General features: G+C 39.8%; 1 protein-coding gene across 1 annotated transcript; it reads left to right on the top strand.

Annotated features, from left to right (window-relative positions):
* Window positions 1-9810: 9810 nt before the first annotated feature.
* On the top strand, window positions 9811-63089 carry GNB1 (G protein subunit beta 1). The gene is made up of 11 exons (XM_027855333.1): window positions 9811-9861; window positions 31612-31717; window positions 36885-36923; window positions 40505-40611; window positions 48297-48360; window positions 49492-49654; window positions 51405-51471; window positions 57553-57754; window positions 58827-59043; window positions 60898-61013; window positions 61286-63089. The coding sequence occupies exons 2-10, from the start codon at window positions 31661-31663 to the stop codon at window positions 61002-61004; spliced, it is 1023 nt and encodes a 340-aa protein (XP_027711134.1). The 5' UTR covers window positions 9811-9861; window positions 31612-31660; the 3' UTR covers window positions 61005-61013; window positions 61286-63089.
* The last annotated feature ends 1214 nt before the right edge of the window (window positions 63090-64303 follow it).

Raw genomic sequence — 64303 nt, 5'->3', positions numbered from 1 at the left:
TAGATAGATAGATAGATAGATAGATAGATAGATAGATAGATAGATAGCCCCAAAAACGTACTAAACTAAGAACTGGTAAGAAATGGAGCTCCTGGCCCAGATGGATTTACAGAATTCTTTCATACTTGTAAAAAACAATTGATACTAGTACTACACAAATTATTCTCAGAAACTAAATAAGCACCCTTTAGCAAACGCCTCTTAGGAGGTAAATATAGCTCTTATATGTAAACCAGGGAAAGATAAAGTAAAGAAGGAAACTATAGACCAATATAATTAATTTTAAAATTTTAAATAAAATCTTGGCAAAAAGACTAACGAATTATCAGAAACATTTTTTTTTAAACCAACTTGGATTTGGATTTGTAAGAATGGTTCAACATTAGGATAAAAGACACCTTGTACTGTATTATTTGACATGGGTCTAGCAGTAAAGCAAGAGAAAAAAATTAAAAGAACCATACAATGCATAAAATATCAAAGTACACTCAATACCTGTGTCAGATAATTATTCCCAAAAGAATAGCTTAATTAGCCATGCTCATGCCTGTGACATGCCAATAAAATAAATTATGTAAGTTATTTTTCAGATTTTAATGCCATGCCAAACAAATCACTAAAAAAGATACCTTACAGAGGTAGGTTAAATAAAAACAACTCATTTGGAGCAACAAAGCATCTAGGATGTTAAGCGAACTATTTTTTAAAAGGTAGAAATTAATGGAAAATAGCACTTTAACAGTCATCAAAACCGTTTGATGTTGCTTAAAAAATAGAAAAGATGATCAATGGAACAAGCTGGACAGGGAAGAATCAAAATAATTGAATTCAGTAAACCAGTGTTTTATAAATCTGAAATCACAAATTACTTGGGGAAAAACTCCTCACTTGATAAAAAAAAAAAAAACTGCTGGAGAGACTGAAAAACAGTCCTAGACATTAGGCTTAGACTAATACATGGTAAACCAAATGGATATATGACCTGAATGTTAAACGTCATGTCATAAAAACAATTAGAGAAGCAGATCATGTGCCTGTCACAGCTATGACTGGCGGGGTGGGGGTGGGTGAATATTTAGCCAGACAAGGTAACAGAGATCATTCTCTTTTCTCCTAAACCCTCCAACCTTTTTACCTGCCCTATTACTGTGGAGGACATTTAGGGTACCTCAGGAGTCATTTTGGACTCCTCACCATCTCTCACCACACAAGTCCAAGCTGTTGCCAAGGCCTATTCTTTACATCTCTGCAGCATCTCTCAAATACGCCCCCTCCCCTTCTCTGACACTGCCTCCATCGTGTTGCAGACCCACATCACCTCATTCCTGGACTGTTGCAATAGCTGCTGGGAGACCTGCCTGCTTCAAGTCTCTCCCCATTCCAGTCCTTCCTCCATTCAGCCACCAAAGTGATTTTTCCTAAAGGGCAGATCTGACTTTGTCACCCCCTACTCAGTAAATTTCAGTGACTTTCTATTGCCTCCAGGACAAATACAAAATGATCTGTTTGGCATTCAGAGCCCCTCATAACTTGGCCCCCTTCTACCTTTCCAGCCTCCTTACTTACACCTTACACCCCAGCACGTATTCTTCAGTCCAGTGACACTGGCCTCCTAATTGTTCTGCGACTGCGACCTTCCACCTCTCCATTATGGGCATTTTCTCTGGATGTCCTTCATGCCTGTAGTGCTCTCCCTTGCATGTTCCAACTGCTGATCTCCCTGTCTTCCTTTAAGTCTCAACTAAAATATCACCTCCTACAGGAAGCCTTTCCCAACATCTCTTAATTCCAAAACCCACCCTCTGGCTATTATTTCCTATTTGTTCTGTATATAGCTGTTTGCATGTTGTTTCCTCTGTTAGATTGTAAGCTCTTTGAGGGCAGGGACTGTGTTTTGTTGGATTTTTTTGTATCATTTGCATTTAGCACAGTGCCTGGCACATAATAATAAACATTATTAAAAATTTATGTAATTGATAAAAGATATTTTCATTATATGAAACTGAAAGACTTTTATATAAACAAAATGAACAAAACTTGGGTAAGAAGAGGAAAGGCAAATGAGAAAAAAATCTTTACATCAAAAAACTCCAATAAAGATCTGATACACACACACATACACACACGTTTGTGACGGGATGGGGGGAAGAGAAAGAAATAGTTCTCCAGAGAATTGTTTGCTAATTATTAATAACTATGAAAGAAAGATCCAAATCAATAATAATAAATGAAAATCAAAGCAACCCTGAGGTTCTACTTCATATCCAGCAAATTAGTAACGATGACAAAAGACAGGTTAGTCAGTGGTGGAGGGGTTGTGAAAATATGTACTCTACATTGTTGGTGGATCTGTGAATTTAATTGGTCCAGCCATTCTGGAAAGCAGTCTGAAATTATGTAAAGGGAGAGACTAAAATAGTGATACCCTATGACTCAGAGATTGTTAGATATTTACCTCCAAGCAGGACGGTGACAAAAAGGAAAGTCCCATATACAACAAAACATTTAAAAGTGTTGTTTTTTTAGTAGCAAAGAACTGGAAAAAAAAAATAGACATCCAAAAAATGGGGACAGGATAAATAAATTTTAGTATATAAATGGAATAGTATTACTGTAAGAATACACGTAAAAATTACGTGTAAGAAATCATGAATATGACTTCAGAGAAGCATGGAAATATTTATATAAACTGATATATGGTGGAATGAATAAAACCAGGAAAGTTATACACGGTGATTATAATAGCATCAATGGAAAGAATGATGACAATGAAATGGCCAGAACTGAACGCTGTCAAATTATAATGACTGAGGTCAGCCAGAGAAGAGGTGAGAAGACCCCTCCCCTCATTTCCTTTCCTCAAGTGGGAGACTGTAAATCTCCAGACCTTTTTGATATGTTCAGTTAAAAGTATTTTAATTTTTTCTTTACTATTAAAAGTGACAACTCTGGGAAAGGGGTGGTCAGTACATTAAGAAATGTAGGTGAGATAAAAAAACCAATATCAATTAAAAATAATTTTTTATAGCTTTTTCTCCTTTCTCCTAACAAGGCGAGATAGTTTTTTACATGTATTGAGGATGTGTCCTCCGGAAATTTTTATTAAAAAAAAAGAATAGTTAGAATTGATATAATACTTTGCTTTACAAAATGCTTTTACATTTGAAAAAATGTTGTCAGTTGATCCTCATAACCCTGGGGGTAGCTGCTACTATTAGCCTCATTTTACAGATGAAGAAACTGAGGCAGACAAGTTAAGTGACTTGCTTCAGATCATACTGTATGCACTAGAATTTGAACTTGGATCTTCTTGACTCCTGGGTCCAGTGCTTTATCCACTCACTGTTCACCTGAGCTGCCTAAAAATTATGAAAAAAAAGTTGAGCAAATGGACTCAATTGTAGCCCCATTTAAGTTGAAATTGGATTTGCCTATGTTGTGACTTGTGCAGTAATTGAAACTTTGACACATCCCTGGGATCAGGGTGCAGTTGATCTTGATAAAATTCAGAGACTAGTTCTTGGAGTCTAGCCAGAGTAAACATAAAACAATCCCAGGAAAGGGGTGTGGGATTTTAATTCATGTGATGCTGACAATTGTTGGCCTTAATCAGTTTATGCATCTATTACATCATGTTTGTGACAGTTGTAAGCATAAAGTTTGAGAGAAATCAGTTGTATGCAATATTTTAAATTTATGCTTACAAGAAGGTTAATTTAAAAAAAAAGATTTGGCCTTTGATTAAAATTTTGGCTTACCTAGTAAAGATTTCCTTGTGATCTCATCTTTTTAGAACATTTTTTCTCCCACATATCTATTGTAGATTTTAGTTTTTAGAATTGTCACTCACCCTAGTCTAAAGTTATATAGAAACATAAGCAATTTTTAAAATACCTGTTTTCTCAAGAACATAGATTCTAAATAATCAAGGTGATACAATCTGCCTTCTGTAAAGGGCTTACAGTTTTACTGCTGAAAAGGGGAATGTGAGAGGTACATTGCAGACACATAATAAGGAGCAGTTGGAATTGTTGGTGAAAGTTGACACTCTTTAGATTATCTGTTTTTTGTTTTGTTTTGTTTGGCTGTGGGGGTTAAGTGACTTGCCCAGGGTCACACAGCTAGAAAGCGTTATGTGTCTGAGGTCAAATTTGAACTCAGGTCCTCCTGAATCTAGGGCCGGTGCTCTATCCGCTGCACCACCTAGCTGCCCCTGATTATCTGTGTTAATGGGGTAAAAAACCCAATATATAATTTGGCTTTATAGTTGGGGGGTTTTGGTATTTAAATTGAAAAGTAGGTAGGTCTGATGTGGGAGTTTACAGTATTTGAAGTAGTGGAGACACACTGAAGACCTTCTTGAGGATTTACAAGAAAATAGAGTTCCAAATATAAGTGAAGGATGACTTAGGTCCAGAATAGGTGCTGTTTAAAACAAGGCAAAACTAAATGGAGTCTTGACTTAATTAGCTAAGATTAGGACATAAAAATAGATGCTTTTCAGCTTTCATTTCCTATTTTAATAGTAGAGGTTATCTGACATCTTGCCTCACAGAGCTATCATTTTGTATTTTGAATGAAAGATCATCAGATTATCACCTATTATAATTTTATTTTATTGCTTTCCTAGGTCTGCTTTGTGCAGTTTTTGTCATTTTCTCATAATAGAAAACCTGGTAAAGCTCTTTTATAACAAAATATTCAACATGTTTTTGTAATCCACTGTAAAGAGGTCTCTACAACCTATTTGTTTATTCCTAGGAGGGGAAATGATTGAGTTCAAGGGGGAACAGCATTCCTAGCACCTAACAAAGTTCTTAAGTGACTGAAAGCCAAAATCTTTTTAAATGCCTGCTTTCTGTGAATTTGTTTTCATTACTTGCTTAACCTTTAAAACTCATCTTGTAGTTTAGAGACCCTAAGGTTTGAACTGGGGTACAAGTATTGTCGGTGCCCTGGCAGCAAAATCTCAAGGAGGTATCCTCTAGCATAGTACGGCAGAGCTGTGGTATGGTTTAAAGGGGTTTTGCCTATAATTTCAACATGGCTTTCACAAGATTATATATTATCTAAAATTGAAACCATCAGACACTCTCTAATTCTCTTGCCCTTGTTGCTTTTAACATTTTAGTTGGTACACTCACTGTAAAAGTAAATTCTTTACAACTTCACGTAAATTATATTGAAACTGTTCAAATATGTACACATTATAGAACATACTTTCCCCATTTTAATTATTAGGAACATGACCAAATTTTTAGAGCTTGATGTTAATACATGAATATATGCTTTTAACTGCTGTGGTTACAGTTTCGGACATCTGTGCATAGACAATATCAATGTGAGTGGTATTCTATTATAATACAGCTTTTGAGAACAAAGTTATATTATAATGCTATAGAACTTAAATGAAATATTTTTTTAAAAAATTTAATAAAAAGTAGATCCTCTCTTTTTTGTCATATTTAAAAACAAATTACACGTTTATCAGATTTGGAGACAATAAGAAGCAGGGAGAGGCAGTTAGTAAATTGGTTGAGTCTGGATCCAGAAAGATCCCAGTAGGTTAGAATCTTATCTCTAAAGATGTGAGTTTGGGTTGTTTTCCTTTTGGTGGGGACCCTTTGACTTTGTTAGTGGAACTTCTGGTATAGAAACTCTCCACTAATGAAGATCGGCAGATGGATAGATTCAGACTTATGAAATTGCCTGGGGCACAAACATGATTTTCATTTGATCCTCTCAATGAACTGATGAGTCTAAGTACTACAAGAATTATCATCTCCCTTTTATAGATAGGAAACTGAATCTCAGAGGAGCTTTTCTTCAAACCTCATTCACTGCTGAATCCCACGTCCAGTGTTCTTCCTCTCTAGATAACAGACGAAGGAAGGGCACTTAATGGACTGAAAGTTCAATGTGAGTCTTTTATAAAAGTCTTAGGACCCTTGTAGCTTCTTCAGAGGTCCACCCCTATTTTGTGATGTTGTATTTGTTTTGAAAATAAAATTGTTCTAAAGTCTCGGGATGAGGGGAATATTTAATTACAAGAAAAAAGGTTGCAAGCTTATGGTTTTCAATGCCTGCCATTGAGGATTATTGTATAAAAAAAATAGCAGCAGTGATTTTACGTGTGTGCATGCGGCAGGTGTGTGTGTATGTGTTTTAAAGAATGCTACCTGTCCTTCATAAAAATTTTTCTACAGACTGTAGAGTAATAAGAATGTGGTATAAAACCTAGTTGTTGTTATTGTTGTTGTTTTTTAATGACTATAGCTCAATCGGTTCATAGGTCTACGCAGCACATTTCATTAGAGTATGTCCCCAGAGAATTTAATTATTTTTCCCCCGAAGTTAACATTTACTGAATATTTAATCATAATTGACATTTTTATCCATCAAATGGAACTAAAACTTTAATTTTTCTTTAAAATTGGTGGTCGTGTTTTAAAAATACAAACTTTAATAACAAAGACTACCAATATTTTGAGAGTTTGTATGCCCACCTGTCAATCTGCTAAAAAAAAATTTTTAAGGTATCACTTTTCCTTCCCAAATGGTCCTGATAAAATATCTGGAATTGTGAATCAACATACCTTCAACTTTAAGTAGGAAAAAAAAAAGTAAAGTGAAAAAGGAAACAAGAATTTTGTTTTCAGCACATGCTGATATAAATCTCAGATTACTTAATAATGATGGCCTTGCTACCACATTTGACTAGATTGCGAAACAACAATATGATCAAGGCTTAATGTTCCAAAGATAATGTCTAATGTTGTAGAGAACTTCTTAAGGTATTTGATCCAGGAATGCATTCTGGGATCCTGCAGGCACATCCCTTCTTAGGACATGGTGGTGGTAGCTTCAGGTTTAAATTATGGCACAAACCGCATTTCCAACTGCCTGCTGAATCTCTCCACTGACTCCTCAAGTGTACTGAGCGTATTTTATCCCCAAAAGATCTCTAATGTCTCCTCTTCTCCCCTCCTCCCCCCAGTCTACCATTTCAGTGATCATATCACCATTCTCCCAGACATCCAGGATGGAAACCTTGGAGTTGTTCTCAATTCTTCACCCTCCCTCACTTCCAACATCCGATCTTTTTATCAAATCTACTTCTCTAATATTTTTAATATTCTTCTCCTTGTTTTATTACTACCACAATAAACACTCCAATTTAAATCCTCTCATCTAGACTTTTGTTGCAGTCCCCAGCTCCTCACTACCCATATAATCAGAGGCATAGCTGGAATGAGGAAATAGGAGCTTATACCAGGGTCCAGAAATGTCAAGGATGCTGCCAGCATTTGTACTCCTTCAGCAAGTTGTTTCTACTTGCAGTATCCCAGGATTCTTTCCCAAAGGAACCAGTGTTACCCTGGGGCTTTTATCTTCCATATCACAGGATTTTTTTTTTCTTGGGGTTACTCCTTCTATAAAGCCACGGTCCTTCTGGTCACCCAGTTTCATAAACTCAGCACTATCCCTGACTCATCCCCCATAGCCAATAAGATACCACGTCTTGTTGATTCTTCCTTCATAATTGTGTGTCTTTTCTCAACCACCACAGGTCATCATCACCACTTGCCTGGACAATGGCAGTATCTTCTTACTCGGTTTCCCATTTATTTATCTACCTAAATCATTAATCTGACCATATCACTCTCCAACTTACACAGTTTCATTCCTTTTAAAATCCAGTTTTTCCTTCAAACTAAGAGTTGGAGTACATTTACAGTTGGGCTTTGACTATCACTCAAAGTGAAATAATTGAAGTTTTCAGAACTATCCCATGATTGCTTTTCTCTTTATTATTATTTTCCATGGAATTTTTTAAAATTAGTTTATCTTGATTTATCAACAATCACTTCCATATGCTTTTGAGTTTAAGATTTTTCTCTCCCTTCCTCCTCACCACCCTCCCCAGGATGGCACACAATCTGATATAGGCTATACATATACATTCCTATTAAACATATTTTCACATTAGTGATGCTGTAAGTAAAAATTAGAACAAATGGGAAGAACCGCCAGAAAGAGGATACAAAGCTCAACAGAAGAAAAAAAAATAGCAAATAGTATGCTTCGATCTGCATTCAAACTCCTTAGTTCTTTCTTTGGATGTGAATAGCATTTTCCATAATGAGGCCTTTGGAGATGTCTTAGATCCTTGTATTGCTGGGAAGGGTTAAGTTTATCAATATTCGTCATCACACAACATGGCTATTATTGTGTACAGCGTTCTCTTGGTTCTGCTCATTTCACTCAGCATCAGACCATACAGGTCTTTCTAGGTTTTTCCGAAGTCAGCTTGTTCATCATTCCTTATAGCACAATATTATTCCATACATTGATATACCACAATTTGTTCAGTCATTCCCCAATTGATGGGCATGCTCTCAATTTCCAATTCTTTGCCACCACAAAAAGAGCTGCTATGAATATTTTTGTACATGTGGGTCCTTTTCCCATTTGTATTATCGCTTTGGGATATAGCCCTAGAAGTGCTATTGCTGGGTCAAAGGGTATGCACATTTTGATAGCCCTTTGGGCATAGTTCCAAATTGCTCTCCAAAATGGTTGGATCATTTCACAACTCCACCAATTTTGCAGTCATTTATTCCTGTCTTCCTTTTATGCATCTACACAGGATTAATACTTTACTTAGGAAATGGCCCAAAATGTCTTTTCATATTGGCCTACATTGTCATAGTTGATTAGCAGGTATATTATTTCTCATGGATACACCTGATAATCTAAATATAAAGCATACCTGACTTTGAATTTTCTAATATATCTGAAGCTTTTCTTTCCTTTGTACATCAGTAGTTGTTTTTAAAAATAATTTCTTAACACTTGCTCAATAATGTGATGATGTTTGGATGTGTATGTTATGCTTCTTTTTTCTGTGGGTGGCCAGGGTAAAGCATTGAAAATTCAGCTGTGTGAAATGGTTTTCATTTTTGCTATTTATGGGATTTGTACTCTAAAGGGATTTTTGGTGGAGGTGAGAATGAAGGTTAGTGGGACAGACAGGAAAATCTACTATTCTGATTTAGTAATTTAATATGTAATATATAATACGCTTAACTTGAAGAATTACTTTCAGTGATGATATATAATAAGATCTCTCCTGCAGGAAAATCTTTTGGTTTCTGTCAGCAGCTATACTTTTAACCTGAAAGGGCTAGATGTTGGTAAATATAGATCACTTTATATAACAGGTTCCAGAAAAGTTACATGTAAATTGGCATGTTAAATAGGTTGAGGAAGATTTCCTAGATAAAAGAAATTCTGTGATGAGTTATTTTGCTAAATGAATCCTCCCCTATAATTTGATAAAGTGAAACACATTAAGTCCCATTTTTTATGTTTTAGTTCATAGATTGTTGTAATGGACTTGGAATTGGGAAGAAAGGTTTAGATTTAGATCATAAGAAGAACACATTAAATTCAGAGATTGAAAGATTTCAAATCCCTTACTATATAGAAACTTGTCTAAATGTAGTGTATATCTTTATTTTCAATTAACAAGACATCCCATTAAGCATTTTTTCTACAGTATTTCTTTTCTGTAAAGCAGTGACTTTCCAACTGGCATCTCAACAGTTTTTTCAAAGAAAGTGTCAGGCCAGTGTTGTATATTTCCCATAGTATTTAAATTGTGAACTACAAAACAATTGTAGGGGGAGATGGGCAAGCAATTACATGGCTTAAGTCTGTTCTGTTCTTGAGATTTAAATGATATTAAGATTAAAAATAACATATCCCCCCAAGTGAGATGCAAATCTTTCTTTTTTTCTTTATTACAGATAAGTTTACATGTATTGCAGACCAGACCAGAAGCACTTCTGACTTCAGGTAACTTTAATATAATTGCTAACTAACTAGTATTTTTTTTTAAGTAATATATTTTCCTTGTTATAATACTGCTTCATGCTTCCATGTGAGCACAAGGTTCGTATCACTTTATGTCTCAGAGACAGTTTCTTGTTGAATAGTAATTCACTCTCCGTTGACTCTGTGAAGGAGGCATCAAGTTACTGTTCAACTAGAAAATCATGAAGTGGTCTTAGAGCTCATTATGGTTTAGAGTCTCCGTCTACTTAGCACCTTGATTTTAAAGTATAATGATAAGCAAGGTCTCTATTGCAGTTTGGCTGCTTACATGAATCATTATTTTGACTTCCATTTTCTGATACCACTGACTCACAGTGATGCCTCTCTTCTCTGAACTCCTGTAACATTGCTTGTATCACACCATTTGATCAGAGAGAGGCTGTCCCTAATTTTTCATGCCAAAACATTTTTGGAAAATAGAAGACAGTTTTTATTTTATGTTAAAATCATTGTTTTAACTGAAGGTTGCATGTGTCATAAAAGCAAAGCTATGTCTTTAAACCTGTAGTTATTTAAACTAGAAAATGCCTCTGAGTCCTATAGAAAGGACACAGATATCCTGTGCACACTGGTGAGATGGCAGCTTTCAGGTTTCTTTAACATGCACATAGAGCAAGTGAAGAATGCAACTCAACCATATCATTAATCTGACATATATAAAAGAAGATGCTAACTGTAATAAACATCCAATATTAGATTGATGATTTTGCTTTCTTTCTTAGGATTTAAGAATTTTTTTAGATGATTTTTAGGCTCTGGTCTCTTCAAAACTTTTCTATATATAGCTTTTTAAACTGAGGCCTTTTTTTTTTTCAACATGTTTTCTTATAGCCAAGGCATTCAAAATATACTAACATGACCTCAAAGTTTAGGATTGTTCTTTTTTAAAATAGACATAGAAGCAATTTAAATATTGAAGGTACCTCTTGAATATGGTTCTTCTGTTATCGTTGCTATCTCTGCTACTTCTCCTGCTGGCAAATTACATAAAAGGCAGCCTGAGGATATGTATAAAGGCAAGGTGACCTCCTTTGCCACAGATAATAGGGATTGGGTATGGCCTTATGGTGTGGATATCAATCTGAGGGTTTCTCTACCATGAAGTGGTAATACTAAGCTAGCTCCTTCTCTGTTGGTACTGCCTTCCTGAATCCCAGACGTATAGAAGATTTCAGCCGCATAGTCATTAGGGTACAGTGACAAAGCAGGTGGTGACTGATCTTCTTTTATGTCATTTCCACTGATAATGGAATGATCTGTTACTGATTGAGCCCAGGCTCATTGGTGGTGAGAATTTTCCTATCTGGGTCTTCAGTAGCCCTGAGGAGGCAGGGCTTCAGTACCTACAAAGACCATTACCGGGTTTCCTCTCCAAAGGAGTTGCTTCCCAGGACCTGCCTGCCCTTTGGCCACAGTTGGTCAGCAGTTGGTGGTGAGCCCTTTCTTCAGTGGTTCCTCATTTCAGTGGTGGCTACAGGTGACTCAGACTTGAGAAGTCAGGGTGGTGGTCTCAGGGTCCTGGGCTGTCTCCTTTGAGCTTGGAGGGGTTGCTCTCTGCTGTTTGTCCTTTGTTTTTGAAGAGGACCATGACATCAGGGAGGTGATGCCACGACATGCAAGTGAATTGGATTTGAGTGAGAGAGGGCTGTGCAGAGTCACCAGGCTCACCTTCACCTCTGGAACCGTCTGGGTCCAGTGGCCAGATAGAGATCAAGAGGTGAAAGTGAGGCTGGCTCAGAGGGGAGGTGATAGTGAAGAGAGTGGTAGTGGTTTGCCTTGCCCACTAGATGCCTCTTTCTTTCTTTTGTGGTACCTTGTTTCTTCAGCAAGCCAGACTTTACTGCAGTTAGTGGCATGGCTGGCCCCCTTCTCCACAGAGTTGCTTTTCAAAATGGTGGCTGTACGGACCAGGGTGGATGCAGGGTCAGTGAATGCATCACTCTCTTCTGTGCACTGGTGGAGGGCTATGTGTGTAGGATGCTATACATAATGTCCTGCTGGGTATATGTGCTGCTTAGTGTTCTGAGCTTTTTCCCCCTTTAATTCTTTGGGGATTCTTTTTTTGTTTTTAATTTCCTTTTTTACAGTGAACTGAACAATACTTGATAAACTCGATAAACTTAGAAAAAAGGAGAAAAAAGACTCATGTAAGATATTAATGAAATTTTTGTGTCACCTACATTTCCCAGGGTATTATTCTCCCTTAGCCCTACCAGAGAGCCATTTCTATATTATTATAGAAATATATTATATTAGAAATAAATATATTATATTTATTAAAAGGGGGGTAAAAACTTTAGCAGAACTAACATATAGCAAAAAAAAAACATCTGGCGTCATATGCAATATTCCACAGGCACAATCCTTTGCTTTTGCAAAGAAGTGATTAGGGAGGTATCTCTTTCAGAGTTCTTTGGGGTCAATCTCTGTATTCATCATCTTCTTTGATTCATATAACCCAATAACATTGTGTTATTTAGGTACCACGGTTTAGCCATTCCCCCAGTCAGTGGGAGTTTACTTTGTTTCCGTTTCTCTGCTACAACAGAGCAGTTTTGCTATAAATATTTTAATATTTTGGTGCTCATAAAGCCTGTTGTTTCTGTCATATACCATATTCTAGGGCATAAAGAATTTACAAATAAGTGTTTTTTTTAAAAAGCAGAAATATTAAATACTTCCTTTATAGACTATAACACCATAAAATAGTGATTAATACAGGGAGCAAAAATGAAAATGGAGAAATAATAACACACTCCTCAAGTCAAGTAACAGAAACAGTGATGAGAAAACATACTAGAATTCTGGGATTCAACTAAAGCAATCCTTACAGCAGGAGTTCTTAAAACTTTTTTCTATCAGAGATCCCTTTGGCAGTCTGGCAGTCTTTCTCAGAATAATGTTTTTAAATACATGAAGTAAAATACATAGAATTACAAAAGGAATAGATTCTATTGAAATAATTAACAAAATATTTTAAAAATAAGCTCATATCCCTAAAAACAGACATTAGCAAAATAAAAAAAAAGAAATGAATAATGAATGGATACCCAGTTTTTAAAATGAGAAAACTAACAAACCTAAAGTAGATACAAAAGAGGAAATGTCGATAATTGGAAATTAAATAGACAAATTGAAAGCAAATATTATTTTGGAGCTAATAATATCAAAAACTGATTCTTTGAAAATTTTTCTACCAACAATTTGAATTTCAAGAATTCAAAAGAATTAATGGATTGTCTACAAAACTTTGAGAGATCCCTTTAGTATTCATGTCATCAGCAAATTCTTTTACAGTGCCTAAATTAACAAAACACCATTAGTTAAGAAATCTTAACTGATCTATTTTCAAAAAAGTAAGTTGAACTAATTGTAAATGAGCAAAGAAAAAAATCCTACTCTATCTGGTTTTAAAAAGCACTAGTATCTGTACTATACAAATTGTTCTCAGATTATTTCTCCGAAATTGAGGAAAGGCTCTCCACAAAACTCCCTCTTTGTGCATAACGTGAATATTTACTTAGAAAATCAGCAAAGAAACTGAGACAATTCATAGCTTCATTAAAGTAACAGTTAATAAATGAAATTCACAAAAATCAGCAGTATTTCTATACAGCAGTAACAAAATCCAGGAGGAAATAGGAACAGAGGTCTGTTTAAAATAAGCACAAAATACACAAACTCTTGTGGAGTCAGTTTACCAATTTATACTATAGAGAGCGAAAGATAGAAAGAGGGACTGAACTCCCTCTTAATGTGCATTAGCTCCTTCTGTCGAACACACTGCCCTGCCCCCGAACACCCGAGTGCTCCTGAAACAAAGGAAAACTCATTGGCAAATAGTTAACAAAGTAAGTAAAAATACAATAAAACATAGATCACATTACATTTTTAAAACAATTCAACATGCAGTCCTCAGGGATCTTAATGTTCTCATGGCCCCTGTTTCTAGTTGAGTTGATTTCACTACTTGAAAGTACTGAGAGGTTTAGTGAGCTCACCCATGGCCAGTGGGTGTCAGAAGTAAGGCCAGCCATTGCCACCTCTGCCTGCACAAGGAACTACAGACTGTTTCTTGAAGAAATATTTAAATAGGAATGCCTCTCTATGGGGGAGTGTAGGTTGTTGGGAAAATATATTGTTGTTGTTAAGTTATTTAGTCCTGTCTGACTGTCCATGACCCCATTTGGGGTTTTCTTGGGAAAGATGTTGGAGTGGTTTGCCATTTCCTTCTCCAGCTCATTTGACAGAGGAGGAAACTGAGGCAAACAAGGTGAAGTGACTTGCCCAGAGTCACATAGCTAGGAAGTGTCTCAGAGCAAATTTGAACTCAGATCCTTCTGTCTCCAGGGCCACCTAGCTGCCCAATAGGAAAATGTAGGAGATGTAAAAACAGAAGACCTTGATAAACTTTTTTTAAAAATATAATCAAGGATACCTATCCAATGAATAGGTAAAAATAGCAAGAAGTGAAATGTGGATATATGACCAAAGTGGAGATTGCTTTGATTGTCCTGTGGTGTCCTTTTCATTTGTGCTAGTTTTACCAACTAAAGTACCAACTTTTTTTCCCCTACCTAATAGAATTTCATTTTTTTCCAATTATGTGTAAAGATAGTTTTCAACATTCACTTTTATATGATTTTGAGTTCTAAATTTTTTCTCCCTTCTCTCCCCCCTCCCCAAGACAGCAAGCAGTCTTGATACACGTTATACACCTACAATCATATTAAACATATCTCCACATTAGTCATGCTGTGAAAGAAGAATCAGAACGAAAAGGGGAAACCACAAGAAGGAAAAAACAAAAAAAAAATGAAAACAGTATCCTTCAGTCTGCATTCAGACGCCATAGTTCTTTCTCTGCATGTGGATAGCATTTTCCGTCATGAATCTTTTGGAGTTGTCTTAGATCATTATATTAAGTGCCTACTTTTTGAAGAAAGGAATTCGATCTTACTCCCTTTTTGTGTTTCCCTTCCAGCCTAAGCTCAGTACAGTTCTCTAAGTAAATATGTGTTGCTTGGTTGCCCCCAAGAAGTAGGGGTGAAGGTATTAAAAGTGTGTGCTTTTCTACAAACCTGTCACAGTTTTTGGAGGTAGGGGTGTAGGAGCTCAAGAAGCTCTTCTCCTTCTGGCACGATAAGTTACTTACAGCATCTTCCCATGTATATGACAACAACTGTATGACTTAAAGCAAAGTGGGTTGTATAAGGGAAAAGGGAATAGAGTTAACATCTGAAATCAGTTCTGAGAATGTTCTGGAAAATGAGCAGAAAATATATAACTTTAGTTTGCTTTGGCTTTCCCCAGTAGTTAGCTGAAGTATGATTAAATTCTCCAGATATGAGTTTTCCCAGTGTCTTATTGAGGTAGTTGAGCCTGCTTTTCTAATTTGACTTTGCCCAGAGTCAGGAGCTTCTGTCTTTTGTGAATTGCAAAAAAAAAAAAGAAAGAAAGAAAGAAAGAAAAGAAAAAAAAAATCTTTAAAATTCCTTTCCAGTGGCATCTGAGATAGATATGAAATCAGATTCATTTTTCAATGCTTAATGTGAAATTTCTTGGATAAAAAGGTCTTCAAAACAGGGATCTCCAACCTCCAAGTTCTTAGCAGCATATTGAAAGGAATAGTTGGTTTCACCTCCACTAGGAAAGCCATTAAAACGCACAACTTTTTAAGTTAGTTTATCCTGTCTCTGTCATGGCAGTTTTTAAGGAATAGATTCCCTTCAGTCTTAAAGTCTTGGTTGCTCATATTTTGAAATTTTAAAAGTGACAACTTAACAGCCAAAACAAATCTTGAGACTAGTTGCATTAAAAAGTCCTTGCATGCCATTGCTTATACTACGATAGAGAAAAATATACCAAAATGGCTTGGATCATTGCAAAGTGATGTCAGATATAAAAAATAATAGAGTACAAAATGGAATACAGCATAACCTATTGACTGGGGAAAGGATAGACAAATTATGGTACATGGATATAATTGAGTGTTACCTCATAATTATTCATCATAAGAAATTATAAATATGAAAAATTCACCAATAATTGAGATTACTTAGGAACTAAGTGGAGTAAACAGAACCAGGTAAGCAATATAAGAATAATAGTAGCTAACATTTGTCTAGCTCTTTCTACATGCCAGGCACCATACTAAGTGTTTTACAATTATTATCTCATTTGATCTTCACAACAACCCTGGCAGGTAGGCACTGTTATTACCCTCATTTTACAAATGAGAAAACTGAGGCAAACAGAGGTTAAGTGACTTGCCCAGGGTTACATGGCTACTAAGTATATGAAGCTGGATTTGAACTCAGGTCTTCCTATAACAGGGCCAGTGCTCTATCCACCATACTGCCTAGCTGCCCCAGTGGACTACAGAAGTGTAAATGGAAGCAGTAGAAAAACAAAACTGAACAATGTAATGTAATTCTAGTAACCAGACTTGTTCCCAGTGGTGAGATAAGAAATGTACCCTTCCTTTCCCAGGGTGGGGTCAGTGAATGTGGAACATCATGTATACCGTCAGACTCAGTTAATATGTTGGTTGGTTTTGCTGAACTGCTATACCTCTTTTATTCCTTTTTATAAGAGATGGTTCATTGAGGAGAGTTGTGTTTGGAAATGGATATACAAAGGCAAACGATGTTAATAAATTTTTTTAAAAAGAACTGAATGTATAAGTGCTTGGGAAGGGTAAAGGTGGACTCAATAAGTTATTAAAATTATATTACTCTGAGAATGATTAACATGCCACAGTACAGAATCTCTTTGGAGTGTCTTCTCTTCCTCTTACCACATCCCTTGCTCTCAGGTTGAATACCTCAGGGGCATAATGACTCCTGTGTCTGTACTCTGAGTCTTCACTCTTAAAACTGTAGCTCCCAGGGCCCCACTACTGGAGGGACAGAAGACAAATTAGCAGAGAACAAAGATGGTCACTAAGATGACCTTGTCAGAACAGTAACTGAAATCTCTCCCCTGTTACCTGAGGTGCATTGTCACATGCCGTAGCCCCTGCTTATAGATTTCACCAGTGGAGAGAAAGATAGACACAGGAATACAGTGTGGTAGAATGGAAAGAGGGCTGGTGTGGGCAGTAGGAAAAAGGCCTTAACTTCAGGTCAGTTTCCACCTTGGGCACCTCTGTAACCCTGGACAGCGCCTCAGGCAACCTGCTGACATTTATCTCCTGAGTTATAGGCAGAGTGTGAGCCCATACTTGATGAAATTCACATATATCAACCAAGGAAGACTTCCTAGAGGAGGTGAATTTAGGTTCATACTATGATACATGAGCTATTTTGCTCCACGGAAGTCTGAATTGAGCCCTTCATGGGAGACATATTACACAAGGAAGCTATTCTTGTGTAGCGTGGTAATAGAATGAATCAATCAATAAAGAGTGAGCACCTACTCTGGTTGAATGAGTGAAGAAGTCAGGCATAGGTATCTTTCAAGATAAGAGAAGTTGAGCAGAGGCCCAGAGGAAATGAAGAAGAGGTTTAATAAAAAGGTAGGAGATTGAAGATAAGTGAGATGAGAATTAGTGGGGAGAGGGGGAAGCTGCAAGGTTAGACAGTAAGAAGGAGAAGCTAGGTCATAGGTAATAATGATAAACTGGAGAAGGATAGAAGATGACCCGCCAAGGTGAGGACATGGGGTCGAGAAGACAAGTTTGGGAGCCAAGAGGAAACAGGGGGAAAGGAGCTGAGGAGAGCCACGGCAGATGTTTTAGACAGGCCAGTGTTTGGATGAAGTATTGGGAAACTTGCTTCCACAGCTATCTGTACATGAGTTAACATCGACAAGGTAGGGCAGGCTAGGGGACACAGTGCCCATGCCACTGAGGATGGCTTGGGCTTGTAGGAACTTTTTTTAAGCGACTTTCTCCTTTACAGGTGCAATGGCAACCTCAGCAGTCAGTTAGTAGACAACTACACAAAGACACACCCATGTCCCTTTTCCATTTCTTTTCCCTTCCTCTACCAGAACCACTTCAAACTGTGCAGAAGTAACAGCAAAACCTTGCAGGAGAGGACCTGATGCAGCCCCTGATTAAAAGTACGCCAGCACGCGCTCAGTGTGCAGTCTTAGAGCAGGAAGCCGAGATGGACTGCCCTCTATCCTCTCTGCCTGCCTTGTAGCTAGTATGAGAGGTTCAGAAAGATTAGCCAGCAGATTTTAAGGAATCAGGAAGAAGTAGTTTAGATACATGGATGGGAAACCTGCGGCCTCGAGGCCACCTGTGGCCCTTTGACTCAGTCCAGCAGGTCCCCTATTTAGAGTAATAATCTAGGTTGCCTAGAAACAGTGTAAAGATCTCTCAGAGTTTGATTGAATTGTGGAGATTTAAAACTCAAAGACACTTCAGACACTAGCTAAGCCAACCTAGTATTTTAGAGCACACTGCGGAGACAGAGAAAATGACTTGCCCTGTATCACATGATCAGTAATTTTCAGAGCTAGCTAACATTCAGAACTTCGATCTTTGGACTCGTCTGTTCTTTTAGCTGTATACTGTATTGGTTCCCTTTTCTAATGGAAGAGCCATTGTTTAAACATAATTTTCTTTTTCTTTAAGTATTGCCCATTTAAAGCAGTGAGTAACATAATACTATATTTCTGACTTTCACTGAGCTTTTGCTTTTTAAGAAAACAAAATTAGAAGTTCAGGTCATTGAAATATAATCTACCCCCTCCAGGCTTACGTTTGAATTAATGACGAGATTTTTTTTCTTGGTCAACAAGATTAAGAGGATTTAGTCTTGAGGCTGAGACCCAGTTAGTATATTCAGTCTGTTGGCAACCATTTCGTTTGAGCCTGGTGAAGAAGCTGTTGAGTTCTTTATTCATAAGAAATCTATTTTTAGAAGACCTGCTACCAGGTTCAAGGGAAACTGAGGTAAGTGTGACATTGATGTATAACTTTTTAAAAGGCCTATGAGGAATCTTCGTTTCCAGTATTAAAATTCATGGTAGGCTTATAGGCTTGTAGCTAGTATGCTGATTGAAGTTTGGCTTGCCCTAAAACGAAATTGTTTCTATGTTTGTATTCAGACTGCCAACACTTACTACCTAAACTTTCAGATGATCGCTCTTTATTTGTGAAGATTTTATGTGTGCCATTTTATAGGCCCATATCTAGGCCAACAAAATTCACAGGACAACTTTTCTGCTTTTCTTTTCGCTAATGTTACCAGATTTAAACAAACCCCAAAAAAAACCCTGAGTAACAAATCTTAATTCTTCTACATATCATAAAAGATCCCTTCCTATCTGGCCCAGGAATTTAAATTCAGAGAGATTGATAAGCTACAAAAACTTTAGGACAACCAATACAAGAATGTTAATTTTTTTTAAAAAGCCTTTGTGTTTATTAAATTGAGTGGGTTAAATGTTAATTGTCTAATCAAAGTTGTTATAAGTGACTTACACTTAGAGAACTTAAATGTAAATAAAATTGCAGTTCTTGTGTCTTATCAGGTAACTTATTAGATTGTGCATGTGTGTGTTCTGATTGATTTTAAAGATACACAAACCTTTGAAATACATGTATTGAATTGAACTAAAGTAAGCTACAGGCTTACATCAAGGTCAAAATAATTATAGGACAGGTGATATATATTAACACAGAAACTTTTTACAGTATACATTAGACTATTCAGAAATGGTAACATAACAGCCCTTGTGGGTGGACTATTGTCCTTAGTATTATTAAAATATGTGATCTTATAAATATTATTAAAAGTTTAACTATTTGAGAGTTAACTTCCTGCTTATTGAATTAAGTAATATGCTACCTGGTATTTGGTAATTCTTGGGACTTATCTTAAACATGTTAAAAAAAAATCTTATTGTTGTTTTTTAAGAATAAGAGCATTCTATTGAACAGATGTATTCATTAGTTACTAGGAAAAAAGTGTATCCTGAGAATTTTGTGTGTATAGGTCTGCATCCCCATTTATTTCTGGCCTGGCTGATTTATTGGTTAGATCAAAGTTCTTAACTTAAGGCCTGCACATTTGTTTTTGTTATGGGTTTAAAAAAAAAAAAAAACAACCACTTTATAAGTATATTTTGATATGTGTATTTTATGCATTTAAAAACATTCTGAGTAGAGGTCCCTAAGCCTTGCCATGCTTCCAAAGGCGTCCATGACATAAAAAGGTAAGGAACTCCTACCTTAGAACATAACAGCAGAATGGCCAAAACACTCTATTCCATTCTTAAATTAGTCAGTTAACTAAGCACTGAGGAAAAGGCCTGTTGATTGCTCTGACTGTACCTTCAGAGCTGAATGCCATCTTTGTTTTTTGTTTTTTTTTGGTTTTTTTTTGGGTGGGGTGGGTTAGGCAGTGGGGTTAAGTGACTTGCCCAGGGTCACACAGCTAGTAAGTGTTGTGTGTCTAAGGCTGGATTTGAACTTAGGTCCTCCTGAATCGAGGGCCGGTGCTCTATCCACTGCGCCACTTAGCTGCCCCGAATGCCATCTTTTACAGTGAGGAATAGGCAAATGAGAATTGGTAGAAGAGAACAATCCATTCCTATCAATATATCAAGTCAGTAATATCAGGTTTGTATGTTAGAGTATACTCTATCTTGTAGCTATAGAAAATTCCTGCCAAAATTAATTGGAAGATAAATGTATCTAAATGACATATCATTTTTAAATGTTCCTGCTTTGAGAAAATCACTTTTCTAGCAAGGTTAAGATTTTGCTAATGAACGTTATTTATATAATTTATAATTTTTATTTATTTATAGTAGGAAAACAAACTAAGAAAATTAGTTATATTGTTATTTTGGGTCATTGTAAATATTAACTTAGTTATTGTTTTCTTTGTATTCCATTTCTGTTCTTTTGGCCTTTATTTTGGTTGTCCTCATTTTGGTTAGCTTCCTTATATTTTTTGCTTTATTTTTTAAAATTAATTTATTTTGTTTTTTCTAAGTCCAAGTCTTTCCATGTTTTTCTAAATCAACCAGCTCATCATTTCCTATACCACAGCAATACTCCAACCCAGTCACATTCTATCTGAGATTTGTCTGTGAAAGTTTTTTCCCCAATTTTCTGCATTCCTTCTGTTCTTGGCTATATAAATTTTATTTATACAAGAAAATTTTAATTTAAAGTACTCAGAATTATTCTTTTTACACTTCAACAATGCTCTTACTTCGTAATATAGTTTAAGGTCTGATACTGCTGAATCTCCTTCCTTTACGTACTTTTTCCCTGGTTTCTTTGAAGTTCCTGACCTTTTGTTCTTCCAAATGAACTTTGTTATTATTTTTTTCTAACTTAGTAAAATAATGTCTTAGTAATTTAATTGGGATGACATTGAATAAATAGATTAGTTAGGTAAAATTGTCATTTTAAAAATTATATTGACTTTACCCACGAACAATAAATATTACTTCATTTATTTGGATCTGAGTTTATGTGTATAAAAAGTGCCTTATGTTTGTGTTCATATAGTTCCTGTGTCTGTCTTGGCAAGTATATGCTTTTTGCTTAATTTTTAAATCATTCTAGTAATTCGTAATGTAAAGTGGACACAAACCATATTTTGTAAATAGCGCTAGAATACCTCCTGGGAATACTACTCAGCGGGCATTTATTCATTGCCTACTTATGTGCCATGCACTTTGTTCAGTGCTAAGAATAGTCCTTCCCCTTGAGGAGCTACCACCTAGCAAGGAAGGATAGCAGGTGGTAGATTTATAGAAAGGTACAAGGATGGTCTGAAGGGAGAGCACTTGGTAGCTGGTAAGATCAGGACACACTGCTTGTAGAAGGAGGTGCTTGAGTTGAGTCTTGAAGGAAACTGGGTATTTTGAGGCCGAGGAGAGGTTACAGTACATTCCGGGCATGGGAAATAACCAGTCCAAAGGCACAGAGATGGGAGATAGGGGACTCTGTGTAAGGAGCAGGATGAAGGCCAGAAGGCTTAGATTTTGCTATGTGTGAAGAGGAGCAATGTCTAAAAGATAGGATAAGGCTAGGTTGATAGGTTGAAGGGCATTCTGTGCCAAACCCAGGAATTACATTCAACCCCAGGGGTAATAGGGAGCCATTGGAGAATATTGAGTAGAGAGTGTGACATGGTTAGACTGGCATTTTAAGAAATAACTTTGGCAGCAAGGTGGAGAATGGATTGGAATGAGGTGAATTGGAAGACCAATTAGGAAGTTATTTCTGGAGATGAAGTGAGAGATGGTACTAAAGGCCTGAATTACGGTGATCATGACTTCTGGTGGAGAGAGAGGGGTGGTTCTGAGAGATAGTACTGCTTGTTAGGACAATAAATAAGCTCCTACAGAAAAGTCTGAATTTCCTATAAAGTGGCCTAGGAAAAGATAGGATCATAGTACTGGGAAATCATCCGGTCCCACTAACTCTAGTTTATACATTCTGACAACAGGGAGGCCCCACAGAGCCAGAGCGGGGTGCAAGCTCACGTGCTCGCTCTGACTGCAGCTCCATTAAGTGTTTCCCTCGGTCCTGTCTAGAGCTTCATTACGCTGAAAACTAATATGGTGTGGCTCACAGATGGCAGTTCTCAGGCCACTTTCTTATTTTTGGACTGTAAAGATAAGAATCACCACAGCCCAAGGAAAGACAAAGCACTTCATTACCATGGCTTGCTGATGGCCTGCTGAATGAAGTTTCTAATGGAAAATATCTTAAAAGCGAGGATAAATAAAACATGATGATAAATATGGATCAGAAAGGAGAGCAGACTTTTTAAGACTCTCAGCAGAATTTGTCTTAGTGGATTTGGACATCTGAGTGCGCTGATTCATCACTCTTAGAGCTTAACAATGACATTGAAACTGGAAGAGAGAAGAAATCTGTATCTACATAAACGTGATAGTACAGCTTTCCTAAGGCTTTGGAGGGCAAGGGATGGTGACAAGAAATAGAACAGGCTGAAAGTGAGTAAAATCTAAGTCTGTATACATTGTCATCTTTCCTTCTAGGGGCAAGGTGAACTAATTCCTATTTGTAGTGTGTGGTACAATGTTATCTTCACCTGAGGGCTTGTGAGAAGTTTGGAGGTTGGTTTACTTGTTTGGGGACATTGTGAAAGTATCGTAAATTGCTATTTATTGAATACCTATGCTTAAATAATTTAGCTGTATTTCTAAATTTCAAAACAATTGTTTTCCTATATGAAACTATTCATCTAAACTAAATCATTTTGTTCTAAGAATAGAACAGTTTTCTGTAGCAAGACTAGTTGAAAGTGTAGATTGATGCAGATTTTTTTTTTCTTTTTGAACATCACAGTAAAAGGAAATCTTGGTGGATGATAGCCTTCCCCTCATTAGAATGTAAGTTCCTTTAAGATACAGTCATATAGTAAGAAGCAAGCCCTTTGAATTCAATACAACAAACGTTTGTTAAGCTTTAAGTACCTGCTACATGTGAGGCAGTGAGGGTGCAAAGAAAGAGTACTCGCTGTCTTCAAGGAGTTTATATTCTAATGGAGAGACACGGCACGCACACACATGCGCGCCGCTCGACAGTAAATACAAAGTAACTTAAAAGAGGCAGATTAGGAGGGTGGCAGCCCAGGTGTGCCTTGAAGGACTCTAGAGATTCTACAGAGCAGCTGAGGAGAGAGCACCCAGGGTTTTCCAGACACGGAAGAGCCAAGGATCGAGAGAGAATGTGTTTTAGAGTCAACTGTGATCAAACTAAGTCAACTGGAACAGAAAGTATAGTAAAGGGAGAAAGTCTTATCAAATAAGACTGGAAGGGTAGGTGGGAACCAGATTGTAGGAAGGCTTTAAATGCCAAATGGGGATTTTCTATTTTATCCCAGAGACAGTAGGAAACTACTGAAGTGTTTTGAGTTGGGGGATGGCATGGTTTATAGAATAATTGTTCTGGATCTGGATGGGACCGTAAGGGATCATCTAGTCCAAACTCCCTCATTTTATTTTAGAGATAGAAAATTGACACTCAGAATGATAAGTAGTAAAGCCAGGCTTCTAGGTCAGGTCTTAGTATTCCCAAATTACACTTGAGGTCTGTGCATTAGGTGTATCCATTTGGTAGCTGGGTGGAGGATAGATTGGAAAGGGGAGCACCTGCAGGTAGGAGACCAAAGCCAATAGCGTAGTAGTCTAGGCAAGAGTGAGGAAAGGTGGTGACTGTGTGAGTGGAAAGAAGAGCCCAAATGCCAAAGACCTTGTGGATCTTGGCACCTGAGTGAACATGGAGGGTGAGTGATAGCTTATAGGAACTGTAAATGTTCATGGCCAATTTCTTATTAGAATTCCATATTGTGATTGTGTACTGCCCTTCGTATGAATGTGAAAACCTAACTTTCAATATAATATTGACATTACGTTAATTTTGAGGGTAGCAACAGACTACCCCAGCATTCATGGTTCTCTATGAGTACGCTTGCCTCAGCCCAGCAACAAGGTTGGCCAGAGTTGCAGCCAGTAGCCCCAGAAATTATCTGCCTAGGAGAATGATCAAACCTGTGACCTTGGCCTCATTACAGTCATACTCTAATCAACTCAGCTAACCATCCAGGCACACATATGTCTTTTTAAAAGATTATCCTTGACCTTAAAATAATCCTGATTAGAATTATTCCCGACACCATCATTCCTGAAGATAAAACCATTACATTTTATGCTTTAATCTCCGTGGTAAGCATTGTGGCAATAGAAAGCATAGTAGTGATTTTTTTTATTTTAATTTGAAGGTATACCTTTAGCACAAAGCAGAATGAGCTCATACATAGTTCTGAATTTAACCGACAACAAAAAAAAAAAAAAAAAAACCACTGGCAGTAGAATCTTCCTCAGTATCCTGGTTAGCTGATAGAAGAAAAAGGACCTAGTCTCAACTCAGTGCCATGCTCTTTAAATGGTGAGGAAGTTGATGTTTTTAAGAGGAAGTTTTTGAAGTTCCACTGATGAGCTGTGATGTCACATTGCATTTATTAGATGCCCATATGTGAATAGCTGTTATTAATGCTCTATCATGCTAGCAAAATCTTGTTTTTGGTCTTTAGGCTTTGGACAGAAATAGACAAGTAGTTTCTGAAATGGAGTTTCTCTACCCTATGAAAAATCCTATTAAATACATGTTGTTTAAGTTTATAAAATTCAAATAGATGTAAAGAACAGATGGTATTTCATAATTCATACACATTTAGTCTCATGCAGTAAGATGGATGATGGTTAGTTTTATTATGCTAGGGGTAAAAACTCTTTAACAAGAGGTCATATTTAGAATCATGGTGGCTTTAAGTAGAAGCTACTAGCAGTACCCAGCTTTCCATACTTCTGCTTTTTTTGATGAAGCATTTGGGGTTAAGTGACTTGCCCAGAGTCACGCAGCTAGTGAGTGTCAAGTGCCTGAGGCCAGAGCTCTATCTACTGCGCCACCTAGCTGCCCCTCCATACTTTTTCCATTAACAACCACACACTTATTTATTCCATTCATATTTATTGCACGCCCACAGATGCAAGATTTGGTAGGTAAGCACCTTGGACCTTTTGGTCATCTAGTACTGTGCCAGGTGCTGAGGGAGATATGAAGATTGAGTAAAACCTAAGTCCCAGGGGCAGCTGGGTGGCACAGTGGATAGAGCTTTGGCCTTGGAGTCAGGAGGACCTGAGTTCAAATCCGGCCTCGGACACTTGACATTTACTAGCTGTGTGACCCTAAGCAAGTCACTTAACCCCAATTGCCTCACCAAAAAGCAAATAAATAAATAAAACCTAAGTCCCAGCTCTTATGAACCTTATGATCTGGTAGGAGGTTGTGACACATACCCAACTCCATTACAAGAATGAAAAAAAAAGTGCATAAGGAGTACTTCCTTACACTTTGTTTGAAAGGAGGAATGGCTCAAGGAGTGCTTCATAAAGAAGGGCATCTGAGCTGAGTTTTACAAAGTTGTTTCAGTGGGCACAGGTTTGGGAAGGGTAGAGAGAGGGCTTCTAGGCATAGGAGACAGTGTGAGCAAGGACAGAATTGAGGAAACGGCATAACTAAGGGGACTAACGAGTCATCCAATTTGTCGGGTAAATAGTGTGAAATAAGATTGAAAATTGAGGATGGGAATGGATCGTGCAGCATCTTGAGTATTAGTCTGAGGCAGCGGGAAGTATTTTTTTTTAATTAATTTATTTTTTAGTTTCCAACATTCATTTCCATAAGCTTTTGCTTTTTAAATGCTACACCTCTCCTGGTTCTGCTCACTTAACTCAACATCAGTCCATACAAGTCTTTTCAGGTTTTCTGAAGTCTGCCTGTTCATCATTTCTTATAGCACAATAGTATTCCATTATATTCATGTACCGCAACTTGTTCAGCCATTCCCCAGTTGATGGGCATTCCCTCAATTTCCAATTCTTTGCCATCACAAAAAGAGCTGCTATAAATATTTTTGTATATGTGGGTCTTTTTCCCATTTTTATGATGTCTTTGGGATACAGCTACACATTTTTATAGCCCTTTAATGGTTGGATCAGTTCACAACTCCACCAGTAATGCATTGGTGTCCCAATTTTCCCACATCTTCCCCAACATTTATCTTTTTCCTGTTTTGCCATGTTGGCCAATCTGATAGGTGTGATGTAGTACCTCAGAGTTGTTTTGATTTGCATTTCTCTAGTCAATAGTGATGTAGAGCAAGAAAGGCAGTATTGTACTGCATAGACTTTATCGGTTGTGTGACCATGGACAAATCACATCGTCTTCACCCTTATTCACTAAACTCCAGTGGTCCTCTTTTGTACCCCCCAGATATAAATCCTTTGGGTGGCCTTTAAAGCTCTTGCCTTTCTTTCCAGTCTTAAACTTTACTCTCTTGTCTTGCACAAGATGCTCTGTGTCATGACTCCAGGTACTTTCTTTCCCTGGCTGCCCCAGTGCATGGAATTTTCTGTCATCTCCACTGTCCCCGTTGCTGGTTATTAGTGCCTTCTTCTAGGATTACCTCCACTTTGTCCTGTGTGTACCTTTTTTCCCCCATTGGACTAGGAGCTTCTCGAAGGAAAAAACTGTTTTTGCTTTTCTTTGCATCCCAGGGCTTAGCATTGTACTTGGCTTAATAAAAGCAAGCTTTACGCTTGTTGACTGGATAGAGGTAACCTTTCAAAGTTTGTTTCTCACTTATAAAATGTGCATAATAATGCTTGTACTGCGTACCCTCTGTGGATGTTTTGAAAAAGTACTTTGCAATCCTTTAGCACTCTATAGAAATGTGAGTTATTAATAATAATTACTCACTTTATCTGTTGGATAGTTGAGCTACTGGAAGTTTTGAGCGGAATCTTGTCATGCTTAAGATAGATGCGGTCAGCTATGTGCACAAAGAAGGTGAATCTTACAGTGGTGTGTGGATAGATTGGAGGGGGGAGTGAGAGGAGAGGAGGTTCTGGAATAATCCAGATGAGCAGTAATGAGGGCATGTAGTAGGATGGGGGCAGGAGAAATTGGACGCAGTTGGATGAGGCAGAATTGACAGGACATGAAAGATAAAGGAGAAGAAAAACACTAAGGTTTTGAACATGTGAGGCTAGAAGAATAGAGGTTATTGCTGACATCTCTGTTGTACTTTGTACTGTTGAAGGCTTATAAATTAAGTGCTGTTCTCTCATTCCTGGAGTTCCCACTGATGCCTCAAACTCAACTTGTCCAAAACCAAACTCATTATCTTTTCCTAAAACATAATTTTTGTATCAGTGTTCTGTGCATTGCTATGTAAGATTAAGCATAGGTACTGTAGAATTTGTTTTATTATAAACTTAGTAACAATTAACAGAAAACAAATAATAAAATCTTACATAAAACCCTTTGCATGTTATTGAACAAACAATACAGCAAAATAGTTCTGCTTTATTTTTCTTTCCCCTCCCTCCCTCATGTAGCATTCCAGGTCTGTCTGAATTTCCACTGCCTTTGATTTTATTTTTGGAGAGATTGTTGTAGTCGTTGCACAAGTAGTTCAGCTCTTTCAAAGTCACTTAGCCACATTCCCAGTAGATCCTTCAACACTTTCTTGTAAGTTTTGTATTTACTGTTTTTCTTATTGTTGGGTGTTAATGATAAATTATAATTTATTCAGCCATTCTCTTACTGGGCATCCAAGTTTGCCTTTTTTTTTTTAACCATTACAGATATATCTTATTGTGAATATTTTGAGCAGATGAGTCCTTTTAATGATTGTTTATTGTCATATTGATTTCCAAAACATTTTCACCAGTCTCCCATTCCACCAGAAAACATACTGCAGGTATTATTCACATTGTCTTTATGAGGGAAATGAGGTTCGAAGAGGTCAGGTGAAATCCCCCCCCCCCCCCATTCAAGGGGACTTTCCTCTGGGTCTGTTAACATAAGGTGGACACCATTTCATCCTCACTGTGAGATGGCTCACCTTTTCCAGTTGTGTTTCATTGATGCTATCCTTTACAATGTTTCTCTTCTATAATTCATCTTTTGTTGTGTTGCAGCTGATTGTTCCTTGTCTACCCATGTGCCTCTCTGAGAGGTCAGCCTCCAATTCACTTTTTTGGACTAATATTCCTTAATTTGCAATCGTATCACCAGAAGACTGTTATCATTTTAAAATGTCTTTTATTCATAGAAAAGATTCATTCAGAGAACTGTGTGGTTTCTCAAAGGTGGTCCAGCTCCCTTTCCTGCAGTCTTCCAAAATCTACAGTCTTTGTCATATGTCATACATATGCTCATCTTTCCTCTTCCTCCTTATCACATGTTGTAAGACTACCCTCACAACATTCCCCCTCACTTTCACCCCATCAACTTATTTCTTCTTGTTCTGTCTCCTCACTGCTTCCTTCAGTTTTTGTGGGTTCTAGTTCTGCTCTTCTTTGGAGAAAGCCTCAACAGAAGTCTAGATAATTGAAGTTCCCCATCACTCATATCATGCCTCTATGCTAGGTTTTTTATTTATTTCCCAGATTTTTCATCTATTTCCTCTTTCTGTCCAGGTGGGCTGTAGTAAACTCTAATGACAATATTCCTTCTGCTTCTACCTCTGTTGGTCTTTACCCATGTGTTTTCTCTTCTTGTCCAAATTTCTTCTCACAAGTATGTCTTCTCAGTAGACAACTTCACCATCCTCATATCCTCATGCTCCCTTTTACCTCTGAGGTTTTCTTTTGTATATAGATTAACTGTAGGAGGGCCATATTTGAAATGTGAGTTTTAATCCACTTAGTCTCCTTGACACTGATGAGGCCAAATTTACCAACTTATGTTAGGTTTGCTAGTTCGCCATATGTTATTGTATAGATCTCTTTGGTTATGGGTTGCATTGTTGGCTCTTTTCTTGGAAGTAGCCATGAAGAATTCAGGAAGAGGAACCACCAGAGTTGTTACAAAAGTTAGGAAAGAACTGAGAGAGCATGGTGTCCTTGAAACCAAGGGAGGGGATAGCTCCATGGAGGAGGGGGTAGTGAAAAGTGTTATATTCTCCTGAGGTCAAGATGAATGAAGCCTCAGAAACAGGTCATTTTGCATGGTATAAAGTGCTCTGATTGCTAGCAACAAAATATTTAAGTTGTGTGGTTTAAGAACTTATTGTTACCTGGTAACTTACTGAATTATTTCACTTGTATCTTTGATTAAACTAAGAAGATAATGTTGCATTCTCCCTTTTTTTTAAGAATTCTCCATGGAAGAAATATTAACAGTCATTCTTGAATAACTGGGCATGGTAAGGGGAAATTTGGATAGAGAAAAAGGAATGCATCTAGTCAGACTTATTTAGCTGTCTTCAGTCTAATTGTCCTCATCCCCATGCCACAGTCTTGCCCTCAAAAAAAGAACTTTAAAATTTTAATATCTAAAAATCCTGGACCCTGAGAATATGATAAAAAGAGGTCTTGCCCTTGAGGAGCTTATAAACTAGGAGGAGAAAGAGAACATCTATATGATAAGGTGGAAATGATAGTACATAGAAGTCAAAAAGAGACATGAGTGTGGAGATGGGGATAGGAGGAAGGCTTCGTGAAGTTAGTGATATCCGGACTGAAGAACGGAAAGGGTTTCAACAGTTAGATCTCATGGAATCATAGACTTTGAATTGAAAGGGACCTCAGATTAGAAGTCATTGCATCCAGCCCTCATTTTACAGATATGAAAACCAAGATTTGTAGAGGTTATCAAAGTCAGTAAGCTACAGAGCCAGGATTCAAAGCTGGGTCCAGTGTTCTGGGTTCTACCCTGGAAAGGGGACATGTGCAAACGTCAGCGAGAATGAAAGAATGAAACTAGGAAATAGTTTAATAGTCCAGTTCAGCTACGGCATAGCATATGAATGGGAACTGGGCTGGAAACGTAAGGGGAGCCAGATTGTAGAGGACTTCAGATGCTAAAATTACAATAAGGAGGTTTGGTTTGGTTTTACTTAAGAAACTATTATATGCCAGGCAATGAAGGTTGAGTTAACAAGAATTTAAGTAGAGGTTCACCTTCATGAAAAGGGTAAAAGCTTCAGTTCTTGGACTTGACACAGGATATGTGATTGAATCTGAAAAGTCTTCAAGACATCTAGTCCAATCCCACGTCTGTTTTGCCTGCTGGGAGGTGTCTCTTTCTCTCCTCCCTCTCTCTCTCCCTCTTCCTCTCCCTCTCTCTCCTTCATTCCAAAACTGAGTACTGTCTAAAAGTTGAGTTTTCCAAATAAGTAATGGTACCCCACCAAATTTCCTGTGATGACTCTCAGTTTTTATTCCCACCCACTGTGTAACATTTCAGCACATGAAAAAGGCATTGTCAGTCAATGCCTACTGCGTGCCAGCTATAGTATTAGGATATAAGTCAGCCATATGAGGCAGTTATGCTATTCACAAGGAGCTGGTGTTCCAGTGGGGAGACAAGTCCATGTGACTCTATAATAAGTACCTATAAGTGTGTTTGTATGTTATCTAATGAATCTTGTTATCTAAATATTTTATCTGATACTTTTGGTTTTATTTAAATGCACGTATAACAGAGTTCGATTACTTCCACATCATTCCATGTAAATTCTTTTCTGGAGTTAATTTTTTTTTTGTTTTGTTTTTTTTTAATCTATTTTATCCATTGCCCTCTTCTAAAGTGCTCCTCTGATGTCTCACCATCTCTGGGTTTTCAGTAATTGTTCCCAGGGATTATAAACTCTGACAAATTCTTCCAAGCTAGGGAGGCTTCATTCTGAGCTTAGCAACAAGCTGTCATCTGAACACTGGTTTAGCTACCTACAGAGAAACTCATTACCATAAGGTTGGCCACAAGGCAATTTTTAAAATTTTTTTTTTTATTTTTTTGGCCACAGCAACCTATGAATAGTCTGATAAAGAGCTGGAGGTTACAAACAAGTATTCATACCAATGAAATCAAGAACATTTTGAAGCCATTCAGCAATACAAATCCAGAAAATGTTCTTAAATAAAATAAAAATAAGTTTGAAAAGAAAGCCTATATAGTCATAGCCACATTTTTGAATCTATAGGAATATTAACTGAGTTACTGTTTTATAACATGTTCATGAGCAATGGCATAGCGTGTATTTACACATACATACACGGGCTGGTTATGAAGACAAAACAATGAAAGTGTTGGATTGTGCTCAGCCTGGTCAAAACATTTGCTTGTCCTTTGTCAAACCATTCAATATTTATATTCATTAATCCTTTGTGTCCATGTTTCTTTTTCAGATCTGTGAGTTTTGGAGGTGTCCACAAAGCAAATCTTTAAGATCAGAAAATGAGTGAACTTGACCAGTTACGGCAGGAGGCCGAACAACTGAAAAACCAAATTAGAGTACGTAGCTCAGTGTCTCTTCAGACTTATTCATCATTCAGATATTGGTGCCATGTTTGTCCTTTCCGGGAAAGTTTTGTGATTGTTTGCGTAGAAAAAGAGAGGCGGGTTGGACACTGGTCTCACGTAATTGCCTAAGACGTTAGAGAGTCTCTCTTTTCTTGAATTGGATATCCTAAGTAAACATAGATCTTATTTCTTTAACATTTAAAAGTACTTCCTTGTGTTGTTCAGTCTTAACCTCAGCTTTTTTATTCTGCATTACTACCAGCCAATTCTTTGTGGACCCTATTTTGGATTTTCTTGGCAAAGATGCTGGAGTGATTTGCCATTTCCCTCTTCAACTCATTTTACAGATGAGGAACTGAGGCAAACCAGGGTTAAGTGACTTGTCTAGGGCCACACAGCTAGGAAGTATCTGAAGCAGGATTTTCAGCTCAGGAAAATTAGTCCCTTCTATCCACTGTGCCAGCTACTCTCCCCAGTTGTTTAGTCACGTCTGACTCTTTGTGACCCCCATGGACCAACTGTCCATTGAGTTTTCTTAGCAAAGATATTGGAATGGTTTGCCATTTCCTTCTCCATTTTTAGACTGGAGTTAAGTGATTTGCCAAAGGTCACACAGTAAGTCTCTGAGCTCAGATTTGAACTCTGATCTTTCTGATTCCAGTGGATAGTGCAGGGCTCAGAAACTTACTAGCTGTGACCCTGAGTGAGCCACTTTACCCTGTTTGCCTCAGTTTCTTTATCTGTAAAGTGAACTGGAGAAGGAAATGGCAAAACCGCTCCAGTATCTTTGCCAAGAAAACTCCAAATGGGGTCACGAAGAGTTAGACACACCTGAACAACAACACACTACCAACTGGATCCACCTATCTGAAGGATTTCATGATGATAGAAGGAATAAAATATAGATGGAAATGCTTTGCAAAGTTGGATACAGCATTTAAAAATCTGGTTTTATAAACAGTGCAGCTTTGAAAACACCTGATATGCAGATTTTCAAACCTAAACAACAGATAAATCAGAGGGGCTCTATTAAAGAATTTCCACATATAGGAATTTCCTACTTAAAGAGATTGCCAGAGATTAAGAATATTAAAGCACTAGAATTAGGAGTCATTTACAGTTAAAGATCAGATAAGTTGATTTTCACGTCTCTTTTCAAGGATCTGTCTATTGTGTAAAGTAAGAGATACGCAGACACTATATTATCTTTTAAAATAAACTCAAATTTAGCCCAAGCAGTAGTTTTTCTTTAATACCCTAATGCATTACCCCATTTTAAAGTGGTTGTATTCACAAGGCATGTGCCTCTGATGTAAAAAATGTTAAGTTAAAAGAATTCAGTAGGCCTAAAATGTAACTTTGGGCTTAGTAGATGCTATTATCTTAATGGTATGGTAGGCAGTCGGAAAAGGAAGAAATAGCATCATGGCATGTAAATAGATTTCTGAAACTGAAAATGTTTACTCGCCCTCGTGTCTCTTGAGTTTATCTGAACCATGTTTGGCTCATGTAGATCAACTGAGCATCACTTTACACTGATATGTTTATAATATAACCTACATTATCAAAATGAGACTTAGAGTCGGGAGGAATGATTCATGGTATGATGGAAAGCTTGCAAGATTTGGAGTTAACAGAACTGGGTTCTAGTCCCACTGCGCTCCTTTCTGCGTGACAAGTCACCAAACCACACTTCCTCTTATGGGGGCAAGTCAGTTCACTCTGTGCTCAGACCAGATGACTTTTATAGGCTTCCTTCATGCTCTAAGTTGGTTCTCTTCTGTGACCTCTTTATTGGTCTGATGTGCTTATAGTGTTACAGCCCAACACAAAGAAACTGCAAGGGGGCACATGCAGGCTGTGAAGGGTAGACTAGAGGACCAGGGAGGAAAGCTAGTCATTTGACCACCTTGTTCATTGTATAAAATGAGACTTTTAAAAATTCCCTTGCTTCTGCTAATGAGAGCATTAAAACCTCAAAATAAAAGTACATCAGAATAGAGCTCAGTAAAAGTAAGGAAAACAAAATGGATGCATTTATATGCTCTAACCTATAGTTATGAGGCCTCTGCTCATGTACACTTCGGGTTCAATATTTGTTTTTCAGAGTCTTCATTTCTGCTTTTACACATGCTGATTAATGTCCAGAGTGTATACTGTCGTGTCTTTGGTTTAAAATCTGTTTTTCAAATGGTCAAAAAATTAATTTATTTCTAGGTACACAAATCCATTCAGCCATTGACAAAAATGTGGTTTTAAAAACCCTGTCTTTCTAAAATTTTCCCTGACCCTGACAAATTAAGCTGTATTTCAGTTCTGTTTAAAGTACCAGCCAGTATATTTTGGCATGCTAGAATCTTATCCAGACCTGTAATGGTACTACTTCATACTAATTTAATTAGCTTTGTGCGAGGGTTTTTTCCCCCTTCTTGTCATAAGTATTCAGCTGCTAGCCACCCACTTCTTTATGGTAAAATTGACAGGGAGTTTTCTCAAAATTTAGGACTGAAAACCTGGAAATCAGAATTTGGGGGGTGTTTAGGGCCATCTTAAATATATAATGACTGGCTGTAATGTCAAGTTTGCTGATAAGTGTTGTGTTAAATCGAAAAGTCGAGCCTTACCTGGTAGTGATAGAATATGATTTGGCTTTGCCTCTGTCCTTTTCATGTTATATTTACATCAACCAACGAGAATACAAAATTAGATTTTAAAATGAAATTTCATAAAAGACACAGATGTCCATTGTAGAAACTGCAGCTGGAAATTTTGCATTTCTTCCCATTTTTGACCAGGGGACTAGGGGGAGATAATGGGAGAAGTTGCAGGTGATGTGCGTGTGACATCTAAATCAGATAAAAATTGCCAACATGACAAGTACACATGAGATGAATTCTTTCTTCCAAACCATAAGAATAGTCCTTAGACTCCCCAGAAGACAAAGTTAGACTTCAAATAGACATCAGACTTTTTTATGAATTGTCAGAAGAGTTCATGAGAACCATTTAGAATTTTAAATGCTATCTCCCTCTTTAAATGCAAAAAGGGCCCTAGAAATCCCCATCATTCAGCGCCTTCATTATCCAGAAGATCCAGCTGAGACCTACAGAGGTCATTTGCCCAGTTTTATGAGTTAATGGCAAAGCAGATGTCTTGACTCCCTTACTCTCATCTTGTTTTCTTTCCACCATACCACACTAATCTCAGTGTAAAATTAATTTAAAATGTTGTAGCTTCAATTACTGTGAATAAAAGGAATCTGGTAGATTATGAAAACTTGAAAAAGTATAGTTGTATATTGGGATAATATGATCTGAATGCCTGCAGAAATAAGAGATGAACTGCTTTGACCTCTTCAGGTTCATTTCTGTCCTTGGCAGAGGTGAGCAGCACCCAGCGACCGTATTTAAATGATGGCTCAAAAGGGTCAGCCTGGCGGTTTTGGTGGGGAGCAACCAAGAAGGATAAAGAAGTGGTGAACGTGCAACTTAATGGTCTAAATGTTTTCATTCTGCTATAATTTAAATTCTAAACCAGTATAATCAGTAGTGCTTCAAACATAAGTTAGAATCCAGGTCTGTGAATAAAATGCTAGTGACTAGATCTTTCTTAGCAAATATATTCCATATGCAGGAATACTCCATTTATCTATCTGCATATTATCCAGTTATGGAAGTACAGTACTAGCTGGTGTAAATAGCTTAAAAATGGATATTATTTCTTCCTGGCTTCATTAATTTTAAATTCTTTTAAACAATTATCAAAGCCTGGCTCCAATAAAATTACTGCTTCCTGCATTGTTAGGTTTGTGGTATCTGTTCTGAGAATTGTGTACTGTAGAGCCTTCAAAAAGTCAGTAAAACATTAGCTTAAATTCATTGTTTGAAATGAAAGTATTTGAAGCAATCTCGTTTTGTGTATATATAAATTGGTTGTTTTTAATTTTTTTAATAATGGAATTGCCCTGCGTAGAATCATCGCAGTTTTTCTCCAGTATCTCCCTTATAGTCCTTTTAGTTTATAGACACTTCACATATTAAATAAACTCTCCTATTCTCCATTTCTTATTTTATCAAAATACTGGGTTCCTTTCAGAGCTCAGCTCAGTTTTAAAAGGTACAAAATGTCAGCTAGAGCATATTTGGAGCAATTATCAACAGAATTATTTAAAGGGACTGCCTCACTGCTAATACAATTATTGCAGAAAACTTGTGTCTTAATTCCTACTTCGGTGACTTATTTTGTTATGTAGGTGACTTTGAGTTCCAGTCGGTAAGCATTCATTAAGTGCCCACTATGTGCCAAGCACTGACAGATGTGGAAGAGAAAGACAGTCCCTTCCCTCCAGGGGCTTATAGTTTAATGGGAGAAGAAAGCTGAGAGGGGTGGGAGATGAAGGACAGTGTAGAGAAGAGAAGGTAGCCGGCAGAAAGCCCGACGGAGCACAGCCAGGCAGGCAGCGAGGAGCCGACTGCCTCGGGGACTGGGACCCGAGCCCTGGGTCGAGGGTTCCTAGGGCGTGAGCACTCGAGCGTGTGGCTGGGTGGAGAGCACAGCTTCTGGCTGCTTCTCCCAAGCCAGAAAGGCTTCTCCTACAGAGCTCAGTGATGAGCACACTGCTTGTCACCTGAGAACCAGCCTCACCCCGTTCCGAGAGGCGCCTGCTCCCCGGGCCTGGTGGGGCAGGGGTCTGCAGGAGGAGCCGCCCCCTCAAAGGGAAGAAGACCTCGCTGCAGCAGAGTCAGGGTGATAGGTTCTTTTAGAGACTATGTAGTTAAATGAAAAATCTTCAAGCTGAGATGCTCAGCCGTTCCTAGGTGTGTGGGCCTCTGTTGCTCAGTTGGCTCACCTGTGAGATAGGCTGGCCCTACAAACCCCACGGTATGGTCTTGAGAGTCTGGTGGGTGTAGATGTGAAAGTGCCTTTAAAAAGGCACAAGTGCCCTGTAGAATGTGGCACCTGCCAGGCGTGGTTGTTGTATAAGCAGCCAGGGCATCAGGAGCTTAGAGCTGGGGCCTCTGCCAGAGATCAGCTTTTGTGGGAATAAAGACTAAGGGATCCTTTCTGAAGTTTGCTAGGGGACCTGGGATTTCAATTAAACTTGTGCATTCACTTTTCTCTCCTCTTTCCTCCCCCACCCGAAAATTTCCCCTTGCAGGATGCTAGAAAAGCATGTGCAGATGCGACTTTGTCTCAGGTAAGAATCTGTTCAAGAGTAATTCCCGTAGCTTGTAGGTTGTGCTGTAACACAGAGCTTTTGGGGCCAACTGCTTTTGTCCTTAGGAATTGATGCGTGTCTTTCAGATAGCACTGGTGATGTTTTGGACTTGTTATTATTAGGTTTATCCAAAAATATGTTTTCCAGGATGTCATCTGATTCCTTTTTTGTATGAGAATCTGCTAATGGAGTGAGAGGTTAGTTTTCAAAGAGGGGATTATGAGATAAAACACAATGTTTTTGTTTTAACATGATGCTCAGGCCATTCCCCATGTCCTTGAGGTGGTATTTCAAAGAGGCCTGCCTTGTTCATGTTAAGTGAAAGATGGCACCTACTTTAAAAATCACTGGCAATTTAGAAATGTACCCCTTCTAATTCTAAGATGTATACATCTTCCTCAGTAAATAGGCTCCATATTTATATCAACATGTGATATTCTTTAGGTTTTTTTTTTAAATCTGGAATATTACTTTATTTGTTTCTTCATCACTAAGCTATGCTCTTCTGACAGTGCAGAGAGAAAGCAGAATTTGTTACTGAAACATTTTTGTTGAATAATTGTGTTACATGGAGACAGCAAGCTATTAAATGTTATCTGTAAAAGCAGAATTATAAATTGTACAGAAATCAATGCACTTTAGACTGACAGACTGAATTATTTCATACATTACTGGAAATGTAATAATGCTTTGTGCTTTGGCTGTCTTGAGAGTCTGTGGACTAGTTAGAGTTGAATAGTGGTTGAAATGTTCATCGTTTTCTCACTTAAAACTTGGAATTTATAAAGGTAGTCTTCTAACTACAAAACTAAAATCTTATAAACTTTGAACTTATGCTAATTCATTTCAGAACTGAAATTTACCATTATATTAATCATGAAAAAGGTATTTGGGTACAAATTTAACATGTGAACAGAATTTTTGTTGTTGTTGAGGCATTTGAGGTTAAGTGACTTGCCCAGAGTCACAGCTAGTGAGTGTTATGTGTCTGGGGCTGGATTTGAACTCAGGTCCTCCTGACTCCAGGGCTGGTGCTCTATACACTGTGCCACCCAGCTGCCCCAGGTGAACAGAATTTTAAGCAGAATATTGAACAAGCATTTTGTATTTGTATCCCTGATCTCTAGCACAGAAGCTGTGGAAATGCTTGCTGATTGAAGCATTCAGTGCCTATTATGTGTCGAGCAGTGCAACTTCTGAGACTATGTTTAAACGGCTTCAAAAACAAAATTCTTGTGTGTTTTAGAAATACCATTTATATGTGTGCATAATTAACACACTAATTATAAATTATTCCTAGCTAGTTCTTAAATGCAGGCCCATTAAAGATTCTGCTGAGAAGCTCAGTTAAAGCTACTTCTGTATACTTGAAAGCAATAAGATCGGACTTTCTTGACAAAATACCGTGTTGTTTTCTGATGTTGCTGTGTTGTTTGGCTTTGTTGAAATGTTTTTATTACAAAGAGGGGTCTGTTGGGGAGATGTAGACATATCTGTCTATAATAAAACTTTAAATATTCTCTATCTCAGCCTAACCTTCCTACCAGTTAATACAAATTTATGAAGTTGTACTGTAGAATATAAGTTAAAACAGTTTACCAGATTTTCATTCATATAAAAATAATCTATAAAAAGTAATCCCCTGTCATAGAAATAGTTGTGAGAAGTTATGGCAGTCTTAGTAGATCTTTTCAAAGCTGAGTTTTCTATCTAAGGCCCAAAGAACTCATCCAAAATATGAAGGAAAAAATATATTCGTGATTCCCTAGAGTTTGGCTGATGGGTTTTAAATTGTCTTTTGGGGAATTCCTTTCAATGAAGTTGAACAGTAGGAAAAGATAACAGATCCGCATTATAGGGACTAATGAAAATTATCAACTGTACACTTTCATTTTTTTTCCTAATTGGTAGTGAACTTGTAAAAAGATTGCTAAGCCAGGGCTGATAGAGAGCCAGCGTTGTACCCCTTGTATGAGGACTAGTACAAGTGGTATGGGATGCTTGCTTTCTAGAATCTTACATTCTAGTGGAGAGGAAAGGCTAACACCAGTGGACCCATTGACATGCTGTATCAGGGCTGCAACCTTTTGACTGAGTACAAACGTACAGAATAAATCCTTTTATGAAGGGAGTTTGTTCTGTGAAGTCTGGATTCAGTCAAAAGGCCAAGCGGGGCCTCGAGGCCACAGGTTGCCCTCCCCTGGACTATAGATGATAAGATACAGTATTGTCTGGTGCAGGGTAAAAGTAAGACTGGAATTCTGAAGTCTAATGGAAAAGGCAGGGATTGAGCCCAGTTTTGACAAAGTGAGAGGATTAGGGAGGGCAAACACAGGCCATTTCATTCCCACTGATGGACCTACTGTGTGCCAGAACCTTGTGCGAAGTTCTGGGAATACAGAGTCACGTACTACAAATTCCCTACCCTGAGCCCACAAGCATTTATGGGATACCTGCTCTGTACTATGCACTCTGGGCGTAACATGAAACAGTCCCTGCCCAGGAGGAGTTTACCATCTAGTGGAGAAGCATTTATATGCTAATGGGACAGCATTAACATAGATGAATGGTAGGTAATTGTAGGGGTGAGAGAGCATTAGCAATTGGACCAAATATCAGTAGGCTTTGGAGAGGTGGGTGGCCACACTCTCCATTCTGAGAAACAGATGAGGAAAGAGTATATTCCCAGGATAGAGGAGCACAGTTTGTGCTAATACACACAGGCAGAAGATTGAATATTGGTTCTGGAAATAACTAGTAGTCCAGTCTGGCTGGAATGTAGTATGCATGGAGGAATAATTTGAAATAAAAATGGGAAGATAGGTTAGTGCTGGATTGTAGAGAATGTCATCAAAGCTGAGAAATGTGTATTTTATCCTAGGGGTAGAAGGGAACCACTGGGTTGTTTTTTGTTTTGGTTGTTTTGTTTTGTGTTTTCAGTAGAGGATTGGCAAGGTCAGACCTGTGCCTTAATAAGATGATTTTGTGAACAATTAATTGGAGAAGGAAAAGATTCGAAACAAGGAGAACAATTTGGAGGCTACTGCAGGACGTCAGGACCCTACTAGTATGTTATTAAGTAGAGACAGTGGGATGGAAGCAAGAAAAATTAGGAAGGTAGAATTGACAAGACTTGGCAACCAGTTGGATATTTTATTGCCAGGGGGCAAAAGGTGAACAAAGAGCACAGATAGAGGAGAGATCCTAGAATATTTATTCTAGTTTTGAGTAAGTAACATGCTGTAAAGGGTTTAGAAGGCCAGACAGAGAAGAGTCGAAAGAGATGAAGCTTCAGGTCAGACTACCTGGGACGCTGCTCCAGAGCCCAGCAAGCAGGACCTGGAAGATGTGGCAGCTGCTGAGCCAGTGTAGAGGTGATGACTGAGAGAGAGGATTGCAGGGCTGATTAGAGCAAAGTTGGGGACTCTACCAGAACTGGGGTAGCAGCCATTCAGTCTAAGCAGTTAGTAAGCACAGCCTGAGCCAGAGACTGAAATGGCGATTAGGTGGTAGACCTCTTTTTTCTCCCAATTGTGATTTAGAACCATTTTCTTTTGTAGATCACAGCCAACATTGATCCAGTGGGTCGGATCCAAATGCGCACCAGAAGAACGCTGAGGGGGCACTTGGCTAAAATTTATGCAATGCATTGGGGCACTGATTCCAGGTATGTATGGCTGTGATCATTCTCAACTCTTCACTCTCTCTGCCTCCCCACTCCCACCCCTCACCACATCCAGTGGGTTTCATTGGTTCTACCTTCCCCAACATCTCTCATATAGCCCCTTCCCTCCTCTGGCACTGCCATCACCCTGGTGCCTCAAGTCTCTCTCCTCTCCAGTCCTTCCTCCACTCAGCTGTCTAGTCTAACTCCCCGGGATTAATCACTCAACTCTGGTGGCTCTCTCTTAACCCCAGGACCAAAAAATGAAACCCTCTCTTTGGCTTAAGCTCTTTATGACCTGACCACTTCCTACCTTTCCTGTCTTCTTAAACCTTACTCACTTCCACATACTCTTAACATCCAGTGACACCAGCCTCCTTCCAGGACTATTCACTAGCTGCCCAGGACTGGAATTTTGTCCCTCCATTTCCATCTCCTAGTTTCCCTAACTTCCTTGAAGTCCCAGCTAAAAACCTATCTTCTATAAGAAGTCTTTCCTAATTTCCCCTTAATGCTACTTCACGCCACATGTATATATCTTGTTTTTTCATAGTTATTGGCACGTTGTCTCCCCGTTAGGCTTTACCTTGATGTAGGGACTCTTTTTTGCCTTTCTTTGTATTAGTGCTTAGCACAGGCCTTTGTAGACACTTAATAAATGCTTACTAAATTGAATTCTCACTTCAGATTTAAGCTGAGCTAGTTTTTGAGCAAGTTATAACCTTCAAGATTTGGGTGTTATGGAAAGGTTAGGGACAGAATGAATGATTCCCTCCTGCCAAATTCCCTGTTATTTGAGGTGATTTCAATATGTAGTCTTCCTCAGCCTAAGAATCAAAATGATGCTAAGATTCTTGTCAGATGCTGTAGAAATAATGCTTGGGGGTAGGTTGAACTGGATGGCCACTAAGAATCCTTCTAATTAATGTTCCATGTTCATTTTCTCTTTTTCTTCCCATAAGAAGGAAATTTCATAAATACATCACATTATATACATTAGTTTCTATTTAAGGCCAGCATTTGTTGTCGTCTTTTTCTTTTTTAATCTTTTGTTTATCTCACACTGACCCGTTCATTAACCCTTTTGTCCTCAGATCCCTTTTCAGGTTCCTGTCTGTACAGTCCAAAACTGTCAGGTCTCTGCAGCTTGTTGGTGCAGTGTGTTGGGCTTGGAGTCAGAAAGGTCTGAATTCAAATTGAGTCTCAGATGTTTAGCTGTGTGACCCTGGGAAAGTCACTTAACTTGTCTGCCTCATTTTTCTCAGTTGTAAAATGAAGGTCATAACAGCACCTACCTCCCAGGGTTTTTGTGGAGCTCAGACGAGATAATATTTATAAAGCTCATGGCAGAATGCCAGGCACGTAATAGGAGCTTAATAAATTCTTCCTCTCTTCTCCCCTTCCTTCCATCTTTGAGGCTTGAAGTTCCATCTCTTCTGCCTTTCCCAGTGAAGTGATCCTGAGGTTTACACTGTTCTCTAAACACTGCACTGTGTTTGGTGGTCCTTGCCCTGCATGTGTCAGTGTCTGTGTTCTACACTGATCTGTCCTGTTGTTTAGCTGTGTAAAATCTTTTCTTTGGAAATCTCGATATGTGGTGTTTGCTTCATTTATACGGCATATTTTATTGTCCCGCATTCTAATGGATCCCTTAATGATGACACGGGGTTCGAAAGTCAAAGTGAAGAGGGAGCTCGGTGGGGATATGCATTTTTACATCATTTTAATTGGTCTTAATTCTGCAGTTATTTCAAAATCCTAAGAATTGTTCTTGTGGTTTCTAATCCTTATGGTCCATCCAGGTTTGTATTCTCAGGATCAGCATTCTTAATGTTAAGCTCAGAGGATTGGGAAGTTTTCCTGAAACATCCTGATTGCCCATAACTCCTTGTAGATCTGCCACTCATGAGTTTGTCTGAACTTCTCATCTATAATAAAATCTGTTATTTTGTGATTATGCAGGAGTGTGAACTCTACCAGATCACTGAGAGTCCTTGAATATTACTCTGATAGTTTAAGAATTGAGATTCATCATGATATTCACTGAGGAAAAGTTAGAATCTGTTCAGTAGGGTCATTAAAATGAGGACAGGAATCACGAATTTGAGAAAAATTTCTATACAAATTGTATAATCTTCTCTTCCCAGAATAAAGTTTTAATCTATTGATATTCATTTTTGTCCATGGGATTTCAATACACAGGTAATATTTGAGACTGATATTAAATGTTTTTAGGAAAGTCATTTAGAATGTATCAGGCCTACACCGTGGTCACATTTACATCTATTTTATAATAATGCTCTGAAATCAACGGAAGAAAGCTTAGATTTTAGACCTGAATTTAATACATTCCCTCTAAGTATAACCTTTCACATCTGGCAGCATGACTTGAGCATAAATTACCCTTGACATTTTCAAAATCTTCAATAAATGGAATGGAAGTAGAGTCATCCACCAAAAATTGTCAGGCTGGTTCATGGGTTAACAATTCAGCCAAGCCCAGGGCAGGTTAGAAATAGCAAATTAGAAGTTAGAAATTAAACCAGAGGTTCTTAACCTTTTGGTGTCATGGAACCTTTTGGCGGTCATCTGATGAAATCTCTGACCCCCATCTCAACAATAATGAAAATGCATAAAATAGAGGGGATTACAAAGGAAACCAATGATAGTGAAAGAAACACATAAAAAAATTTTCTCCATCCAAGTTCACAGGCCCCCTGAAATCTATCCATGGCCCCCAGGTTAAGAGCCCATGAGCTAGAATGGTGAGCATCGGAGCCAGTAATCTTACCTACACAGTGATGCAGTCAGTCAGGGCTTTGGTCCTTAAAACTAAACAGACCTAGGCAACTGGTTTTTTTCCCCAGGTACTAGTGTCAGCCTTTTGAATTTTTTTTCCCTCCCTTGGATATTTTGGTGTGTTAACTCTTGTTTGCTCATGTGGCAGCATAATGAAAAGTCTCTCAGTTTCTCATTTTTATTTCCCTGGATTCATGGTAGGTTAAGGAGGGTGGGGGAGAATAAAATGAACACAGCCTCTTTCTTCAGGAACCTTCCGATCCCAGGTAGGAAACATGTACGGAGTTAGTAAGTACTCTCCCGAGAAAGGAGAGATCATTGTGGTTTGGAGCAGTCAGAGAAGGGAGGGTTCATGGAGTAGATGGTGTTGGAGCTGGACCTTGAAGAGTTCCTCAGCTTTGTAGGGAGGCGAGGGGCAGGCCATGAACAAAGGGAAGGCCGTGATAAGGACGCAGACCTGACTGAGACAGAGGCAGTGGGACACAAAGTTTGGTGCTTTTCTGGGAGTGATTGTGAAGAATAGTGGGTGGGAACACTAAACTTCAGTCGAGGAGAACTGGGTTCAGATTCTGCCTTAGCCACCATGATCATGGGCGAATCACGTATTCTTCAGAGCTTCTGTTTTCTCATCTGAAGAATGGGCATAATCATACTTGACTTACACTCCAGGGGAAGGAAAGTACTAGTTATTATTCATTGTCTAATAACCAGGCTGTTTCAGAATTATGTATAATTTAAGAATAAGTAGGATGTGAGGAAGCTCTCCAAATAGTAAGTACAAGAATTTAGACCTCAGTTTTATCTGATAAGCCTTTTTTTATTTGCTTACTATATAGTGTTCCTGATAGGGCTTCAAGATAAACTGAATTCTGGATCATTGAGGTGTAACTGTTTTTAGTAATGGCCATTAAAATTGGTTATAGCATATAGGATCATGAATTTAGATACGGAGTTTATCCAGACTTGTCATTTTACAGATGAGGAAACTGAGGCCCCCGAAAGGCTACATTCTTAAATACCTGTCAGACATGGTTTCCTGATTGGAGATTAGCAGGATTGTGTTTCCTCACCTTCAAGAAGAATAAAGAGATTAGGATCTTCTACCCTCTTCAGTTAGTCAGTAGGTATTAAGGGTATTTCTAATTAGTAGACAGCACTGAAGGTAACTTTCCTGATCTAATGAAAATGGGCTGATTTTCTCTCTTTAGGTCGTTTTAATTCTCAGCACTGTACTTATAAGTAAGGTAGTATAGAATTTTATCATGCCACAAAAGAAGATTAATTTAAAAAGAGCAGAGCGACACTATTACACCTGTGCATAGAAATACTTTTGGTATTTTTGTGCCTGAGCTAAGGAAAAATTACAGTAAAAATTTATTTGGTGGAGACATGTACTTTGTATTATTAATATGATAGCTGATAGGGAAGGGCCTCACACTCCATGAAGATAAGTTGGAAGAACTGGACACGTGGGAACAGACAGACAGGAAGAAAAAGGGAGGATGCCGTGCTGAGTGTGCACTGAACAAGAGAACAGTCTCTCCTCAGGGAGCTTCCATTCAGATGGAGGGGAAGACCAGTACAGAATACAGAAGGACAAATGGAGAGGACACAGTTAAAGAGCCAGGCAGTGGAAGGGGGTCAGGAGAAGTCAAATGCAGAAGGAGGTGTTTGAGCTACAGCATGAAGGAAGAATAATAGATATCTGCGGGCATTTTGGGGTGGGGTGGGGTACCACAGTGCAAAGAGGGTTGTGCTTGGAGTCTGGAAGATCTGAGTTTAAGTCTGGCCTCAGACACTCACTAGATGGGTGACCCTGGGCAAGGCACTTTGCCTCTGTTAGCCTCAGTTTCCTCAGCGGTAAAACGGGGATAATAATAGCATCTAGCTTGCAGGATTGTTGCGAAGATGAAATATCTGTAAGCACTACAGAAATGTTAGCTGTTATGATGATGATTCTCTGAGGCAGAGATGGGAACAGCGAGAAGGCCAATTGGGCTATCTAGATGGAAGAGTGAGGGGAAAGAGGAATGCCCAATGAGGATGCTTAGGGCCAAGTTGTGAAGGGCTTTAAATGCTAAGCAGAGTTTATGTTTTATCCTAGAGGAGATTATTGAGTGGGAGATGCCATAGTCAGACCTTAAGGAAAATCTCTTTGGCAGCTGAGTGGATGATGGTGGGGGCTGGGCTGGAGGCGGGACACCAGGTATGATGCCATTGTAGTAACTTTGGGGACAGGTGACAGGGCTGAGCAAACATAACCAAGAGCAGTAAGTAGAAATTGCAAAAAGCCCAACAGGAATGAGACTACGTGCTAATAATTAAGGGTCTCCAAAGTAGTAGACTTTCCTCTCTCCTGGGAGTTCCACAAGCCAAGGCAAGCTCAGCATTGTATTATAGCGTGGCCTTCTTTGTTGGTTATAGGTCATGCCTGATCACCACTGAAGTACCTTCCAGCTCTGAAGTTTTGTCCTTCTGTGAACTAATAACAGCTTAAAGTCTATAATGTAACTTTGAAGACTAGAGGCTTGGTTTTATCTTGTTTCATGAGTAATGCATGGGTGACTTTCTCTTATTCAGGAGTTTTATCTTTAAGAGCTAATTTTCCACATGTTGTAGCATTGAAATATGACCCCTACCAAACAACTTTGGGAAATAATCTAAAATTTGCACACTGGGATAAATGAGTAAATTTCAGATTGTACACAAAGACCCAAGTAATTTTTAGGTCTGTTTTAAGGTTAATCATAACAGATTTTTCTCCTGCTCCTAGTCACAACGTCTACCAAAGTAGTCACGCAGGTAGACAAATGGGTCTTGTGACTTAAATGATAAAAACCTGAATGATAAAATCTTGTGGTCTTCTTCAAATAAGCACTCTGAATAAACCTGACATCAAATCCTTTTCAGTATTCCTTAAAAGACTCACATATTTATTCAAAGAATGATGAGGTAGCAATGATCTCTTCTGACCTAGATATACATTTGTGTTAAAGGGTCTTGTCTAATACTGCCATAAAAAAAATTTTTTTAAATAAATTGCAATTTCAGTTCAAAATTCATTGCCCAGCAAGGATGCTACAAATCTTTCAGCATATAAATCCCAAACCTGTATAATTGAACTGTTCATCAAGAAAGTCACATTGGTAATTAGCACAATTACCCAGAGGGAGGAAAAAAGCATGATTAAAATTGTTCTCAGAAAGAGCTTATTGTTAGGAGACATTCGGAAGCCTGAAAGCTTACTCCTTCTGTATCTAGTCTTTAACTGTGTCAGAATGGGACAGAGAATTAGGCACTCAGGATTTTCTACTGCCTGTGGCCTTGGAAGTGTGTATGTAGGTCTCAAAACTTTAATGAATTTTAGTTGATACCTAGTTTACTGGTTCTCAGAAGATGTCTGACCCCAGCAGTTTTGAGTCACGCAGTTCATCTGCATGGACCTGGTTGTTTACAAAGCACTTTCCCTCCCAGTTCTGAGGAAAGACATGCCCTGGTCAGAATTGATTCTACTTGGGTATTCAGAATTTGGGGTTCTAACCTATTCAGCCGATGGTGCTGCGTCTTGGCACACCTTTTGTCTTCAGCTCATCTTCCTTTCTGGCTACAGCCTGGCTTGCTCTTCTCCCCAGCAAGCCGTTGCTTATAACAAAGTTTTAGAAGGAAGGAAAAGGCAGGTCAGCAAGTGATCGATACATTAGCCATGTCTGAGAGGTACTCAATATTCCTCTTACCCGTAATTCTTCACTTTGAAAGTGTTATCTTGGGGCTTCTCCATGGCCAGGGTTGGATTAAAACTAGAAGTTGTGGTTCAGTTTTCTGTTCTTTCCATCTGCATTGTAGTTGCAGAAGAAGCAGCTGTAGTAACAGTAGGAGGAACCCTGGGTCTGTGGTTAGAGGATTGGGGTTCGAATCCTACCTGCCTCTCCTGCTCTCTACCTGTAAGCTACTGTTTGGGCAAATCACTGACCATTCCTGGGCCTCAGATTTCCTGCTCTGAACTCTGTGACCTTGAGAGGCCCTCTCCACTCCAGATGTGTGATTCTGTGATCCTACAGTTCTGTCCCCTGGACTCTGCCCCAGCTTGCAGAAGCCTTCCCAGGCTTCTCTGAATTCTGCATTTTCATCATGTACCACAATTTGTTCAGCTGTTCCCCAGGGGTATAGATATTTATTCTGTTCCTGCTGTGAATATTTTGAGATACATATTTGACTTTCTATGCCCAGAAGTGGGACCTCTGTGTCAGACTATAGACCTTTTAACTCTTCTAGGATAAGTGTAAACTACTTTCCACATTTCATAGTGTCACCAACAGTATAGTAGTTTGTCTTTGTTTTCCTGGAGACTAGCACAAAGTTCTTAAAGGAAAACTATTTCTGTCTTTAAACGTATTTCAAATGTTTTACCTGTATAGAATGTCTTTCAAAACAACAATGCTATTTCCCAAGTGCACAAAAACATACTAGAAGTGTTCAAAGCTTTACCCATTCTGACTGAATAATGATGACTTCCAACATCTCTCTCCTCCAAAGAAAAAATTCTGACATAGAAAATAATTCTGGAAGAGGGAGGTGACGGTGTACAATATGGAGAAATGTCAGCAGCTGACAAACAAAAGATGTCAAGAGTTTTTAAAAGAAAAAAAAAAAAAACAAATTACGTTGCATAGTGGGCCCAAATTACAAGGAATACAATATGACTTGTGAAGATCTCTCTTCCCTTTGGTAGGATAGCTTGTCTAAATCATAAAGGTTCCTAGGATTCAGATGTTCTAATAGATGTATAGAATGTTCTAGTTGTATTCTTTTTTCCCCCTGAAGTAAGAATGAGCTGCCCCTTCTTGGCTACTGTGGTACTCACATATGTTTACCTTGTGTTTTTCTTCCAGGCTTCTAGTCAGTGCCTCCCAAGATGGCAAGCTCATCATTTGGGATAGCTACACCACAAATAAGGTGAGGGAGACCAAGACAACATGGCGGCTCAGTTCTCTGCTCTGCAGAATAGACTCGTTGGCTTATTGCCGTGCAAATAAAATCTTTATCTTTTTTTTTTAATTAATTTATTTTGAATTATCAACAATCACTTCCATAAGCTTTTGAGTTTTAAATTTTTCTCCCCCTCCCTCCCCACCTAAATCTACAGTGGTAGAGTCACTGGAGCCTTGAAGGTGATGAGGTTTTTACAGTTGCTTTTAGCCACATGGGCGTCAGCCACAGGAGCATCTCACAGAGATGAGACTGCCCAGCACACCTTCCCAGGGCTGTTCTGACCAAGGGAAATGGGGACCGCTTTGGGGCTCGGCTTACAGAAGTAGGCGGAAGAGCATATGGGCCGAAAAATACAATCCGAAATTTAGTATTTAAAGAAAGACATGGGCAGCTAGGTGGTTCAGTGCATAGAGCAACAGCCCTGGAGTCAAGAGGACCTGAGTTCAAATCCGGCCTCAGACACATGATATTCACTAGTTGTGTGACCCTGGACAAGTCACTTAACCCCATTGCCTAGCCAAAAAGAAAATTTAAAAAAAAAAAGAAGACGGTTTTTATTCTTGAAAAATGCTGGGCGCAGAGGGGCAAGGATCATATCCACTTCCAAAATTTAATACAAAGTTGAAATTTTAGGTTCTTTTAAGATGTCATAAAATTGACATGTAATACCCCCAGAAAGTTTTTAAAGCTTTTATAAGAGCTCTTAAGGACAAGTGCCGTGTTTTGTAACAAAACATTAAATCTGCAAACAAAATTCATTGCCGTGTCATTGCTCATATTGGTAACATTCATTGTTCATGTTGATGCACCAAAGAAACAGTGCTATTGGGTCCGTAGAGTGGTAGTCAGGGGCACTCTGTTGAGCTTTAGCTTGCTTTTTTGTAGACTTGTAGATCTAAATTGGCTTCTCCACTAATGTGCAGACCGCACTGAAATGTGAATCAAATCATTGCTTAATTTGACTGTGTGTACAGGTGATCCTCAAGGTACTTTTGATCCTTGTGGTAGGCATACTTACACATTTCTTTTCTGCTGCCTCCTACTATAAAGTAAGAGCCAAAAAGGAGACATAAAATCTGTCCCTGTCGTTCTAAGGTCCATGCCATTCCTCTGCGTTCATCTTGGGTCATGACCTGTGCATATGCACCTTCTGGCAACTACGTGGCCTGTGGTGGGCTTGACAACATCTGCTCCATTTACAATCTGAAAACTCGTGAGGGAAATGTGCGCGTGAGTCGTGAGCTGGCTGGGCACACAGGTGAGGGGTCTTTATTTTTACCCCAAACTAGGGCTGGCTAGTAATCTCATTCCTATGTTGTCTTTGGTGCGTTGCATTCTTCAGACGTTGCTTTTACCTTTGGTTTCCTGATAGTGTGTTCAGGTACAAGGAAAAGTAGGAATTAAATGAAGATAAATCAAGTCTCTCCAGAATACGTCACTAAAAGTGAAAAGGGACCCTCGGGTTGAACTTGAGTCATCTGCACTGTGTACCCTGACCTACAACTAGGGTGTTCCGTTTAAATTCAGTAATTTGAAATTTTCACTCTGCCTTGTTTCATAATAAACTTGAAAAGAGTGGTAACTGGATGAAGAGCTGAGGTGTCTGGCTAGGATTTGGAAGGGAACAGTTGGAATGTGTGTCTTCTTGAAGAGGAGGCTTCTGGGTACAGGATGTGGAGGTGATCTAAAGAAACCATTTTCAGAGGCGTTTTGATCACACATGCTTCAGAAACTACACAGCTCTAATATATAGAAATTATTACTCACTGGAAACTAGTTCATTCATATGAGAATTTAGTATTCTTCCCCATCCTTCAAAATCACTTTCCCTAAGTAGTGTGACACCAATATAGCTCGATGGTTCTTACAGTCAGTTGACACACATTTATTAAGAACCTACTAAGTGCAAGGCTCTGGGGATACAATAGTCTTTGCCCTCAAACACACACACACACACACACATACACAGAAGATGCAGAATGATACAAGGTAAAGCTCTTTAAAGGGGGAGATCAGGGTAGACCTTACATCATCTGCTCAGAAGGTGGGACTTCAGCTGAGTTTTGAAGGAAGTAAGGAAGTGTAAGAGGCCAGGATCAGGAAAACATATATTCCAGGCAAAAGCATAGAGGGAAGACAGGAAGATTCATAAGGCTGGGAACAGCGAGAACTGGGCAGGAAGGGGACTAATAGGTGTCAGAAGCCTGTATTTGATCCTAAAGTCTGGGCCATTGGAGCTTATGAAGCCAAGGGCCACCTGGTCCAAGCTGAGCTTCAGGAACATCACACAAGACGTGGCATGGAGGATGTTTAGAGAGGGGGAAAGGCAAAAGGCAGAGAGACAGAGGTGGGGGCTGGCTACAGCAGCCGTCCACGTGCTGAGAGTGTGTCTACAGTGGAAAAGGGGCCAGCCACACAAGTGGAGGAAAAAAATGGAAAAATGGTATTGAGGCAGGGGGGATCCAAAATACTGGGGCAATGGGATTCAGAGTTTAGAATGGCTCCAAAATTGGTGTGTGTTTGTGAATGTATTTACTCCTTTTTGTGTAGTTAAAATCAAAGGACATTGTGTGTATATCACATCCAAAAATATGTATATACATAATGTATTTTTTCTTGGATAAATTTAATTTAAATTTTATTTTATCCTGGTATTCAGCAGACCTTGGGTAATCTTACCTCTCTTACCTTAATTCTGCAGATCACCATTTGCCTAGATCAAAACTAGCTTCTGCCCCAGGAATAAATACTGTGTTGTGTGTTTGGTTGGTTGGGTTTTGGGGGGGGGGGGGTATTTTTTTAACTGTGCCTAGGGCATACAAAAAGAAATAGAAATCTTGTCTGTAGTAGTATAATAATGACCTTAAGACTTTGAACTATAGAACTGAGCAATTGCATAGAAAACCTTTGCACACCAAAGCCTTGGATTTGCTCTAAATCTTCATAAACATTTTTCCCAGAGGTGTGGGTTCTGCTCTGACTTTCAGTCTTCGTGCTCTGTTTTCCAGGTTACTTGTCATGCTGCCGCTTCCTGGATGATAATCAAATTGTCACCAGCTCTGGAGACACCACTTGGTGAGTGGCAGGCCCTGACAAGGCGCTTCTCATCTGTCTCTTTGGTGTGCGACCTGGGGCTCCAGGCTTTGTAGACAGGGCCATGAAATCTAAAGTTTGACATATATAAATAGTAATGAAACTTGGGACATGTGAACTGTTGGGCAATGCAAAATCTCCTTTATTTTCACACATGAGTCACTGCAGTAAATAGGTGGAGTCCTCTGGAGGAGTGGCAGGAGAGACCACCTTCTGTAGGGTCTGATCCCAGCCCTTTATGGTAACCAATGAGCTGAGGGATAAAATAAATTCAAGAAACTGCTTTACTTAATCTTGTCCCTATGATACGCACTGAGAGCTCAAGAACTCAAGATGAGGCTGTATCCAATTTCACCAAATTTCTAAATTTGCATAATCATTCAGCCTTGTGGAGGTACCAGAGCCTGCTGGGGAAGGGGTCACATTTTTTTTCATTTACTTGTTGCACTCAGTAACACAATTAGAATAGCAAAATTAATGTTAACAGAAATTTCTTTGCCATTAAAATGAAGTGACCTATTCAGTTTACTTAGTTTTCTTTACCAAAGTACAACTTGGGAAATAACATCACTAATTCTGTAAGATGAGATTTTGTGAAAACTAATTTTTTCTAAAGTATTTTTTAAAAGCTGTATATTACTTTTGGTTTCTCTTAAAAAGCAGAAGAACAATGACCAATCTCGGCTGTAGAGATTATCATACGTGCCTTCTGTCTTAGTGAGGGGCAAGGCGGAGGGCGGAGGACAGGGTTGTAGTCACAGGAGCGTGATGTCGGACTCATGGCCAGTTTTACATTATTGAATTTTGTTGTTAACGAGGGAGAGAGTCCAGTTCAGGGCCAGGTGGGAAAGGTTTATCCTGAAGCAGCTGATACAGAAACAAAGCATCAGTAAGTCCTTTGGGGGAAGGGGGCAGAAGACCCCACTCTAAGAAAACTTGTTTTGTAGAAACTGATATTAAAAGGGGCTCCCATATGAGTGACTTCTGAATCCCAGAAATAGGTTGTTTCCTTCTTATAATCCGAGAGTCTCAGGTTCTGTGGGATGGCACTGAGTTTGGGCCACTTGACCTCAGCCTAGAATGTGCACATCTCCATCTCTCCTGTGGCCAGCCTGAAGGGCTTGCTGGCACGGGCCTTGTTGCACCAGGTTTAAGCTTGTTCTTTGGGGAAGACGTCAGTCTTAGCCGTTTCCTTCCAGGTAGTAGCGATGTCTGAGTCATTTGTTCAGGAGTGTACGTCTTTCTTGGAGTCTGTCAGAAGTTGGTAAGGATTTTATGAGCTGTACAGAATAAGACAACAGGGAAGTCAGTGGGGAGGAAGGGAGATCTGAGTGTCTGTCAGACCCATGAGACGGCCACCGCTTCTGTGGGCCCCTGAAGCCCCACGTCGACAGTTCGGCACTTCTTGGTTAATGCACATGTCTCCAACTCGTGGAGTCTGTTACTGAAAGGATTCGGAATTAGACGTTTTCCTTCCTCCTTGGGGAAAAAAAGAAAGAAGTCCACAAATACCTCATTTATTCCTCACAACAACCCAGAAAGATAGGTGCTGTTATGATCTCCATTTGTGACTGGCCCAGGGTCACACAGATAGTAAGTGTCTGAAGCTGGATTTGAACCCAGGTCTTCCTGACTTAAGGCCCAACGCTCTGTACTTTGAGGCACCCGCTAGCTGCCCAACCAACTCTTCACAGTATAGATGCAATTGTTAATGGTTCCCAAAGAACATAAGGCAATGACCAAGTTGTTAACTAGTGATGAAAAGGTGTGAAGATGTTACGTCAGGTTGTTGTAAAAGCACGTGAGCAGTTTGAGAGATTGATTTCGGGTCTCACTGTGAACAGTGAGTAGAAGTGTCTATAGGTTGGATCAAATGTGTGATGTTTGTCTTTCTGCCGAAGCCAAGTGACTGTTTCCTCCTATTTTCAAAGTGCAGGGAAGAAGGGAGGTCTCCCTAAGAGAGACGGTAAAGGGACTTAGGGGACTGCCTCATGCTTCAGGTTATCAGAGATGGTGGAACAGTTTGACCCTGAAACTGGAAGAGGGGCAGGGGGATATATATAAAAAGGACCTGAAGAGGCAAAGGAAAAAGTTGGCCCCCGCTGGGAGGTAAGGGGGGAAGGCTATCCTACAGAGCCAAGAGGGGCCACTGGACCCATCAGGCGAGAGGTCACCCACTAAGGGTCGGAGGGGAAGAGCAGACGGTGGTTGGGGGTGCCTGGGAAATACCAACGCAGCCATTTGTTAACCCACCCAACACAGAGACATAGGCTTCTTCCAGGGGGTAGGGGTGGTATTTAGTCAAAACCAGATGACTCCATTTCTGGCATTTGACATGAGCAGAAAGTTATGGTGCCAGGAGCAGCCTAGAAAGCATCGCCAAAGGTTATTGGGGCAAGAAGCTGGAGGCCGTAAAGCCGTGGGTAGTCTTCTCATCTCTGCCATCTGTTGGAAGCAAGGAATGTCATGGAGAAAAGCTGATTTGGAAAGTGAATGTCTGACTAAAAAGATGTTCTCAGGCTTCTGAGAATCGGATTTGGATTTCTGGATTACATCATAAAAGATAGGGATGACAGGCTCCTGTGCAAGGCTGGTGAGACAGTCTCGGCCTGGTACCCTGCAAATCCGATCAAAAGGGCTTTAACCTGAAAATTATCAAAAAGGGGGAAAACTGCCCATGTAGATCTTCCACATGGGAAGAAGAAAGGATCCCCTAGCAAAATGCATGACCTCTGGTGTTTTTATATATTCTCATCAATTTTAGGTGACAAGCAAAGTTAGCTGTAGGTCCTAATGCAAAGAGATAAATTTAGCCTCGTCTTCTTATCACAGATTTTACTGAGACTTTGGGGGAGACTGGATGGAGATGCCTTTTTCAAAAGAAATAGGATAAGGGGCAACTAAGTGTCACAGTGGATAGAGCACCAGCCCTGGAGTCAGGAGGACCTGAGTTCAAATCAGGCCTCAGACAGATGATAACTCACTAGTTGTGTGACCCTGGGCAAGTCACTTAATCCCAATTGCCTCGCAAAAAAAAGAAAAGAAACATGATAAGACAGACTGGGGGTAGTAGGTGGCATTATATATTAAGAAGTTGTATTCATGGAAGAAAATTTTTTAAGATTCAAACAAGAGAATGTGGGGTGGAGATGGAGGGCCATCAGAGTAAACTAGAAATCACTTGGACGAAGGGGAAATAAGTGAGAAGTTTGGGAAACAGTTCACCAATCCAGCACAGAGGCTAAGGGTTGATTTCACTGGGTCTTCAGTTCCCAGACATCTGCTGAAATTCTCTTCTTTTTGCTGAAAGCAGAGTAGCTGATAACTTTTTGACTTAACCTTAGTGATAATTTCAACTTTCAAAAGGTAGAAAATCTACTTAGGCCAAATTCTATTCTGATTCTCACTATCAGGAAGAAACTGGTTGCTAGGGTGGAAACCTTGGGGGTGAGGAGGGAGTGACCTGCGGACATAGTCTGGCGTGCACCCTGCATTTGGGAAGGATGGATTGCAGATGGTCAGAGGAAAGGGAGAGAAGGGCCCGTGAACTAGGATTCTCCAGCAGAGACAGGAAACAACTGAAGACTCGAAGGGAAACGATTTTCAGGAGGAAAGACTGTTTTCTGAAAAGGCTGTCGTGTATACACAGAGAGCCACTAACTATTTAGGTTTTATAAAGGCATGTAATAGTCCTCATCATCATAGTAATTAGAGTTAGTTTGCCTCATTTGATTCTCGTAACAACCTATGAGGTAGGGGCTATTGCTATCCCCATTTTACAGATGAGGAAAGTGAAGTTAAATGACCGACCTAGAAACACACAGTCTGAGGCAGGATTTGAACTCAGGTCTTCCTGATTCTTTCCGATCCCTTTCTCTTCACCACAATACCAAACTCTCATCTACAGAAAATGGACAGTTGTAAAAGGGTAACACATTACTGCAAGAGTGCATCAGAGGAGCTCGCGCTCTGAAAGAGTCAAACCTGGCAAGTAAGGCTTACGGGGTCTTTGATAGTGGGTTTGCTTGCTTTTAAACTGTGTTGGAGAAGAGAAATCTCAAAGGAAAGGATAGGACCTCTGCTTAGGCAGGCTCGACGAGAGGCTTTGACTGTAGAAAAGTGGCAGAACTGCTCCAGTGTTTTGCTTCCCTTTTCTGTCTCAAGGAGGATGTCCCAGTGGAAGTGAGGCACTAGTAAGAACACCTGTCTGCCTTTGGAAAGAAGGTAGTTGGCTCAGATGACCTGTGGCTTTGGGGGCTGCAAGGACTGGAGCAGGTGCTTGCTTACCCACCATTAATGATGCTTCATAGAGCCATCAAATTTTAGAGTTGGAAAGGACCTTGATGGCCTTCTAGTCCAACCTGTACCCGAAAGTGAATCCGCTCTTGTAATAGAGGTTACAAATGGCCATCTAGCTACTCCTTGAAGACCTTCCATTATTCCTCCACTATTTCCCAAGGCCATCCATTCTAGTTCTTGAGAGTTCTAATTGTTCACATGTTTTTCCTGATCTCGAGCCTAAATGTCCCTCTTTGAAACTCCCATCTATCATTCTTGGTTCTATAAACTCTTGAGGCCAAACAGTCTCATCCCTATTCAGAGATTTCAGAAAATAGGAAAGGTACCAGAATTGAAGGACAGATATCCCAGTTTTTTGTTTAAACAGGACTACTACACTGTTAGATTCAGAGATTGCTGTGATCTTGCTTATCTGGATCTTAATGAAGTACCTCATACTGTTCTTGTGGAAAAGATGGAGATGTGGACTGGGCAGTTGTACTGTTAGAGGGGGTCAGCAGTAGCTGGGTGGCCAGAGTTCTTTTATGGTTCATTGAGAGCTCGGAAGAGACAGTGATACTAGAGCGCCTTGGACCTGTACTGCTAGGTAGTTTTATCAGAAGCGTGGAGGAAATTGTCCATGACATCCTTACCAAGTTTGTGAATGACATAGAAATGAGCTAATCTGTCACTGGGTGACAGATTTGGGATCTAACAATCTTGATGGAGCTGAACTTTGGGCCAAATCTGATTATATTGATTCCTGTGGATTTCGTCTTGAGTCTTATGCTTGGGTCTAAAAAAATCAACTACACAAGTGCAAGGTGGGAGAGATGGCTAACAGCAGTTTGTTTGAAAAAAAACTTGGGCATTTTATTGACCTCTGCATGTAGGCTATGAGCCAAATGTGAACTGTGGCAGCCCCCAAAGCTAACCCTCTCTTGGGCTACATTCAGAGAGCCAGAGCTTGGTAAGACCACAGGTGCAGACTGTTCTGGGCATCATGATCTAGGAAGGACATCAGTGACTCAGAACATCCTAGAGAGATAAGCCAGAGGAGTCTGGTCTTGGGTCCGAGTCATGTGACAATCGATCAAAAGAACTGGGCATGTTTGGCCTGGAGAGGAAAGGGGCATGTGAGAACTTCATTCAGTATTTGAAGGGGCTTCATATGGAATGGGGCAGCGAGGTGGCGCCATAGTGCACAGAGCCCTGGGCCTGGAGTCAGGAACTCATCTTCCTGAGTTCAAATCTGGCCTCAGAAACTAGCTAGCTTTGTGACCCTGGACAGGTCACTTCACCCTCTTAGCCTCAGTTTCCTCATCTATAAAATGGGGGAAGGAAATGGCAAGCCACTCCAGTATCTTTGCCAACAAAATCCCAAATAGGGGCACAAAGAGTTAAACACGACTGAAAAACAACTGAACAATAACATGTGGCAAAGTGCTTAGCCCCCCGCCCACTCCCCACTGGCAGGCAGCAGTAGGAGCTGGGAGTAGAAGTTAAAAGAAGAGAAATGTGAGTAGAGTGGGCAGCTTCTCGAGGCCAGAGGACCACATGGGTTCTCGTTGGAGCGTGAGTCAAGTTAGGTGAACCTGACATTCTGTGGTTGTGGGTCTGTTACTGCCCAGCAGTATACTTTCCCCTTTCTTCACTTAAAAAAAGAGGATAATAGAAAACATGTCTGCTCTAAGTAAAATCTAATAAAACTGTACTAAGTGACTCAGCACAGAGCATTCTCCTTGTGGTAGAGACTAACATCTGCCCTGTCCTCTCTTTTCGCAGTGCTTTGTGGGACATAGAAACTGGCCAACAGACAACCACCTTCACTGGGCACACCGGGGATGTCATGAGTCTTTCTCTTGCCCCTGACACCAGATTATTTGTTTCTGGAGCTTGTGATGCTTCAGCCAAACTGTGGGACGTTCGAGAAGGAATGTGTCGGCAAACTTTCACCGGCCACGAATCTGACATCAACGCCATCTGTGTACGTATGTACTTAGGTTTGGGGAAATGCAGTTTGTGTTCATGAGGTCATCCATACCCAGCTCTGTTAGCAATTAGGTTTAGTTCTTGGAAGTCTTAGGGAATGTCATTGATTCATCTTTGAAGTGTTTTCTGTATTAGGTCATCTGTTTTTTACTGTAAGAGCCCAGATTTGCTAACATGCTGTACAAATGGGTTGGATGCCTGTAGAGAATGTAATGGTTTTTGTTTAAGGGTTCAGAATAAGAAATCCAGTTTTTGAAACCTCATTCATCAGCTATAAGAACATGGCACATTTCCATCTTCTTTTTAGTTTTACCCTCTGTCAATGGCCACATTTTCTATATTTGCTATTAGTGTGTTCCAGTTTTCACTAAAGCTTTTAACCACATTTGCTCTTAGTAAAATGTGCAGTTTAATTTGAAACTCATCAACTGTTGCTACCTAGAGAGCTGCAGAGGGAAATAAACTAGAGATTCAGAAATTACTTTTTACTTTTTTAATCGTGGGAAACAATGCCCATTTTAGACACCTTAACCAATAATTGGGAAAATAATATTTTATCTGGCATTTCCAAAGCCATCTAATTTAGTGATGACTGTGTTAAAGGAATTTTACTGTATCTCTTACCATAACTGTATGGAAAAACTTTATGTTTTAATGTCAAAATAGCCATTTGTTGTATTCTTTTTGTCCAAGGAACTGGATTCAGCAATCTATTCATAAGAGCCTTTACAGTGAGAGCACTCTCAGTGTGTTCTACTTTATGAGGGGGGAGTATCCCCTTTAAATAGGAAACCTCTCCAGTTGTGGGACTCTGCTTTCCAGCAGGATGCCTGGCAGTTTCACTGAGCCCCTTTCCACTGACTTGTTCATCATAGGAGAAGTTCTGTTGGGAGGTATCAGGCTGATTCATACAAGTCTTAGAGCTGCAGGAGAGTATTTCGGTCCTAACCACTGGACATCTTGTCGCAGTCCTGGCATGACACACGATTAGTGTCCTCTCTGAGCATTTATTTATGTCATATCTGGATAGACACACCACCTAATCAAGCTCTCGTTTGTCTCTCTAGTTCTTTCCAAATGGCAATGCATTTGCCACAGGTTCAGATGATGCCACCTGTAGGCTCTTTGACCTCCGAGCTGACCAGGAGCTGATGGTGTATTCCCATGACAACATCATCTGTGGGATCACCTCGGTATCCTTCTCCAAGAGCGGCCGCCTCCTGCTGGCTGGATATGATGACTTCAATTGCAATGTCTGGGATGCACTTAAAGCAGACAGAGCAGGTAGGCTTCGCAGGTGCCCTGGAGACAGGCAGCTCAGCCCCTAGGCTCTGGTTCTTGTTAACCCAGTTTGGCAGTTGCTGCAGTGTGACCATGTAAGCCACACGTGAATGTGGGTGTGCTTCTATACCACAAGGCTCTGAAAAGTTAGACAAAACTAAAAGCATCGCTAGCTTAACAGCAGCACACGAAGTTATCTGAGCCTGTGGCCATTCTTGGCAAAAGAAAGATGTGTCCAGAGAGCTGCTTCATTTAAGAAGGGCTTTCCATTTGTGTGGCTTGTGGTTCGGCGGTGACACCCTCTGCAGGGCTAGCCACATTCTGTGGAAATGTCTTACAACAAGTTTCTTTGGTATGTTTTCATGGTGAGGGAACAGTGTAATCCTCCATCGTACTCCCTCATGGCTAAGAGTAGACACTGACTGACTGACCCAGCACATGTCCCCAGCCCGCTCTTGTCAGAGTTGGAGAGGACAGACCGCCTTTCTCAACTGTATCAGCCTCTATTAAAATCCCATCTTCTCATTGATAATAATACCTGATTGAATCTGCTAAATCTTCTAAACGATGATGTGTGAAGCTGAGCTCCCGCTGTAAGGTGTCCTATTTCATGTTTCCTTGTGTTACCAGAACATTTTCTATCCAAAATGTGAGCTTGTTACCAGGTTGGAAGGTGAATCCGAAGGCCCAGCCACCACGAGTTTCCCCACGGCTAAGTAAAAATTCCATCCAGCAGTGGTGGCAAACTCCTGGGGACGTAAGGAGTGTTGAAAAAGTTGACTGACTGCAGGCTCCACTGGCTCAGCCACAGAGGGCGTTTCGGGGCCTGCAGGAGGATTGAGAGAGAATCACAGTCCCGAGCTCAGAGGCCTCTCTCTGAGGCTGCCGGGAATAGTTACCCCTTTTGGCAGCTTCCGCCAATGACTCATCGGAGGAGGGATGTGATTTGGTAGAGCTTTCTCTTCCCCTCTTCAGCAGCCTGTTGGTCTCCAGACTGAAATGAACCGGCATTTATTGATTCCCATAGATAATGTTCAAATACAAATAGGTGGGTTCTTGGCTCTACTTTTTACATAAGTGCTACTTAGGTACTCTGAAGTAAAGGGTGTTTGCACCTGAATTTGTTTATGTAACTTCCTATTCGTTTATATAACTTCAAATACCTTTTTTACTTTCAATGATGATTTCCTCCCTAGCAACGTATTTGTAGCAATTTACTGTGTCCAGCCATCATTATGATGTCAGTGACCTTGAGGACAACTTTTTGTTATTCCAAAATTTTTCCTCCCACTCACTGCAGGTGCAGTGAGTTTTTGTAAATGGAGGAGACAATTACTCTTGAATCCTCTTGAACTAGATTGTTATTTAAGATTCTTCCCTTCATGGTGAAAGGTTTTTTTTTGCTTTCCAGAGCCCCCTTTTCTTTTTCTATCCCGAAGATGAGCCTGTGGTAGTTAGTGGTTATGGGAAATAGTTTAGACAATTTGAAGATTGATAAATGTGAAATACAGAATTCTGTGATCTGTGAGATTAGTATAATTCATAATTTTAGTATAAATTTTAACTTCAGTATAATTTAGTATAATTTTACTATAATTTAGTATAATTTTAACTTCATCTGGGTCTCTAAATCCAGATCTCAGGTGACTCCTGGATCAGCTGAACCTGAACCAGTGAAGTCATCCTTGCTTGTACCGGCTGCCTTGGGGCTTTGTTTCTGTCTGTCTGTTTTCTAAGGACGGTGTTTTACTGAGATGACTACAGAATGTCAGATGAGTGTAAGCTGACAGGTCTGTACGGCCAGTGAGCCTGAGCCAGCTAAGGGGTCCCGTTACCGAAGCTCTCTTTGCTTTCTAGGTGTTTTGGCTGGGCATGATAATCGCGTCAGCTGCCTGGGGGTGACCGATGATGGCATGGCGGTGGCCACAGGATCCTGGGATAGTTTCCTCAAGATATGGAACTAACACCTCTAGGTATGACAGTTTCACTGCCTTCCCAAGTCAGCACAGGACACAAGCTAATCTTCCTAGTTGTTGGTTTGTTTTAAAACTATAGCTGGTGATTGGACCATAGGACGGCAGGGTTTCTTGAAAATGCCTTAGCAGTGTGCCAGAAATACATAGAGGGATAGACAAATACATGTAGGAGCATGGGGTTTGTTTTGTTTTTATCTCCAGGGAGCTTTTGCCCTTCCACCTCAAGTGGAAGTCTCAGGTTTTTAATGCTTCTCCACCTCTCTTTTAAGATACCAGTTGGACTCCGCCATGACTGGAAGACCATTCCAACCTTGGAAGAGTTACCATGATAGCATATCCAGCCCAACCATACTAACTCGGACACCCCTCCATCTCCCTCTCAGAACTTCAAAAGGGCAAGATCTTTTTCCCTTCACCTATTGCTGAAACAAAGAGCACAATTCCCTCTACAAGAAGAATCTCTGTGGTTGTAAACAAACAAATTGTGCATTCCTTTGGGACCATTGTCATTGTTTTCCTTTTTCTTTTTCTTTTTTTTTTCTTGAACGAATATAAAAAGGAAATACTATAATAAAAATGTCCACCAGAAGGTAAGGCTGAGTAATTGTGAAACAGGCCCACAGCTGATTTTCACTGTCTTTTATTTAAATTTTAGACCAGTGATCCTGTTTTGTGAACACAAGTTGAGGACTTTGTTTTATCTCATAACGGTTTCAAAATTTAAAGTCATGTTTGTAGCAGGGTTTTGAAAACATTCTTATTTCCTTTTTTAAATAGATTACTTTATGGTCAATAATGAAGCAAAACAAGAGGGTCCTGCCCAGCCTCTCTGGGATTGTTAATGATGTAAATTTAGTCCCTGATTTTTTTATTATTTTTTGTCTGGTGTCTCAGATAATTGTTGCTGCACAAAAATATGGCATATAGAGAATAACGTTAAGAAGTAAGGTAACCAAGCACACACATGCTGTCAATGACATTGAATGCTTGTTTCAAGAACCTTTCCCCTTTTGTGAGTAGCTTACTCCAATCCGTCGCCCGTTTCTCTCCCCTTCTGCTTCTCTCTCCCCATCAATTAAGTTTTTATCTACTTTGGGTTTCTTTGTGCAGTTGGAGGGCATTTCCTGTACCCTAACACTACCCAGCACCCCCAACTATCAGGAGCCTCGATTTTCCAGAGAGATGCCTGTCCTGTGCTTGGATAGTCAGTCAATTCTTTGTGTATGAAATGATGTACAAATCAATGTTTTGGAAATAATGATCTTGAACTTTCTAAGTTAAAAACAAATTTTTGATTGTTTGCCATATTGGGTGGGTTTACTCTTAGAATCGCATGCTGTAGAAATGCTAAAAAAAAAAAAAAACAAAACAAAAAAAAACAAAACAAAAAAATGCACATAGGACTAAGTCCTTAGATGTTTTTTTCTTTTCAGAAATAACCTGTTTCAAGTTGTAACCATTGCGCTCTACTTCCTTCTTGTTGCTACTCTGTGCATAAGCCCCTGGGGGATCCTGATGACTCTATGCACGCCCTGGAGTAGCCGTAACTCCTGCGGGACCGTCCTCTCTCAGTTAGTCCTTCACACACCACCCTGCCCCGCCCCGCCCCACCCTCCATAGAACGAGTCCTTGGTATCGAATGGTCCTTTTTGTAATGGCCAGGTTTTCCTGGTTTTCTTTTCAAATAAAATATTACGCAGCAGCGTCTGGACAGTAGATTGTTCTGTTAACTGCCTCCCCTCTCATGTATCCAGAAGTGCTCCTCCTTAGCAGCTGTAGTGGCTTCTCTCCATTCTGTTTTTTCTGCAACATTCTGTACAAAAATGTGCTGTAATCGTGCGTTAGGCCTGGACTTGGCAAAAAGAAAAAAAAGAAACCTCTCTTTCTCCCTCGCCCCTGCCCCCGCCCGTTCTCTCTCCATGAAATCCCTGGTAGAGCTCTCCACACCCTGTGTCCCTTTTCACCTTTTGTATTTAATTTTAAAGTCAGTGTACTGCAAGGAAGCTGGATGCAAGATAGATACTATATTAAAATGTACTGTTATTTAAGATGTAATAAAGCAGTTTGACATGAGGGGGTTTGGGATATATGCCTGGTTATTTGTGAGTCTGCTGCCCGCCCCGGCAGAGCAGCCGTCACTGGGGGCTTTTGTGAGTGTGGCGGCCTGGCTGGGCTGCGGGGCACAGTGGTCTGGTCAGCCGCTGCTGAGGCGAGGGGCCCCAGGCCAGACAGACAGCCTGGCAGAGCGCTCTCCACTTGTGCCCTGCTAGGATTCTGCTTCTCTTTGCTTTTTCTCATTTCTTGCCTCATGGACCGTCTAGGGAGAACTTGGGCTTTCCCCATCGCTCGGAGCAGGTTTCCACTGATTAGCTGGAACTGAAACCCCACCTAAAGAAACTAGCATCTGTGCCAACAGCAGCTGGGAAATGTGGGAAACAAAAATAGTTCCTGCAAAAATTTTACTTTTCAAATAAAACGGGGAAAGGGTGATAAGCGCCCCCAGCACACTGAGCAGATCAGACCGTTACTTGGTGAAGTCATTTTGTGGCTCACGTTGGGCCTTAAATAATTGATGGGGGAGTGAGGGATGTGCTCAATAGACCTGGATTATGGCAGTCCAGGGAGCTGGCCCGGGGCTGGGTCTGCCTGCAAGGTGCCCATTCATTTTCTAAATACCACAAAGGGTGTGTCAGCAGGGGGTTCTCCTGGAATTGCAGGTCATCCAAGGGAAAATCTGCATGCCAGATGGAATTAGAAATATGCAGCAGAAAAACCTAAACTTCATGGTTTTGTTTTCATGGCAAAGGCCCAACCCCAGGAAAGAGCCTTCTTCCCATGAGGCGGGGCAACCCATCCTCCTGTGATTTTGAAGTTTGGGGTTTGGTGGGTCTAGTAAAATACAGCGCCCTGCAGGCTGCACTTTGGATGATGGACAGACAGCCCACTGGGCCCCTTGCTTTGAGGTGAGCAGGGAGGAGGATGGACAGCCCAGGCACTCGTGGTGCATTCTTCGGCACTGGGCCGCGCGCTCCCTAAAGAGGGCTGCTGCTTCACCAGGGTCAGCTTTGCAGTCGGTTTCATCTGTAGGAGGACGTCTGGCTGTGGGAGGGTCGGGAGAGGGAGGAGGTTGATGGGAGAGAACTTTCTAGGTTGTCGAAGTTCAGAAGGAGGGTGATGTCAGGTCATGTCTCTGGCAGAGGGAACGGCTGGAGCCAGGCACCAGCCCTTCCTCCTCGAGCCCCCTTCCCCAGTGCGCTGCGGCAGGAGGTGGAACCCTACCGGGGAGA

Source organism: Vombatus ursinus, unplaced genomic scaffold, assembly GCF_900497805.2.
Source record: "Vombatus ursinus unplaced genomic scaffold, bare-nosed wombat genome assembly UNPS02010822.1, whole genome shotgun sequence".
In the NCBI taxonomy this organism is placed as follows: domain Eukaryota; kingdom Metazoa; phylum Chordata; class Mammalia; order Diprotodontia; family Vombatidae; genus Vombatus; species Vombatus ursinus.
The sequence above is the reverse complement of the archived record's forward strand: the minus strand, read 5'-3'. Positions and strand labels throughout refer to the sequence as shown.

Bases quoted from the DNA above. Each gene is read 5' to 3' on its own strand.
- GNB1 (XM_027855333.1), top strand. From the start codon at position 31,661: ATGAGTGAACTTGACCAGTTACGGCAGGAGGCCGAACAACTGAAAAAC. The intron at 36,924-40,504 runs GTAAGAATCTGT...TTTCTTTTGTAG, and splicing joins CAGATGCGACTTTGTCTCAG to ATCACAGCCAACATTGATCC. The intron at 49,655-51,404 runs GTGAGGGGTCTT...TCTGTTTTCCAG, and splicing joins TGAGCTGGCTGGGCACACAG to GTTACTTGTCATGCTGCCGC.